This window comes from Lactuca serriola, chromosome 3, assembly GCF_051521515.1.
Source record: "Lactuca serriola cultivar US96UC23 chromosome 3, Lser_US96UC23_V15, whole genome shotgun sequence".
NCBI lineage: Eukaryota > Viridiplantae > Streptophyta > Magnoliopsida > Asterales > Asteraceae > Lactuca > Lactuca serriola.
In genome coordinates, this window is record NC_136410.1 from 32,026,108 (window position 1) to 32,098,196 (window position 72,089).

General features: G+C 35.6%; 2 protein-coding genes and 2 long non-coding RNA genes across 11 annotated transcripts; 1 reads left to right on the forward strand and 3 right to left on the reverse strand.

Annotated features, from left to right (window-relative positions):
• Window positions 1-2,583: 2,583 nt before the first annotated feature.
• LOC145094327 (uncharacterized) lies at window positions 2,584-14,049 on the reverse strand. Its single transcript, XR_013703291.1, has 3 exons — window positions 13,861-14,049; window positions 3,129-3,200; window positions 2,584-2,665 (listed from the first exon to the last, which is right to left on the reverse strand). It is a non-coding gene; the product is annotated as an uncharacterized LOC145094327 (long non-coding RNA).
• Window positions 14,050-16,429: 2,380 nt separating this feature from the next.
• Window positions 16,430-19,212, forward strand: LOC145091800 (Tetratricopeptide repeat (TPR)-like superfamily protein). The gene has a single exon (XM_079029602.1). The coding sequence runs from the start codon at window positions 16,561-16,563 to the stop codon at window positions 19,075-19,077; it is 2,517 nt and encodes an 838-aa protein (XP_078885728.1). The 5' UTR covers window positions 16,430-16,560; the 3' UTR covers window positions 19,078-19,212.
• Window positions 19,213-20,187: 975 nt separating this feature from the next.
• LOC145091801 (N-acetylglucosaminyl transferase component family protein / Gpi1 family protein) lies at window positions 20,188-24,103 on the reverse strand. Of its 3 annotated transcripts, none has more exons than XM_079029605.1 (8): window positions 23,694-24,103; window positions 22,867-23,199; window positions 22,647-22,787; window positions 22,241-22,566; window positions 21,662-22,156; window positions 21,233-21,585; window positions 21,054-21,147; window positions 20,188-20,547 (listed from the first exon to the last, which is right to left on the reverse strand). In XM_079029605.1, exons 1-8 carry the CDS (start codon window positions 23,916-23,918, stop codon window positions 20,412-20,414), a joined length of 2,103 nt encoding a protein of 700 aa, XP_078885731.1. In that variant the 5' UTR covers window positions 23,919-24,103; the 3' UTR covers window positions 20,188-20,411. The 3 variants fall into 3 exon arrangements, with proteins under 3 accessions (XP_078885731.1, XP_078885730.1, XP_078885732.1); XM_079029604.1 differs by having other exon boundaries at window positions 22,647-22,783; window positions 22,863-23,199; XM_079029606.1 differs by having other exon boundaries at window positions 22,863-23,199; window positions 23,694-24,102.
• Window positions 24,104-61,492: 37,389 nt separating this feature from the next.
• LOC145091802 (uncharacterized) lies at window positions 61,493-64,110 on the reverse strand. Of its 6 annotated transcripts, XR_013702276.1 has the most exons (6): window positions 63,513-64,110; window positions 63,053-63,357; window positions 62,754-62,873; window positions 62,282-62,424; window positions 61,825-62,185; window positions 61,493-61,733 (listed from the first exon to the last, which is right to left on the reverse strand). It is a non-coding gene; the product is annotated as an uncharacterized LOC145091802 (long non-coding RNA). The 6 variants fall into 6 exon arrangements; XR_013702277.1 differs by lacking the exon at window positions 63,513-64,110 and having other exon boundaries at window positions 62,282-62,427; window positions 63,053-63,489; XR_013702279.1 differs by lacking the exon at window positions 63,513-64,110 and having other exon boundaries at window positions 62,282-62,427; window positions 62,754-62,802; window positions 63,053-63,488.
• Between the last annotated feature and the right edge of the window lie 7,979 nt (window positions 64,111-72,089).

Genomic DNA, 72,089 nt, shown 5'->3' on the forward strand with positions numbered 1-72,089 from the left:
AATTCTCATTCTTCTTGAGGACCCATTTTTGTGAAGTGAGGTGGAGAAATGGGTACATAAATTATACATCCAAACATCCTTGGATGGTAAATAATTGGTTCCTGACCGCAAACCAGTTGAATAGGGGAGAACTCATGATAACTAGTTGTTATTATGCATATAAGTGATGTTGCATGTAAAATTTCATGCCCTTATGTTGATTAGGAAGTTTATAATGCATTAGTAATGGTCTTGCAATTAATTAAAGGTGATTGATTAACGACTCAGCTAAACCATTTTATGTATGAACATATGCAACATGATGTTCAATAGTTGTTCTAATTGACATGGAATAATCATTAAAAGCATATGATGTAAATTCTCCAACATTGTCAAGTCAAATGTTCATAATTGGGTAATCGGGAAAATGTGCCCTTAGGCAAATTATTTATGCAAGTAATCTTGCAAAAACCAAATTATGACTAGACAACAAGCACACATGTGACCATCTAGTTGACGCGTCAATTAAAACCATAAAATATCTAAATGGTCCACATGGTGTTAGATGAATTAGTCCATATATATTCTCTTGAATTCTTTGTAAGAAACTAAGACTTTCATACCCAACTTTGTTCAATGATGGACTGGAAATTAATTTTCCTTGAGAGCATGCAACACAATTCATTATCTTGAAAAATCTTCTGGTTTTTCAAGGAATGACCACTTGAAGTTTCATTTATTCTACATACCATAATTGATCCGAGATGGCCCAACCGGTCATGCCAAACTATGAAGGTAATATCATACCTTTTTTATTTTCAATAACATGAATCATTGTAATATTTTCAATAACATGAATCATTGTAATATTTGTATAGTACAATCCGGAGGACAATACAGGTAATTTTTCCAAAAAACTTTTCTTATCCGATATCATTTTTGTAATGTTGAGATAATTTTTATTACCATCATTAGTTGTTTCAATAGGATATCCGTTAGACCGAATATCCTTAAAACTTAATAAATTTCTTGGTGATTTTAATAAAAATAATGCATCACCAATTGTAATTATTGTCACTTGTGGTAATACTATATTCGCTCTTCCGGAGCCTTCAATCTTGGTGATTTAGACGAAAATAATGGATCACTAATTTGTAATTAGTGTCCCTTGTTGTAATATTATATTCGCTCTTCCGGAGCCTTCAATAATTTTGCATTACCTGTTATTATATTAACATTTGCTTCTCTAATTGATAATAAGTAAGCAAAATACTTTTCATTATTAAAAATGCTATGTGTTATTGCATTGTCTACAAGAAGTATATCTTCATTATTTCTTTTGCGAATATCCATGTTTCTTTTCAATAAATAAATAAAACATACGAAACATTCGACTTAGAGAAATAAATTCATATTTTATTAATTTGGGAAGATTGTGACGACATCATTTCTCATGAAACGAATATGACATAAAAACATAATAAATGTCATGAAACAAAACTATACATTATTCTTCCATCACCATCCATAAGATCACTTGTCCCTTCTGGGTAGACAAGAAAATCGACAACATCCAAATGTCTCATTTATGGTTGATCTTTGTAAAAATTATTTTGAAAAAAATTTGTATTGATATTTTATTTTTCTTTAGATTTTAGAGAAGCTTGATAAAGATCAACAAAATGCTTTGGAGAGCGGTGACAAAGAGATAAGTTTGATAAAGATCAACAAATTGCTTTGGTAAGCGGCATGTATAAGACCAATGAACGGTCATTCCACATCGGTGACAAATATTTTTAACTTTCTTTTTTTTTCTTGACCAATTTTATCATTAGGATGTGGATTTTTGCTATTTTCCAACTTCTGGTGGTTGCTTGTAATCTTGTTATTTTTTTTTTGATAATAACCTCCATGACCTCTATTATACCCATGACTATTATGATTATATGATGTTGCATTCACTTCAGGGAATGCACTAGAACCGGTCAGGATTGATTGATGATTTTTCATCAATAACTTTTTTTTGTTTAGCCACAAGAAGACATGGGATTAATTCATATTTATTTTAAACCTTTCTCATAATATTGCTACTGCAGGAGCATGTTAGTAGTATGAAAACTAGAGAAAGTTTTCTCTAGCATGGTTTTCCATAATGAAGATAGAAATCAAAATAAAGACTTGTATGGTAAGGAATTGTTAGTTAAGAAATTCCATAAAATAAGTTGTAAGCATTGTACATGTAAAATTATAAAAAATACATACCTGAAAATGACAAGAACAATAAGGAGTTAGAGCTCTATGGTAGAGTCGTGCTGATAACGTGTTATAAAATATGATCAAATAACAAGATACATTATAGATAAAGAAAGACATGAGAATAAAGAGAACTTTTATTCCAATATTTGTGATGAAATCATCAAACTTTACAATACATAATTGTAACGACCCAATTTTCATGACCAAAAAATTTCGTTTTAAAAACATTACTTTTAGAAAATATTAAAAACTAAAACATTGTCTGATCGAATTATCACACAAGTGAACCATGTCTAAAAGCCAATTCATACATTCAATCAAAATATCAGAGTACAAATCCCAGTGAAGCTCGTAAATGCGGAAACCGGAGAGTGTGTGTGTGTGACGTGCCGCTACCGCGCCGGCTCCTTTCCCCTAGCTGAGGAGGTACCTGAAACCAAAACTGAAAACTGTAAGCACAAAGCTTAGTGAGTTCCCCCATAATACCACATACCATGCAACATATAACAACCATTGTTCAGCTAGGAGTTACGGGCCTTGCCCACACTCGGGAAGGTACGGGCCCTGCCCACACTTCGCTAGCCGGGAGATACGGGCATCGCCCACACTTGTGAAGATACGGGCCCTGCCCACACTTCGCTATCTAGGAGATACGGGCCTAGCCCACACTCCAACCTCGGAGAGATACGGGCCCTGCCCACACTCAACCGCTAACTCATAACATACAAGTATCACGTAGACAACAAGTATAAGCAATTCTATCATATTAACACATATATCATACTTGACTAAACCCAGAGATACGGGCTCGGCCCACACTCTAGTACTAGCATCTCGTCTACACGGGTCGGCCTTGGTGCCTTGGACCCGTTCCTACTAGAAAGGAAACTCACCTCGAAATAGCTGCTGGTCTGTGTGGGAATTGATCACCTACTACTGCTGCTGCTGCTCCGGAAACCCTCCGGCTGCAATTCCCACAATATACTCAATCAAACACTGATCACTGACCTTTGGGTAAAATGACCATTTTACCCCTGACCTTGCCCTAAGTCAAAGTCAGAGTCAACTTTTCAGTTGACCTCGACTCGCTGTGACATCCCCATATTTCTCGGCCAGAAAAGACCGATTTAATTTATGCTTTTTAAAATAAAATCAGAGAAATCTTTTTATAAGATATTTCGGAATTGGTCCCCAAACAATATATGATAAAAGTTTTATCAAAATCCTTCATTAAGAAGGTATATATTTTCCATATATATATCAAAACCTCGGGATGTCATGTTCCGATACAGATCAAAAGCATAAACAAGACATTATAAGCCTTTCAATAGTTATTTACAACTACTAGCCTATAATCCAAAAATCTCTCGTCATCCTCCGACTATGCTCGGGGTCCACTACCTGTAATCATAAAACTGAGTGGGTCAGGCTTGGGAGCCTGGTGAGCATATAGGGTTTTCAACCCACAATAATAATATACTTATTAAGTTCACCAATCAACAATAACCCTGATTACCCATTCCCGTTGTCCTCACTTTACGTCCCTAAACATCTATCACAAGAGACCTAGCCTAAGGATTATCATCGGGATGGACACTACTGCTAAGGGGTTTCCTCAGCCATACATGTCCTTAAGGCAATCATGAGGGGGATGAAGTACGCCAATGAAAATTTAATTCATCAACACCTACAAGTTGCGAACCTGCTAGTGTTCCACTGGACTATCTAGAAAGTCCGTGGTCGTCATCTATACTTCGCTAGATGGCTACAACAACAACACAACATCGACATCGAGGCCTCTCACCATTTTAACACACATCAACTATTTCATCTACCCATGTTCTACCCAACATATTTTGTAGATAAAAAGCATATACAGTTTAAAACTTGTATAAAACATCAATTCAACAGTCACCTCGAATAAACAATTAGCATATTTACACATAACACGTATTTCAAGGTAAATACTTCATATCTATGTGTAAATTGAAAGTAACTACACACTCACTTATTTTGGTGAAAATCGGGCAGCAATTCGTTTCCTAAAACGATCGTTTCTAATAAAACCGGGAGTTTTATTGAGAAACCGGGCTCTGCAAAAGTCGGGCTTCGAAACCGAAAAGATAAATTTTTCGGGCTTCTCGGGCACTTCGTGGGGTATTCCGGGCTTTACAATTGATACCGGGGCTTTGCGGGATGTTAAGATGAAGAAAATATGGAGAGAGGGGCTAAAAATGGCTAAATTCCAAAAGTAACCGGAAACCCTCGCAGGTACCCTTCTATTTATAGGGTCCGAAGTTTGATCCAAAGGCTGAGAAGTTTCCTGATCCGACGGCTAAGAGGCTTCGCAGGGGGGGGTCTCGCACATGGCTCGCATGGCTCGCACATGGCTCGCACATGCGAGGGCTCGCTGTCGGCTTCTAAGTGGACCGCGGCTTGCTGGCGCACCTGCGAGGCTCGGAGCTAGGCTATGCGAGGCTCGGACACACGCGGCAGCTGGGCGAAGCTTCGGCTGGGGAGCTGGCTGCTTCGGATTGGGCCTCCTCCTCGGTCGAATCAGAAGAGGACACGTGGCTCGCATGACTCAGCAGCCTCGGTGACTCAGCAGCCTAATGACTCAGCAGCCAGGTGACTCAGCAGGACACATGTCACTTTCTAAGCGAGGGTGACGTGGCAATTGTGACTATGCGAAATTTCTCGGTTTTCGTGCCAAAACTTCTAAAATCCATAACTTTCGCATACGAGCTCCGTTTTTGACGTTCTTTATATGCACGCGTAGCTAAAATTACGATCTACAACTTTCGTTTAGACTTCGTCGGCTAATTTTGACTTTAATTTTTATATTATTATTTTTAACAGACCGGGACAGGAAATCCGTTAAAAATTCATAACTTCTTCATCCGACGTCCGTTTTCGTCAGACTTTTTACCGTTGTGCTCCTAATGACGAGACCTTCAATTCTCGTTTAGGTTGTGTCGGCTAAAAATCGCTCGATCTAAAATTCGAGTTTTTAGCTATCTACTGCTACGCTGAAACTTCGAAAAATCATAACTTCCTCATACGAAGTCAGATTTGGGCGTTCTTTTTATCGAACTTCTCGGTTTAACGAATACTACAACTTTCGTTTAGATTACTAAGGCTAAAAAGTAGTTTATCAAAAACTCACTTTTTACGACATTCAGCACCGTGCCGGTTTTGTCGCAAAACTTCGACAGGTCATAACTTCTTCGTTATAACTCGGATTTTGGTATTCTTTATATCCCCGAAATCCTTGTTTCGACCACTACAACTTTATGTAAAGATATCGGGCTTATCTCACACTTTAATTTTGACGCTTATTTTTATTCTTAATTAATTAAGCCCTAATACTTAAGCATAAAACACATAATTCACATAATATTCACATAACTCCTTTTCATTTCTTCAAAATGAGTTACAATGGTTAACCTAGACTATCAACTCAATATAAATGCCTAGGCTAGAAACACGAATGTTACAATTCTCTCCCTCTTAGGATGATTCCGTCCCCGGAATCACATATCACCAAACAACTGCGGGTAGCAACTCATCATGTCACTCTCCGTTTCCCAAGTGAGATTTGGTCCATTCGTATGTTTCCAGCGCACAAGCACTAAATCGACCATCTTGCGTCGTAACTTCATAGTCTTACGGTCAACGATTGCCTCAGGTTCTTCGATCAACCTCTTGTTTTCATCCAACCTTAACTCAGAAATCGGAATTATGTCGGGCACATCTCCTGTGAATTTTCTCAAATAACACACATGAAAGGTGTTATGAATACCCTCTAGTTCTTCCGGTAACTCTAGCTTGTAAGCTTGATTCCCGATCCTCTGAAGAACTTTAAATGGTCCAATAAACCTTGGACTCAACTTCCCTCGTTTCCCAAATCTTATAAGTCCCTTCCACGGCGAGACTTTAAGTAAAACCGAATCTCCAACATCGAAGGATATCGGTCGTCTTTTCTTGTCAGCATAACTCTTTTGTCGATCTTGAGCAGCTAACATCCTTTCCCTTATCACTTTCAACTTTTCAGCAGTCTCATGGACTATTTCAGGTCCCATAAACTGCTTTTCCCCAGCTTCCAGCCAACATGATGGCGTTCGACACTTCTCCCCATACAAAGCGTGATAAGGTGTCATCTTAATGCTTGAGTGGAAACTATTATTATAGGAGAATTCTACTAAAGGTAAGTGTTCATCCCAGTTACCTTGGAATTCTAGGGTACATGCTCTCAGCATATCCTCCAATGTTTGAATCGTTCGCTCGCTCTGACCATCGGTTTGCGGATGGTAAGCTGTACTCAAACACAACTTGGTACCCAATTCCTCTTGTAGACTCCTCCAAAACCTTGAGGTAAAACGGCTGTCACGATCGGACACAATCGTTAACGGAACACCGTGAAGCCTCACAATTTCCTTCACGTAAGAATTCGCAAGTTTATCCATAGACCATTTCTCTTTGGCCGCTATGAAATGCGCACTCTTAGTGAAGCGATCAACGACCACCCAAATCATGTCGTGACCGTTCCTTGTTCTGGGCAGTTTAGTTACAAAATCCATGGTGACATCTTCCCATTTACCCATGGGTACGGGTAAAGGTTCTAAACTCCCATACGGTTTCTGATGTTGTGCCTTAACCCTAGCACAAGTTACACACTCGGCCACATACTTAGCAACATCGAGCTTCATCGTCGGCCACCAATAATAGGGTTTTAGATCCCTATACATTTTCGTACTGCCGGGATGAATTGAGTACATGGTCTTGTGAGCTTCTTCCATCAGAAGATCTCTTATTCCGCCCGTCTTAGGTACCCAAATTCTATCTTGAAATACCTTCAACCCTTGGTTGTTTGTACCGAACACTAACGTTTTGCCTAAACGTTCTTCCTTTCGGTCATTTTTCTCTAAAGCTTCCTCTTGAGCTTTCTTTATACTTCCCACAATTGTCGAGACAACTTCAATTCTCAATGCTCTTGGCCTTTTCTTTTCAAGGTTTACCTTCCGACTGAGAGCATCGGCAACAACATTTGCTTTACCAGGGTGGTAAAGTATCTCACAGTCATAGTCCTTGAGTAACTCTAGCCAGCGTCGTTGCCTCATGTTCAATTCCTTCTGATTAAAGAGATATTGGAGACTCTTATGATCAGTGAAAAGTTTACACTTTGTGCCATAAAGATAATGCCTCCATATCTTCAAGGCAAATACTACCGCTGCCAACTCCAAATCATGAGTGGGGTAGTTCTTTTCATGCTCCTTCAATTGCCTCGATGCATACGCGATCACTTTATCCCTTTGGGTCAGAACACAACCTAACCCAACTCCGGATGCATCGCTATAAACTGCAAAGTCATCAACTCCTTCGGGCAATGAAAGAATCGGTGCTTCACACAATCTCTTCTTCAACTTCTCAAAGGCTTCCTTATGCTTCTCATTCCAAGAATAAGTGGCTCCTTTGTGGGTCAAAGCTGTTAATGGAGTAGCAATCGAAGAAAAGCCTTGGATAAACCTTCGGTAATATCCAGCTAATCCTAAAAAGCTTCGAATCTCCGTAGGACTTTTTGGTTGTTCCCACTTCATTACAGCTTCAATCTTTGCTGGGTCGACCATTATCCCTTCTTGGTTAACCACATGACCTAAAAATTGGACTTCTTGAATCCAAAATTCACACTTGGAGAACTTTGCATACAGCTTCTCCTTTTTCAGGACTTCTAGCACTTCACGCATATGCTTTTCATGCTCCTGCTTGCTTTTCGAATAAATCAAGATATCATCTATGAATACTATCACGGATTTATCTAAGAATGGTTTACAAACCCTATTCATCAAATCCATGAAAGCTGCTGGGGCATTGGTTAGTCCGAACGACATAACCAAAAATTCATAGTGTCCATATCTCGTTCTAAAAGCAGTCTTTTCGATGTCCTGCTCTCTCACCTTTAGTTGATGGTATCCCGACCTAAGATCGATCTTCGAGAAATAGCTCGAACCCTGCAACTGGTCGAACAAGTCATCGATCCTTGGCAACGGGTACTTGTTCTTTATCGTCACTTTGTTCAGCTCTCTGTAATCGATGCACATTCTCATGCTTCCGTCTTTCTTCTTTACAAATAACACAGGGGCTCCCCAGGGTGATGAACTAGGTCGAATAAAACCTTTGTCCAATAACTCCTGAAGTTGTGTCATAAGTTCTTTCATTTCGGTTGGCGCTAGTCGATAAGGTGCTTTCGCTATCGGCGTCGTTCCTGGCAACAAGTCGATACGAAATTCTACTTGTCGATCAGGGGGCAATCCGGGAAGATCTTCGGGAAAGACTTCCGGATAATCACACACCACCGGAATATTCTGCACCTCCTTCTTTTCCATCTTGGCATCGATCACGAATGCTAGATATGATGTACATCCCTTGGCCAAACACTTTCTGGCTTTCATTAGGGAAATTATTCCAGAGTTTACTCTGCGTTTGTCTCCGTACACCATAAACGACTCTTTCCCTGGCGGGTTTACTTTTACTATCTTCTTTCTACATAGTATTTCTGCGTCATTGGCGCTAAGCCAATCCATTCCTAGAACTATGTCGAATCCATTTAACTCGATAGGCAATAATTCCTCTTGGAACTTATTCCCATCCAAGTCAATGAGGATGTTTTTCATACGATGGCTAACAGGTACAAACTTGCCACTAGCAATCTCGACTATTATAACATTAACTAGCATATCTACAGGCAAAGCTAGCTTTCTACCAAATTCATGCGATATAAAGGAGTAATTGGCTCCAGAATCAAACAAAATTTGGGCAGGCAATTCGTTTACGAGAAAGGTACCTGAAGCAACATCGGCTTCTTCTTTCGCAGCTTCGAGGGTCATCTGAAAGGCTCTCGCCTTCGGCTTTGGTGGTAGATTGGGTTTTGCTGCATCCTTCTTCTTCGGGCAGTCCCTCAAAATATGCCCTTCTTCATTGCACCCAAAACATACGTTCTTATTGAGGGTGCATTCATTGGCATAATGCCCTGGCTTTCCACATTTGTAACAAGTGACTTCCATGCTGCACTTCCCAGCATGTTTCTTCTTACACTTGTTACACCACTTGGCTTCGCTTCCTCCTCCAAACTTTCTCGAACCAGTCTTCGAGAATTTGTTCTTTTTATTGGAACCTGAAGTTCCTTCAAACTTTCGCTTTTCGCCAACTTCAACCTTGCTGGCGGCTCTCCCTTTTATCATATCTTCAACAGACTTGGCAGCCCAGATAGCTGCCTCCAAAGTAAGTGCCTGACGTACTGGCACCGCATACTCCCATGGAAGTCCCTTTGCGTACCTGTCTATTTTTGCCAACTCATCTGGGACAATACGCAAAGCAAACTCCATTTTGTCTATGAAGTTATTTGTATATTCGTCAACGGTCATACTCCCCTTCTGCAACGTTAGAAATTGGTTTTCTAACTCAAGTACGTTTTGGGCCGAGCAGTACTTGCGCTTGAAGTGCACTAAGAACTCTGCCCAAGTTAATTGCAGTGGCTCGTTAGGGCTTAGGGTTTTCCCCAAAGTGCTCCACCAACGGGCAGCACTACCCCTGAACTGACGTACTGCAAACGTAGTTTGTAACTTGCCTTGGCAATCACAAGTCATGAAAGCCAAATCCATTTCCGATATCCAATCCATTACTCCGACAGGATCTTGTTTTCCATTGAAGGTCGATGGCTTGCAAGTCATAAAGTCCTTATACTTGCACCCATTTCTCTCCGCTCTACCCTCGTGGTTATTCCTCCCAACCACAAGCGGTTCACCATGACCAACCGATCTGCTACTGTTCCCTTCTTCAGATCGATCGTTATTTAGTTCACGTTGTTCAACAGGAACTGAAGGTTCATCCCTGTCGTTCAGCAACATTTGCCTCAATTCCTCCCTCTATTCAGCCAACATGGCCTGAATCATAGTTCGTACTCCAGCCATAGTGATGGGTTCGGGTGCAGCTCCTACTATAGGCACCTGTTCCACCACTGGAGGTTGAGGTTGTTGGTTTCTGTTTGCAATTCCAGCTCCACTCCGAGTTCTTGCCATTACAATCTATATACCGAATAAGGCGAAATTTAGGTCTTTATCCTTGTTAGACATGTCAATTCCCTTATCACTCCAAAACGTTTACATGTTAGTTCTAATCTCGTATTCATACACTTAGAATCCTACACACATAAGGTTTCCAGATCCGGTCGGCAACAGACCATAGATCCGAACAAATAATGGCACACATGGCAAACACATAGCATTTAGCACATAAGGGCATTTTAGGCATCTTCCCTAAAATAAACTAGTGCTCGTGCCTAAAATAAGGTAGACACTCATCTCACAATCATCACTTAGCATTCTAAGTTCAAGTCTAGAAATTCTACAATTTCTTAGTTCGCTTAAACTAATGCTCTGATACCAACTGTGACATCCCCATATTTCTCGGCCAGAAAAGACCGATTTAATTTATGCTTTTTAAAATAAAATCAGAGAAATCTTTTTATAAGATATTTCGGAATTGGTCCCCAAACAATATATGATAAAAGTTTTATCAAAATCCTTCATTAAGAAGGTATATATTTTCCATATATATATCAAAACCTCGGGATGTCATGTTCCGATACAGATCAAAAGCATAAACAAGACATTATAAGCCTTTCAATAGTTATTTACAACTACTAGCCTATAATCCAAAAATCTCTCGTCATCCTCCGACTATGCTCGGGGTCCACTACCTGTAATCATAAAACTGAGTGGGTCAGGCTTGGGAGCCTGGTGAGCATATAGGGTTTTCAACCCACAATAATAATATACTTATTAAGTTCACCAATCAACAATAACCCTGATTACCCATTCCCGTTGTCCTCACTTTACGTCCCTAAACATCTATCACAAGAGACCTAGCCTAAGGATTATCATCGGGATGGACACTACTGCTAAGGGGTTTCCTCAGCCATACATGTCCTTAAGGCAATCATGAGGGGGATGAAGTACGCCAATGAAAATTTAATTCATCAACACCTACAAGTTGCGAACCTGCTAGTGTTCCACTGGACTATCTAGAAAGTCCGTGGTCGTCATCTATACTTCGCTAGATGGCTACAACAACAACACAACATCGACATCGAGGCCTCTCACCATTTTAACACACATCAACTATTTCATCTACCCATGTTCTACCCAACATATTTTGTAGATAAAAAGCATATACAGTTTAAAACTTGTATAAAACATCAATTCAACAGTCACCTCGAATAAACAATTAGCATATTTACACATAACACGTATTTCAAGGTAAATACTTCATATCTATGTGTAAATTGAAAGTAACTACACACTCACTTATTTTGGTGAAAATCGGGCAGCAATTCGTTTCCTAAAACGATCGTTTCTAATAAAACCGGGAGTTTTATTGAGAAACCGGGCTCTGCAAAAGTCGGGCTTCGAAACCGAAAAGATAAATTTTTCGGGCTTCTCGGGCACTTCGTGGGGTATTCCGGGCTTTACAATTGATACCGGGGCTTTGCGGGATGTTAAGATGAAGAAAATATGGAGAGAGGGGCTAAAAATGGCTAAATTCCAAAAGTAACCGGAAACCCTCGCAGGTACCCTTCTATTTATAGGGTCCGAAGTTTGATCCAAAGGCTGAGAAGTTTCCTGATCCGACGGCTAAGAGGCTTCGCAGGGGGGGGTCTCGCACATGGCTCGCATGGCTCGCACATGGCTCGCACATGCGAGGGCTCGCTGTCGGCTTCTAAGTGGACCGCGGCTTGCTGGCGCACCTGCGAGGCTCGGAGCTAGGCTATGCGAGGCTCGGACACACGCGGCAGCTGGGCGAAGCTTCGGCTGGGGAGCTGGCTGCTTCGGATTGGGCCTCCTCCTCGGTCGAATCAGAAGAGGACACGTGGCTCGCATGACTCAGCAGCCTCGGTGACTCAGCAGCCTAATGACTCAGCAGCCAGGTGACTCAGCAGGACACGTGTCACTTTCTAAGCGAGGGTGACGTGGCAATTGTGACTATGCGAAATTTCTCGGTTTTCGTGCCAAAACTTCTAAAATCCATAACTTTCGCATACGAGCTCCGTTTTTGACGTTCTTTATATGCACGCGTAGCTAAAATTACGATCTACAACTTTCGTTTAGACTTCGTCGGCTAATTTTGACTTTAATTTTTATATTATTATTTTTAACAGACCGGGACAGGAAATCCGTTAAAAATTCATAACTTCTTCATCCGACGTCCGTTTTCGTCAGACTTTTTACCGTTGTGCTCCTAATGACGAGACCTTCAATTCTCGTTTAGGTTGTGTCGGCTAAAAATCGCTCGATCTAAAATTCGAGTTTTTAGCTATCTACTGCTACGCTGAAACTTCGAAAAATCATAACTTCCTCATACGAAGTCAAATTTGGGCGTTCTTTTTATCGAACTTCTCGGTTTAACGAATACTACAACTTTCGTTTAGATTACTAAGGCTAAAAAGTAGTTTATCAAAAACTCACTTTTTACGACATTCAGCACCGTGCCGGTTTTGTCGCAAAACTTCGACAGGTCATAACTTCTTCGTTATAACTCGGATTTTGGTATTCTTTATATCCCCGAAATCCTTGTTTCGACCACTACAACTTTATGTAAAGATATCGGGCTTATCTCACACTTTAATTTTGACGCTTATTTTTATTCTTAATTAATTAAGCCCTAATACTTAAGCATAAAACACATAATTCACATAATATTCACATAACTCCTTTTCATTTCTTCAAAATGAGTTACAATGGTTAACCTAGACTATCAACTCAATATAAATGCCTAGGCTAGAAACACGAATGTTACACTCGCCGAGTTGGCTTTCCAACTCGCCAAGTCCCTACGCAAACGACTGCCCTGAATCCTGATCCTACTCGTCGAGTTAGGCGACGACTCGACGGGTTCACCTTCTTCACCAATATTCAAGTCCTTCATCCTACTCGCCGAGTTGTATGAACAACTCGCCGAGTTCATCTTCATCCGATGAACACTTATGCGAAGACTCGCCGAGTTGTATGAACAACTCGTCGAGTCTGTTCTTGATCTAAGGAGATTGCCTTGAACTCGCCGAGTCAGGGCATTGACTCGCCGAGTACCTCCATAGATGAGTTAAGCTTCCGACTCACTGAGTCACACCCCGTGACTCACTGCTCACTCGATACTACGAAAAAGGAGACAAACTCGGAGACTCGCGAATAGACTCGCCGAGTCATATGAACGACTCGCCGAGTCGTTTCCATGCACCTACTGAATACACGAATTTGCTCGATTCCAGTCCATGCCATTCATAGATCTGGACTTCTAGGACACAAATCACACGTAAAGTTTCCAACTTTACGTGTGGATATTCACCAATATGGATTTTAGGGCTCAAAATGTCCCAAAAGGGTAGATCTAGGGCTAACAAGCAACATGGGGCCAAAAAGCTAACAGATCTGAGCCCCTGGAGCTCAATCTTGCCTAGATCCAAAGGCCAAACGCCTTATTACGACATACAATGCACATACAAGCTTGGGGATTTGACCAAGAAGGACCCAAATGAAGTTTTAAGCATGGAATCAAGGGGAAAACGAGTTATACCTCAAAGGAACTGCTGGAAGAACACAAATAACGCTTGGATGGCTTCCCTTCTTCTGGATCTACTTCCTTCCTCTTTCAAAGCCTTCAAAAACACACACACTAACCTCAAACTCTCAAAGAATAGCTTAGAACGAGAGATACAGGGCTTTAAGGGTCAATGGGGGTCGACTTGGGGCTGATAAGTCCTTTAAATAGGGTGCAAACCCCTGAAACTTAGGGTTTCATCCAACAGCTGTGACTCGCCGAGTCCAGGATATGGACTCGCCGAGTCACCAACTTAAACGTGTCCCGGGTCCCGCATCCACTCGGCGAGTCGGACCTATGACTCGCCGAGTCCAAGGCTAAAAGAAAGGAAATACTCAAATAACATTTACGTACCAGGAACCGGGTGCTACAATAATATTCACTGTTTATACTAAACAAAGAAGATGAAAGGTCACGTATGATGTGAATGCACATTATAGTGGTGCATAACCACACTCATAAAACTCATAATAATGTTTGCTATAATGTTCACTAATTATAGAGAGTAATGAGGGATATGGAGAATCCAATAGTCATTCACTAAATAATAATTCATAACATTTCTATGGTTATCTAGTTCTAGTGAGCTATTACAATCCATAATCGATTTATACATATCGTATCTTCTATTAATAATGTTTATGTAAAAGAATAGGATATATGTTTGCTGAAGAACAGAAAGTAAATTAATTGAGTCTTAAGATTATTTAGGTTGTGTATTCGATAAATGTGTGGTATATTGACTACCCAACCAATAAGTCAACAACATGGTTCTCATCTCACCTTCCCTCCTTGTTCCTTTATATATTACAATTAACAAAATTAATATACATACTCGAAAGTGCTAATGATGATTTATTATGATGTAAGTACATGATTATATTTTCATCACCTAATTAATTATATCGACCACTTTGATAATTTGGTTTAAGTAGTACTGTATAATAATGTTTCGGATATGAATCTTAAATTTGTAAACCATAGTACATCTTGTAACAAGAAAGGGAGATTAGAAACAAGAAAAGGAGATAAGAATCGTACCATTGCAAATTTTTTTTACACTTATATTAAAACTAGGCGAATGCCCGCGCGTTGCGCAGAAGTAACTATATAGCTGACATTTTTACAAATATATGTTTTTGTAAATAAAACAATAATGTTGTCAAATTTGATATAATAATTCGTATGTTACGTTGATATAATATACTGATTATTTTGAATTATATGATAATATATAAATCTATTAAAATTACATAATCTTAATCTTTTGAATGACATCTACCCGTGGGTTACTCATGAATAAAATTAAATATAATATATGGTTTAATGTTATTATAGTTTTTGTTATTGTTAATTAATTTTTTAAAATTTATTTGTTTAACTTTTTAATTTCTGTCATTGTAATTATTTAAAACATCAAACAATTTTTTATTTTATTTTAAAGGTAACAATATAATAATTTATATAGAGTTATTTTTAACTATTGTTATGATAAGTTATTTTATGCTGCTTATTTGAAAACTTTTAACGATTATAAAAATATCCTTAGGAAATATTTTAGTTAAACTGATATTACAATTTAATTTTTGCATTTAGCACTATAATTTATCACTTTTAACTATTCACAAAATATTCTTTGGGTTGTTTAAGTGGAACTGAAATTTATATCGAAGTTGACCCTGTAATGTTATATTTAAATTAAAACTTCAAGTATTTTGTCAAAACCTTTCAAAAGTTGTAGCTTTAAACTGATAATGGTTTACATACAACAACATATTAAATCTAATAAATTAAGTATAATATGTTAAAAGTTAAAGACATAAGTTTATAAGTAGAAGTAAAAATATTATTTTAATATTGAAATTTAGTTTATTTATGATTATACTTTAGGTTTGATACTTATTTAACCTTATTATCTAACTTATAATCATTATCAGAAAGTCACTACAATTTATCACTTTTAACTATTTACAAAACATTTTTTCGGTTGTGTAAGTTGAATTAAAATTTATATTTAATTTGATCCTGTAAGGTTATATTTAAATTAGCAATTTAAGTATTTTATACAACATTTTCAAACAACAATATATTAGACCTAATAAAATATGTATAATATGTTAAAAGTTAAAAATATAACTTTATAAGTATAAGAAAATATATTCTTTTAATATTGAGATTTAATTTATATATGATTACACTTTAGGTTTATATTTATTTAACCTTATTAACCAACTTATAATCATTATTAGAAAGAAATTGAAAAGTCATAGGAGTTTCAAATGAATGTGGTGAAAGAAAAAATGAATGAGAGTTTCAAATGAATGTGGTGAAAGGAAAAATGTTTCCTTTATAAGTATATATAATGATAATGACTACATATATGAAAAAAATGACTTTTTAACATGGTTAAAAATATATGTAAAATAGTTAAAATTGTCAATTTTAACTTTTTTTTAACTAATAATGATAATAATAAATCAGATTCGAATACATTTTTTTCGATAATTTGACTATTTAGGTCCGGTCGTGCAGGGTTGCGGGATCATCGTTTATATCTCTTTAGAAGAATTGAGCTGAGATCCTAAAACCCTGCCTGATGCTCATAAACCTCTCCACACAGGGGTTTCGAGCTCACTGTATGGAACTATCTTCGTCTTCCCAAGTTTCAAACATATAATGCTCTTTTCTGCACATTCTCACTCATCATCGTTCGCCAAGGTAACACTCGCTCACCTCCTCAAATTCATACCATCCTTCAACTCCCTTCCATTTTCATCAACGCGGTTTCGCTCTACATCAGCACCATCATCACGAACACAGTTAATTAGCCACATAATAACATCATTTCGACAAAAAGACCACGATCAGCACCTGTTAAACCATTCTTCTATCTCTAATTTGAGACCCCATGAAGTAGAGCCCATTCTTTTTGGTCTACGCGCAACACCCGATTTAGCAATCAGTTTCTTCGAGTGGTCTGAGCGTCATCTAGGGTTCACTCATCATAACCTTGAATCTTTCTGTAGTCTCATTCATTTGTTGCTACAAAAACGAATGTTTGATGACGCACGCGGGGTGTTTGATAAAATGACTGAAAGGTTTAGGGATTTTGATTGTTTTCACGCTTTCCACATGGGTCTGACGAGTTATCAATCAAACGCTAGTACTGTCTATAGCTTCTTGGTTGATAACTATTGTCGAATTGGGAACATTGATAGGGCAGTTGAGTTGTTTTTTCAGATGTCAAAAATGGGTATATCAATCTCACCATATGCTTTGATGAGAATGATGAATTCTTTAGTTGATATGAACAGGATAGACATTATCCTGAATGTATACCAGGAAATAACTAATGAAACTAGAGAAAACAATGATTTGTGTTCAAATCTATATGGTTATGTTATGGGTGGTTTCTTCAAGAAAGGTGATGCTAATTTTGGATTTGAATTCCATAAAGCTATCATTAAAAGAGGACTTGTACCTAATGTAGTCACTTGTAATAAGATCATGAAAGGTCTTTGCAACGACAAATGTATAGGCATCGCTAACGACTTCTTGTCATTGATGACAGAAATAGGTCCAATCCCAACAGTAGTGACATTTAGCACATTAATGAAAGCATATTGCAAAGAAACAAAATTAAAAGACGCATTTCAACTCTATGATATGATGCTAGTAATAGGAATCACTCCTGATCTAGTTGTATACAGTATCTTGGTTGATGGTCTTTTTAGGGCAGGAAAATTGGATGAAGGGTATCAAGTAATCTTGGTGGCATTAGATAAAGGAATCATCTTGGATGTGGTGGTTCTTAGCTCCATGATAAATGCATATGTAAAAAAGGGAAATTTACAAAAGGGTTTTGATGTTTATAAAAAGATGCTCGATGAAGGGATTAAACCGAGTGTAGTTACATATGGGATTCTTATAAACGGATTGTGTCAAATTGGGAATCTTGATGAGGGTATCACTATTTTTGGTCAAATTTTGAAACAAGGTCTTCACCCATCCGTTCTAGTTTACACTAGTCTTATTGATGGCATGTGTAAATCTGGGAATTTGAGATATGGCTTCTGGTTGTATGATGAAATGGTAACATGTGGTTATACGCCAGATGAAACGGTATATAGTGTGCTTATAAATGGTCTCACAAAACAAGGTCGGATGCATGATGCTATTCGATTCTTCTACAAAAGTGATTTAAAACATGGTATAGTTGCTTATAACACTTTAATTGATGGTTTTTGTAAATTGAATCTAATGAAGGAAGCTGTGAAGTTGTACATGAAGATGGGTACGTATAATTTAAAACCTGATATAGTCACTTACACGATTCTCATCAAAGCAACAATCGAGTCCGGAAGGCTACCCGAAGCTTTGAATTTGTTCTATCAATCCCTGAAAACGGGTCTTCTTCCAGATCGTGTTACATATAGCGTACTTATAGACGGATTTTGTAAAGAAAATAATGTTTTTATCGGGTTATGGATTCTTGAAATGATGCTGAAAAACGGAGTAAAACCGGATATCGATGTTTACAACATTCTGATAAACGGTTTTTTCAAAACCGGGCAGTTACAAAAGGCGTTGGAGATTTTCGGGCAGGTTCAGGCATGCGGACCGGAACCGGATATTGTGACCTACAACACGATAATGAGCGGGTATTGTTCATTAAAAATGTTGAATGAAGCTGTTGAAGTTTTTTACAAAGAGGTGAAAAAGAAAGCGAATGTTGTTACTTACACGATCTTGATTGATGGATATTGTAAAGAAGGTAAAGTTGAAGATGCAATGTCGATGTTTTTAGTGATGTTGGAACAAGGTTTGGAACCTAATGTGGTTACATACAGCAGTTTGATTGATGGGTATTTCAAGATGTTGGAAATGGAAACTGCTCTTGAGTTGCATGAATCGATGCTTAGGAATGAGGTTTGTCCGAATATTGTAAGTTACAGTGTGTTGATTGATGGGCTTTGCAAACGGGGGTTGATGGAGGAAGCATTAATGGTGTTTCATGGTGCTTTGGGGAGGCGGTTGTTGCCAGATGTTATAGTGTATGGTATTTTGATTCATGGGTATTGTAAGGTTGGGAGATTAGGTGATGCTGTGTTGATGTATAGGCGTATGGTTGAACAAGGGATTGTTGCTGATGGATTTTTAAAGGGGATTCTTGCAGAGTATGGTGTGACATAGGTCTTATTTATTCATCCTATCTATGGTCTAAGGTGAGTGTGTTACACTTTTAAACAGAGGATAAATTTTCATTAGTAGCCACTTGGGTCTTGTATTCTACTTGAAAATGTAAATTTAATGATCCTTATTTGTGTATATTGTAAATTCAATGATCCTTAATTAACGTTTAAAAAGTTCAGACATGAAGTTATTAAGGATAAGTTGAAAATTTCTTCAAAAAGTCGCTAATGAATTTTTAAAGACTTGAGTTTTAGTTTGCTTTCTGGGATTTGGTTTGATTTTAGAGTTTAGATGAAGAAGATTGAGGAGTTGTTTTAGGGTTTTTGATGATGAAGAAGAAGATAGCATATAATGTAGTCCAGCGTCTTAAAACCTCCATGAAAAGATGTTATTTTCCTCTTAACAAATATAATTCAACTCATGATAATATTTTTAACAATGTGCTAATAAGTTGCAGTACAAATTTGGGAAGAAATACAGCACCATGAGCAAATGGAAGGTTGTATAAAACTATAAATAACATGATAAAACCAACCAGCCAACCAACCATTAGTTTGTTTTTTTAATCAAAGACACACAAACACTGATTTGTTCCTTAATCATCTCATGTTTATCTTTAATTTTTTTGAGGTTTTCCAGGCCATGATTTCTTTCACACACTTGGCCTCTCTATATCTTACCAAATAACATGCAACCAAAACAAACTGATGTTTCTTGAAATTTTCAGATAACTGAGTCAACTCAGCTATGAAAGACGACACTAATTCAGTCCAGACTTTTACATGCAAAGTTGAAACTTGAAATGCAGAAAACAAAACCCGTGAAAGATATCCAAGCGTGTGTCTTGTAGAACATCACAAGGTTTCTTGATGTTGGAACCCATTATAAAGATTGCATACCGACATGATTTCACCAATTTTTTTTTTTTGAAGTACCAAATTTTTTTTGCCAAGATCAACTGATGATGCATGATAGCTGCTTGGAAACACAAATCCTCTTAACATCTGACCATTTATGCAAATGCAAGCATAAAATATACCATCCCACAAAAACCACCTAGAGGCTGGCTCATAATATAAAATAACAATTTACACATTTTGCAAATCTATATGAATTCATAGTACTCCATATCATATCAAAATTTCATAAGTGAACTGATACCAAGATTACACAATCTGACATGACGACAATTGAATACATACATACCAAAATTTCATGAGATCACACGCGCACACACACACACACACAAACAAATATTCCTCAACTTGTCTACTACTCCTACCTAATCCTCCTCCTCATAAAACATATACAAAATTCCCATCAACATTTAACATTTAGCCCGGATTACATGCAAAAACAGCATCATAACAAAGCATCCAATATTCCTTCAATGGGATCCACATCCATGGCATTTTCCCATCAACACCCGCACCAGGTGCAACTGGAAGCTTGTATAGCGCAGAAGACAAACTGCATAAATAACCAAAAACATTACAATACAATGGTCAATGCTCAACTCTTTTTACTTTTCCCACTTACCTTATTATCACCAATACATACACCTTTTTAAACACTTTTTTTCCTAAAAGACTCAATAATCTATTGAATGTTTTATAAATCCCCCTTGTCTAATTTGTTATTTTCAAGCACACCTCAAATTTAAGAAAGAAAAAGTACAACCTGACATTGACATCTAAATAAACAAAAACATGGTATTTGAAGGTCTAAAAAGTAATATATTAAATAAGGGGGGTTAAATGAATATAATTTTGGAAATACTTTTATAGAAGCAACCTCTCTATCCTCGGATGGAGGTAAGAACCTCGTCTTGTTATGGGATTTGGGTTTTGTTGTTTTAACTTGTATATTCATTTTTATTCTATATATTTCTAATAACTTAGTTACTTAGTCAAAAAATAATAAAAATATATAAAACTAAATCTGATTAGGCGGAAATAATGATTATAAAAACTCACCTTCTTCCACTGAAAACTCCATACACTGATGAGCTAATTGATGATCTTGAAACAGCAGAACGTAGGTAACTAAAGTGTGGCTTCACCAATTCTCCTGAGGGAGTAACAATTTTAAAAGATTTAAATGAGATACATTCAAACAATGCAAAGAAGATATATATATAGAGCTCAGATGTTACCTAGAGTATAAGAATAACTATGAAGAGATGAGACCAAAACATCTGATCCAACACTTTCCTTTAAATCAACAGAAAATATCTGAAACCAAATCCCACATGGGAATCTGCTTGGCCTCAGCAACCAAAGGAAGATTTTGGTGTAGGGAGTAGCATGGATTACAGATATAGCAACCTCAATAATCATCAATATAAACCCAATTGTCGTATACATAATAGTAAACGACATATAAAAAGCTGAAGTAGTTGGCAGCAGAAGCAGAAGTGGAGTAAACAACAGAGACCCAACAATATGTTGTTCCACTGTGTAATCATAGCTATCTAACCTCTCACGAAGCGGATTCCATTTTTGCCCCCTGTCATACAATTCAAAACTCAAAACAAATTCACAACCCATTCAAGGGTAATCATGTCAAATTGTCAATTACCTACCTGAAAAGACGCCACAATGCTGTCGTTGCCTGTATCTGCCTCGAATAAATGAGTGATATTAACCAGTGTAGGGTTGAAATATGTGTTGTTGAGATGGTAATCATGTCAAGTGTTAATGCAGCAGGGGTTGTAATGCCAAAAATAATCCCGCTTGTTGCTAACCCTTTAATGAAAAAAATAAAAAGAAAACGCATGGACCCTAATACTGTAGACCAAAATTGAATTGCATTTAAAGAAAGAGTGCCAAGAACCCCTGCAAGCTCAGTGTTCAACTTAAAACCAGCAGGGTTTCCCATTAATCGTGCACAGCTTATGAGCCACCAGTTGTTTGTAACATCACCAGTGAAGGTCAAAATCGTCAAACAAGCGCAATTTGCATGAGTCAGCAATGTAAGGCCAAAAAGGTTCCCTAAGAGGATGTCAATAACTACACTCAACCACATGGAATGTCTGCGTTGTGAAGCTTTCTCTGCATACTCCACACATGATCCGGACCTTACAAATTAATAATATACAAATAATAAGTAGAAAAAATAAAAAATAAAAAAAGTACAAAAACTATGTCCAAGTCAAGATTACCTGGAATCATTGGTGTGAAGGAAGATTGGCCAATACAAGATTTGACAACATCGGACACGTATGTTCCTTGAGGTGTGAGGGAATAAATTGTGTAATGTGACGTATATAAAAGACTCTAATCCATAGCTTATAAGAAAATGGAGTAACTGGAGAACTATATACACGGATGTGGAAACAGAAGCAACAAACACAGCCAATAGTTGCCATATCAAAGTGATGAACTTGAAAACGAGAACATAGAAATGTGAAGGTCTATGAGGTGACACTTGTTCTTCAAAAAATGAGGTGGCAGCAGCAGCACAGTTGGTGGCAAGAATGACAGTATCCTATATACAATAAAAGTTAGGAAAAATGTGAAATTATTATAGAAAAGAAAGAAATGGATCACATGTTATTTTTTTTTTACCAGGTCAAGAACGAGCTTCTTTTGGTCAAGGTCTTCCACCCACTTTGGTTTTCTTGAAATTTTTTTGGCATGATCAGAAGAATGTTGGGTGCCCAAGGAGAAATGGTGACGCCCAAATCTAGGAGTTCCATAAATTACTATCTGATTCAGAACAATAAATAGTAAATATCAAGATACAAACATGTTCATGATGAAGCTAAGGTCTTCATGACTTACATACGTGGAGCTCAAGATTGGAAACAACTTGCTCATTCCAATGTATGTGATGTAATTTAGGAACCCATCCCAATTTTCTACTGGTGCGGATATAAGAACCACATACAAGTTGGATTGAATCGCTTTTTGTGAAATCTTTATAGTGTTCTAGCAATCCATCAACTTTATGGCATCCACAGATCTGGTGTCCACCTTTATCCTCTGATATAATTTGTTCAAATTGTTGACCCAAATGACCATTGCTAGAAGAGCTTGCTGAACAATAACCAAGCATAGAGAGCCCACATCTATTTTGTAAAGATGTTGGCATTCTTTTATTTATCTTGTGAAGTATCCCCTAATCAAGAAGATAAGTATGAAACAGTTGTTTTAGCGTCAAACAAATACCAAGTTTAAGTGCATTTTAAGCTGTACAAGGTCCAATTCTTCCATCTGAAATTAGGTCCAATTTAGATTTTAGAGCAGAATCATTAATTCTAGGTCAAATTCTTGAGTTTATTATCAGTTTCCTAATGTACTTGTTCCACATTCGATCACTATTAAGAGCGCGATAAATTGCTAAGAGAGATTAGCAACATTGCTTTCCCGATTGCGATTTACAAAATGATTCAGTTTCGTGCCCAAAGAAGGGTACATATGACCTAATTTGGTATAAGAAATCTAGAACTGATAAGTAGTGTCATTCTCATTGTAGGGAAGAGGTTTAACCACTCAATGTTCCGACCACAACCGAGAAAATGAATCAATGTGCGTAGCTCTGTTCATACAAAGATAAACCTAGCATTGTATCGGAGAATTCTCAACAAAAAGGAGTTGAAAAGTATTTGATACCTCGAGATCAGATCCGATAGAAGAGAAGGCAGCTTCATCGATTAAAAATGCTACGATAACTTCTAGAGGAACAGAAGCAGAGGAAGAAGAAGACGATGTAACGAACCAACCGAACAAGAAGGTGGAAGACTGTGGTTGGGTTGTTGGGGAGAGATGAGCAGGCCACCAAACCCTACACTTCCTCTTCATCGTTTTCAAAATACCGGAGCATCGGAATTCTCCCATGTCCTCATCGTGATTAACAGGGAGGCGCAGAGAGAAGTACCGCGGCAGTAGACGATGGAAATCAGTGGCGAGAGATTCCGCACTTGGAATTTGGGATCAATAAACCGTCGTTTAGTTCACACTGTGTGTGACTGAGAACTGAGCATGCAAAAAGACCAAGTTGCGAAAGGCCCCCAAATGGGATCGGTCCGACCTATGGTGAATTTCTTTTTAGGGATGTTGTCAAAAAAAAAATTAATAAATAAATAACCCTTTGTTATTGAGAGATAGACAATGAAGAATTTTCACACTATTGACCATGTAAGATAGACAATGAAGAATTTTCATACTATTGATTATGTAAGAATATGAATTTTGACACTTTGTTTTTCAATTTGTTACAATTCTGACCACTTGACCAGTTAATCAGGTTATATGCTGACGTGACATGCTAACATTATATACTGACGTGTCAAAATTAAATTCTTTTTCTCACAAAAAACACTAAGTTTTCATTTTTTTCGATTTTAACACTAAGTTTAATTTTTTCTTTCTTTTTTTGTTCCAAATCGAATATAATTTTTTCCAATTTTGTTCAATATTGACAATTTTCTATTTGAAACCGTATAAATATTTTTTTTATACATTTAAACCGTATAAATGTTTTTTTTCAATTAAAAACCATAGTTTTGTATAAATACAAGATTTTTTTACACTCAAACCATATTTTTATGTATAAATATGTATTAGTTATATAAAAATTGTATTTTATATTAAATATGCAACTTTAAAATGTGTTTGGAGGTTTGGAGGCTTATAGTCGATCAAAACTCGGATATCAAGTTTGCAACCCATCAAATTTTTACATCTTATTAGAAGCTTATGGTTAGTTTTATTCTCATGATATAACTCATGCTTTGAATGTAGGAAAAAAAACACCTTGTATTTAAATAAAAATGTGGTTTTTAAACGAAAAAAATATATGTATACAGTTTAAAATGTAATAAAAATAAATATATTTATACGGTTTCAAATGGAAAATAGACAAAATTGAACAAAATTTGATAAATGATATTCAAAATCAAAAAATTGAAAGAAAACAAACATAGTGTCAAAATTGAAAAAAAAAAATTAAAATTAGTGTCAAAATCGAAAAAAAGTGAAAACTTAGTGTTTTTTGTGGAAAAAAAATCAATTTTGACAAGTCAGCATATAATGTCAGCATGTCACGTCATCAAAACTGACACGTCATCATGTCACGTCAGCATGTAACCTGGTTAACCGGTCAAATGGTCATAATTGTAACAAATTGGAAAACACAGTGTCAAAATTGAGACAAAAAAAAAACACATTGTCAAAATCGAATTTTTGTGTAAAAAGAGTGTTTTTTGTGCCATTTACCGTATTAAAAATTGTAAAATTTGTCTTTATGGTTTACAAAAAAGTGGAGTTTTGGGCCAATTTTCTTTTCCACGTACGATGGTCCAAAACTGAAAATACCATGCAGATTTGGTACATTGAAAAATTTGAATGCACTTGAAAAAACTATTTTGCCCTTTTGATTTTCTTTTATTTACTTAAATATTTTTATAATTAAAAATTAATAAATAAATAAAACCGTACTAACCTACCCAACCCCCATCTTCTCTATATCTCTCCCCCTTCTTTCCTATAGGACCATCGCCGTCGTCGGCCATCGACGACCACTGCCGTCCATCTCTCACCATATCTGCTTATGTTCAAATCCACCATCATTTACCTACGTCTAGATTCATTATTGTTGACCTCGTTCACCTCCCTCTAGATCTACCGTCACTGTCCACCTCATCCGTTAAATAAATCTACAAAAACCGGCGAACACACTCTTTCTCCATCGACAGATGATGACGGTGGGTCAGCTCTTCAATCTAGGATCTCGAACAGAGGTGGAGAGAGAGATAGAGAGAGGTTCAAATCGAACTGTGTTTTTTCTCTGATCTATTAACAATATTGGTTACTAATATAAAATTATTGATAAGTTGTTGTGTAATGTCCCAATTTCACAATCAAAAATTTTCTTTTTATTAAGGTAAAACTTCCAAAATATAAAACCATTTGAAGAAAGCCATCTATTCTCAATTACAATTTCTGAAAATCAGAGTATTATAATGAAAGTGGAATCCTCAATGGTGTTGATGAGTGTGTACAATCACGCATTCGCATTCCCACAATCATCGATGATACCTGAAAAACAACAGCAACTGAGTAAGCATAAAGCTTAGTGAGTTACCCCAAAAATACCTCATACGATAAACATATAAGCATACATAACGGACCACAATCATCGGATTGGAATGCCCATGCCCCATCTGTCATCAGACTGGAATACCCATGGGTTTTTTGGCCTACAAAAACCAACGAACACACTCTTTCTCCATCGGCAGATGATGACGGTAGGTCAACTCTTCGATCTATGATCTCGAATAGAGGTGGAGAGAGAGATAGAGAGGTTCAAATCGAAGTGTGTGTTTTTTCTCTGATCTATTAACAATATTGGTTACTAATATAAAATTATTGATAAGTTGTTGTGTAATGTCCCAATTTCACAATCAAAAATTTTCTTTTTATTAAGGTAAAACTTCCCAAATATAAAACCATTTGAAGAAAGCCATTTATTCTCAATTATAATTTCTGAAAATCAGAGTATTATAATGAAAGCGAAATCCTCAATGGTGTTGATGAGTGTGTATAGTCACGCATTCGCCTTCCTACAATCATCGATGATACCTGAAAAACAACAGCAACTGAGTAAGCATAAAGCTTAGTGAGTTACCTCAAAATACCTCATACGATAAACATACAAGCATACATAACGGCCCACAATCATCGGATTGGAATGCCCATGCCCCATCTGTCATCAGACTGGAATACCCAGGGTTTTTTTTGGCCTACAAAAACCAACGAACACACTCTTTCTCCATCGGCAGATGATGACGGTAGGTCAACTCTTCGATCTATGATCTCGAATAGAGGTGGAGAGAGAGATAGAGAGGTTCAAATCGAAGTGTGTGTTTTTTCTCTGATCTATTAACAATATTGGTTACTAATATAAAATTATTGATAAGTTGTTGTGTAATGTCCCAATTTCACAATCAAAAATTTTCTTTTTATTAAGGTAAAACTTCCCAAATATAAAACCATTTGAAGAAAGCCATCTATTCTTAATTACAATTTCTGAAAATCAGAGTATTATAATGAAAGCGGAATGCTCAATGTTGTTGATGAGTGTGTACAGTCACGCATTCGCCTTACCACAATCACCGATGATACCTGAAAAACAACAGCAACTGAGTAAGCATAAAGCTTAGTGAGTTTCCCCCAAAATACCTCATACGATAAACATACAAGCATGCATAATGGCCCACAATCATCGGATTGGAATGCCCAGACCCCATCTGTCATCTGACTGGAATACCCAGGGTTTGTTGGCCTACCGCCTCAACCCAACCACTCGTCCCGAGCCTCTGTGCCTACGACTTACAACGGGCCCGCACCGGGTATCTTGGAATACATCACAAAGTAGGGGTGTTCAAAATATTCAAAAACCAAAAAACTGAACCTAAAAACCTAAAAATTGTACCGATTTTCAAGTTAACTGATAGGTGCATTTTATGTACCTATTTTGTATGTTTATTTCCGTCCTTTAATAGCATTCTACTTCATAATTTTTGCATTTAATTAATTATTTGGGCAATTGCATAGTTCATTAAGAATGCATGGTACTTCATTATTTTTGATTTATTTTGCGCGCATTATAGAGCATGGAGCATGGAACTTGGAGCTTGGAGCATGGAGCGTGGAGCTTTGGAGCATGGAAAAAACATGTACCGATCATGCCATGGAAGAAAACATGAAGACATAACCTGGGTCATTGTTGCATTATCATCATAGCAAATGACTACATTTGAAACACGGTTCATGTCACGCCGATACAGGTCGTGTTTATCCTTTCTCATCTTATATTTGAGCAACATGACTCGTGGTGAAGATAGACCGAAGATGGAGCGAACAGTGAAGACTTATTAGACTTTTAGCAAAAAGCATGGTCCATGCCAAAAACACATGGTCATGACAAATGGCCATGCCAAAACCACATGGGCAAAAGGCATGACCATGCTAAAAACGCATGGTCTTATGGTAAGCACGTGAGCACTTAATAAAACAAGGAAAGGCTACATTTTTATAGAGGAGACAATTTTTTGGAGCAGTTTTGGGCGATCTTGGGCAATTTTGGGAGATTTCTTGGAGCTTTTGAGAAGACCAAATTATTGCAAACACTTTTGATTTCATTTTGTAAGCATTAAACATTTCCAATTCCATCTTTCTTTTTGATTGATTTGTTCTTAACCATGTGTGGCTAAGAAACCCTAATTTTTAGTTCCTGTTCAAAACATGTTGATTGCTTGACTTGAAACATGTGATTTGATGTTTGATTTGTGATTATATTCTAGTGATTATGTTTTTATTTAAACTAGAACCCTTGAATTTGATTTGTGTTTGATTGGTCACTTTCAAGAATTGAATTTTTGTGTAGTTAATTAACTTTTAGGGCACCTAATCGTTCTATTAAGTTAATAATTGGTAACAAGCAATAAGTTTTCTTATTGTAAAACATATATCACATGTTTTTACACTTCCGAGCGTATGTGTAACATCCGTAAAATTCGAGCTAATTTAAAATTTTTTAAATCATATAAAGCCATTCAGTTATTACAATTTGTTTTCAAAATAATTTAAACATCAGAGTTCCCAGAAATCATAATCATCAATCAATGGAGTGTACGGTCACGCCTTCGCCTTCCTGCGGTTATCCATTGAACCTGAAACAATAAACTAAAACTGTAAGCCCAAAAGCTCAGTGAGTTACCCAAAATACTCATACCCACAACAATACACATATAATTATAAACAACATACTATGGGTCCAATCATCCTCGGGATGGAATACCCCGGGCCCACAACCAACATGTTGGAATGCCCACATACTATGAGTCCAATCATCCTTGGGATGGAATACTCACGGCCCACAACCAATAGGTTGGAATGCCCAGGTCTATTGGCTTTCGCACAAAGCAAATAAGCCTTATCCGCCAAACAAACATGTGCACATATATCAGATAACAGTCTATAGACAGACAAACCGATCTAGCAGATCATAACAGCATAACAACATCCTATCCACCAGGATACTGATCTAGCGGATCATAGAAACATATAACATCCTGTCTACCAGGATACTGATCTAACGGATCATAACAACATATATCATCCTATCTATCAGGATACCGATCTAACAGATCATAACATCATGTTGATGGGTTTTGACCATTCTAACACTTCCTAAGTGTACATGCAACCCTAATAAACCTTGGATCTATGTTTGTCTAAATACATGCAAAATTTGGTTTCCAAGGTTCATAATCCTATCTAGCATACGTGGATAACTTTTATCCTAAAAGGATGGTTAGAATTACATACCTTGTAGTTGATTTTGATTCCTTGAAACCTTGTGAGCCTAACACCCCAAGTGTGATGCCTCAAATGCTTCCCACAACACCAAATGCTTTTGGAATGACTTTAGAGAGAATGCACACACTCTAAAATCGGCCTAGCCCTCACTTCTCTTTGTGTAGCCGGTTTTGGTGGAGGAGATGGTCTTTATATAGCGTGACACATATAGGGTTACACCATGTAAACCCTAATGTGCCATGGATCTTCATTTCCATGACCCATGGGTTTGTAACTCCCATGGAGCATCCATGGATCATCCTATGGGTTTAACCCAACTTGATAATCCATGGAGCCTCTTAGCCCACTATACAAGTTATGGATGATTTACATAATCAACCCATATATTTAATTAGTTATCTTTTGATCACTTAATTAATTCCAAACTAATTCTTGATCAATACTAATTAAATAATACTATTAATATATTAGAACTTATAATATATTAACAAACCACAAGTGTTATTTCTCTCATTTAGTCTATCCAATTTCATGGTGTCATGCAACCCAAATGGACCATGCCGGGTTGGGTCAAGTACATACCAGAAATAGTTATGGACTTAGACACCTTATCCAACACATGTAACATCCTGTCTACCAGGATACCGATCTAACAGATCATACTATCATATCACATAATACCATCCTATAATCAGGACACTGACCTAACGAGGTCACTAAGCATAAACATAACCTCATCCTAACTACAAGGATGCAAACCAATAAACATATCATGCCATAATCGGATACAATCCAATAAGGGTCGGCCTTGGTGCCTTAGACCCTGTTGATATAGTGAGGATAACTTACCTTGCACTACCGATCTGAACCGAAGAATCGAACTCCTGAATCGCTGCCTCACCAAAATCCCGAACAACTGATCTCTCGACTCCCAAAGCTATCAATACCAAAATATCACTTAGTTCAACAAAATAATCCTCCTTAGGGTAAAATGACCATTTTACCCCTAGTTCAACTTGGTCCATATCAAAGGCTCAAAATCATAATATAAAAAGCCCAACACTGGATAGTCTTCCCAAACCCCATAGTGGCCCACTAATGGCCCAATTTACTACATTGGGCCCAATCTCCTTAATGGGCCTTACCCTGAGCTAAAACATATCCTTGGCCCATAACAACTGACTCTTGATGGCCCATCTAAGTCCAAATACCCAAGCATGGCCCAATAACATAAAGTCGATACCGACAGATTACGCGGGGCGTACATCTACGTACGCTAAGCGTACAGGCTAGAAGGTGCGTACGCTGGGCGTAACTGCACGTACTCTCAGCGTAAATCCCTTGTTAAGTCCTTTTCCCATTAAGGGCTTAGTACTTCACTTTAGAAGCTATAATCACAGATCCTGATCCTTTTCCACGTCTTAATCCATAAAGTCACTGACTTTGTGACTTTACTTGGCCCAAACAAGCCTAAACTCCAAAAAAATGATGCATTACTTCCATGAAAAGGGCTAGATCTCATTCATGAACCCATTAAAACATTCAAGATGGAGACTTTACTGCTTATGGGACCCTTTTAGCTATGAGGGTGGCAACCCTAAGCTCAAAAACGAGATTTCATCATAAAGGTCCATTCTTTGGACCAAACTCACTCCAAAACCAAACTACACTAGATCTAAGTATTCTTAGGTAAAGCTATGAACTTTATACCTCCAAAGAGTTCCAAATGATGATGCTATTCCAGATCTATGAGCTCCAACTTCCCAAGTCCTTCCTTGCCAACTTCTTCTTTTTCTCTTTCAAGCTTACACCACCCAAAATGAGCTTCTTGAAGTCAAAATCACCCAAAGATGAAAAAAGTGAGGCATTTTAGGGTTTCTATGAGGTTGGGGTGGCTGATAAGGAGGTTATGGTTTGAGCCATAATGTTCTTTATATAGTGGTTAGCCCCAAAATTAGGGTTTAGGGTCTCTGGGAGTACGCTGGGCATACTCCTCCTACACCCGCAATCATTTAAACTTCTACGTTGGGCGTACCACAGCCTACGCTGGGCGTACTCGCCCAGTTGCCAACTTTTCATGCTTGGTCCTTTCTTGCCACTTCCTTCCAACCAAAGGCCAAAAAGTGACATAATTCAAATCCGAGGGATGAATATGAAGTTACTTGAAAAATAGGATGTTACAGTATGAGAAGAAATGAACATTGTTGAGAAGATTGTACAAAACTTAATGCAGTTTTTCAATACAATCTAAGAGTGTGTTTAGGTTGAATTAGTAAAGCTAGGTCTAGTCAAAGATCATGTTTTGGTTAGATAATTTGTCAAGCGACAGGTATTAGAGCGTATTAATATCTTTCAGTACCAACTTAGAATAAACATCATGAATTACATTAAGTCATAGTCAAGTTGAACAACAACATTGAGAACTAGAACTAGAACCGTACAATCAAATTGTTTACAAGTTTATTTCATTTGGTGCATGCTTTTAAATTAGATTGTTATTTAATTATTTTACATTTGCAAACAAAACCCCCTTTAGTGATCAAAGTACCTTGCACAAAGAGGTATACACTTTTATCCCGTGTCTCTGTGGTTCGACCCTGCTTATATTGTACTACTTTTAGTGCATTAAAGCGGTGTATTTGGAGTCTGTTGTACCCCTATTATTTGTTGTGTTTGACATACCTAACATTAATCAAACCGGTAGTTTTGAATTTTTCGGTTTGGTTACGGTTCATGCTTTCTGCTACGGACGGTTAACCGAAAAATCGGAATTTTATTTTCTATTTTTTAAAATATTGTTCATGTTTACTTGTTTAAGTTAATATCAAATTTTTTTCTTTGAAACTTTTAGTTACTATTACTAAATGTCATATTATTTACATTTTCCATTTTAAACCAATAATTGTCATCGTTAACATTTGTTATAAATATACATATCTTGATATAGATTAAAATAGTCATTTTCATTTCATTACCTTTACACATAAATAACTAAATATTTGACTATCTTTTATCTATTAATTAAAAAAATACATTTTGTACTAGTGGATATTATTTTCTATATTCCATAGATATTTGATAATTCATCCTAATTTGGTTATTAATAGAAGCAACAATGTAATTCAACAAATTATATGGATTATTCATTGTCATTCATTCTTTTTAGGAAATTTGTTATAGGGTTTAGTAATATTAACATATATTTATTAATTAGTAATGGTTAATTGGTTAACCGGATAACCAAACCGAAAAAATCTAAAACCATTCAACCCGCATCCAAGATCTAATTGCTTTGCCCAAAATCTAAAAGCCATATGTTATGCCCAACTTCCAGACTCACAAAACCTATTCAACCTGCATCCAAGATAACCCCAATCCATAACCTAAGTTGGCCAAGACCTCTTCGGCCCTGCATCTTATTGATAGCTGAGAAACATAATCCATGACATTTCACTGATGTCAGCAACCTTGTACCCGAATACGAATGCGACTCCCAACACGAGTCCCAACTATTGGTGCTACACCAACATATACATCACATACTGCTGTCTATGTTGGTGCTACCCGAATGCGGAGCCGCATGATTCATTGCATTATAATCAAAATACCATGATGGGTTGGCGACAACATGATGAGCTATGAAATTGAGCCATATTAGTTTGACGAGCTAGTGATTTTCTTGGTTTGGGTCGACGAGATGGGAAGTTAACTTGGTTGGACCATTGCCAACAATCTACCGCTTCATGCCCTAATTTGTTGCACAATTAGCATTGAGGTTGACGATGGCGTGAATCGAATAAGTAATTTGAAGAGGTCTGCGTAAAGGATGATCCAAAGTTGTTGGAGTTGTACATGGATGGATTACAATTCAAATTGAGGGCCAAGGGAGAAATAGGAGAAAAAGGTGGGATGGCAATAGTTTGTCTGAGGGACTTCTGTTCGAGTCTAGCCTCCTCTTGAAGAAATAAGCCAATTAGGTCATCAATGGAAGCATTATCATCTTTGATCATAAAAGCCGCAATGAACGGTCTGTAGGAGGAATCAAGCCCGTTAAAAATGTGGAAAATAAGGTCTTCTGTTGAAAATGGAGTGAGATTCTCAACCAATGAGTCGGCAATTACACGTTTCTTTTCAACATTGTCGATCATGGTTAACGATCGTTTGGACAAATTTTACAGTTGGGTTTTCATAGTCATTCGTGTGGCTCTGATTTGGGATCAGAAAGTCTTATCAATAGTAGTCCAAGCAAGGTGGGAAGCACTAGAGCGAGCAATAATAGCGAGCACTAGTACATAAAGCTTTTGTTGATTAAAATGATTAATAAATACGGTTATTGAACCGCCCCAATAAATATAACATAAAAAAATACGCTTATTTAATGACACGGTTATACAACCGCCCCAACAAAATGACAATCGCACCAAACTAAAAATGCTTTTATCCATAAAAAATAAGGACAACCGCCCTATTAAATGCAAAAACCGCACCATTAGAAAAAAGGAATCGCACCTAACATATAGCCACTTTTCAGTATCCAAGAACACCACCACACTTACTACATAAACCACCTTAAATCTCTAAATATTATTAAAAGGGAACATTTAATTCTAAACTGAAGAAATCAGAGTCATTGATTGCATTTCAATCCTATATTTTCCACCATTGGATTATTTGCTGACATCATCTTTGTCAGACATTTTATTTTTGTCCACCAAATTTATAAAATGTATATTACTTTTAAATTAGGAAGTTTATTAATGACTATTAAATCTCATCAAAAGTAAAATTAATTAAATTAGGAATTCTATTAATGACAATTAAGTCTCACCAAAAATAAAATGAATTAAGTTAGGAATTCTACTAATGACAATTAAATCTCACCAAAAATAAAATGAAAAAATACCCCACCGCACCCCTTATGACCGGTATCCCTACACTTTCTCCTCATTTCTTTACATAATCTATCTAACTTAAGTTTTTTTACCAGAGAAGAAAATATGGGAAAGAAGAAATAGAGTACTTGTGGGCTTCGATCTGTATGGATTAATCTTGTGTTCGATCATCATGGAAAAATTAGGAATGAAATAAAGATAAATTTTATTTGGATTCTACTGTAATTTGATTGTAGTTTATATCGATTTTAGTTAACTTTTAGATTATGTTTATTTTATTATGTTTCAATTATGAAGTTCCAGTCTATAAAACCTTTCGATTTAAGTTTAGATCGATAATGGTTATGTTTTCTAAATCTACTTCGATTTTTTTTCTTATGATCTGTATTGTTGATTTTGATTTTTTAAGTTATAGGTATTTGAGAACAAAAAGATGGACACAATAGCACCACCTCTCATCCATTGTTTCGATTTGGAAGATATGTCCACTAGGTAATAAATTTGTATATGTTGATTTTATTTTTTATTTTTACGTTTTTTGTATATGTGTTTAGTCAATGATTTTTTTTGTGGCTTACGAAATCGTGAATGGAAGATATACCCGAGTCAATGTCTATGATGCTTTACCCATTTGATCCCTTCCTGGATTTACAGATGTAATTCAAACCCTTATACTAATAAGTGATCCATATATCCTACAACTCAGCAAAACCCAATAGTGATATTTGTTTTGATTTATTGAAAAAAACATCTTTTTATAAAACCACAAATTGAGCTCTCAGAAAGGAGTTATTCACCGATCCCTTTTTAATATTATAAAACATCTTTTAGACTCAATAGCAAAGAAAATACAAAGTTTTAGTATATCATGTAAATAGATTACCTCGATAAACCTTATTGGAAAATGTTTATGATTGATTACTTTTGGTTACTTAGTAGGTTTTTTTTGTGAATAACTGTATTTTAATTTATCTATTACATATTATTCTGTTTTTTTCAAAGGAGAGATACATAGAACTCAGATTGCTAATTTTCGTTTTATGTTTTTGGAATACGTTTTAGTTGTGAACTTGATGCTATGCAAGTACTTGCGTTGTCTAGACATGCTGAGAAGTATAATAAGAACCTTGCACAACCTTATTATTTCGTTTAACTGGTTTGAATCTTCTTATTGAGTTTACTTTCTCAAGGATAAATGGGTATATCATACACTCTTGAAAATAGGGTTGGGAACATTATGAGTATCTAGGTTTTCTCAACAATAAGATAAGACATTAGTATAAAAGTTGTAATATAAACCTTTTTAAATTACATAATAATAACTAAACAAAGATATGTGAAAGATTACCTTTATAATTTAAATCTCTAAATATTATTAAAAGGGAACATTTAATTCTAAACTGAAGAAATCAGAGCCATTGATTGCATTTCAATCCTTTATTTACCACCATTGAATTATTTCATAACATCATCTTTGTCAATCATTTTATTTTTGTCCACCAAATTTATAAAACGTATATTACGTTTTAAATTAAGAAGTTTATTAATGACAATTAAATCTCATCAAAAGTAAAATTAATTAAATTAGGAATTCTATTAATGACAATTAAGTCTCACCAAAAATAAAATGAAATAAATTATAAATTATATTAATGACAATGAAATTCACCAAAAATAAAATAAAAAAAATACCCCACCGTACCCCTTATTACCAGTATCCACACACTTTCTCCTCATTTCTCTACATAATCTATCTAACCTAAGTTTTGTACTGGAGAAGAAAACAGGGGAAAGAAGAAATATAGTACTTTTGGGCTTCAATCTGTATGAATTAATCTTGTGTTCGATCATCATGGAAGAATTAGGAATGAAATAGGGATAAATTTTATTTGTATTCTACTGTAATTTGATTGTAGTTTAGATCGATTTTGGTTAAGTTTTATATTATGTTTATTTTATTCTGTTTCAACTATGAAGTTCCAGTCTATAAAACCTTTCGATTTAAGTTTAGATCGATAATGGTTACATTTTTTAAATCTGCTTCGATTTTTCTTCTTATGATATGTATTATTGATTTTGATTTTTTAAGTTATAGGTATCTGAGAGCAAAAAGATGGACACAATAGCACCACTACCTCTCATCCATTGTTTTGATTTGGAAGATATGTCCACTAGGTAATATATTTGTATATGTCGATTTTATTTTTTACTTTTACATTTTTTGCATGTGTTTAGTCAATGATTTTTTTCTGTGGCTTACGAATCGTGAATGGAAGATATAATCGAGTCAATGTCTATAATGCTTTACCCATTTGATCCCTTCTTGGATTTACAGATGTAATTCAAACCCTTATACCAATGAGTGATCCACATATCGTACAACTCAGCAAAACCTAGTAGTGATATTTGTTTTGATTTATTGTAAAAAAACATATTTTTATAAAAACACAAATTGGGCTCTCAGAAAGTAGTTTTTCACCGATCCCTTTTTAATATTATAAAACATCTTTTAGACTCAATAGCAAAGAAAATACAAAGTTTTAGTATACCATGTAAATAGATTACCTCGATAAACCTTATTGAAAAATGTTTATGGTTTATTACTTTTGGTTATTTAGTAGGTTGTTTTTTTTTTTTTTTTTTTTTTTTTTTTTTTTTTTTTGGTGAAAAATTGTATTCTAATTTATCTATTACATATTATTCTGATTTTTTAAAGGAGAGATACATATAACTCAGATTGCTAATTTTCGTTTTGTGTTTTTGGAATACGTTTTAGTTGTGAACTTGATGCTATGCAAGTACTTGCGTTGTCTGGACATGCTGAGAAGTATAATAAGAACCTTGCACAACCTTATTATTTCATTTAGCTGGTTTGAATCTTCTTATTGAGTTTACTTTCTCAAGAATAAATGGGTATACCATACACTCTTGAAAATAGGGTTGGGAACATTGTGAGTATCTAAGTTTTCTCAGCATTAAGATAAGACATTAGTATAAAAGTTGCAATATAAACCTTTTTAAATTACATAATAATAACTAAACAAAGATATGCGAAAGATTATCTTTATAATTTAAATTGCAATATATAACATAAAAATCGTATTAAATTTTCATTATGTTCCGTTCCATGCCTCACAAACATGTCTCTGGAACGGGATTACTCATTCTATTATCTGACTTTTACGATTACCTATCAATATGGAAACCATCATTCATGAACCCATTACCATATCAGCTTTTCCCCCTCCTCTATCTTCTATCTTTTCGAACCCATAACACATGGAAACCTTATATTTTTCAACCCACTCAACCCACTCAATTTTTAAAAAATACAAAAAAAAAAAAAACTAAGGTATAAGTTTTAAGACACATGGTACAAGAGGAGCTAGAGATATATATATATATATATATATATATATATATATATATATATATATATATATATATAGAGAGAGAGAGAGAGAGAGAGAGAAAGAGAGAGAGAGAGGATGAAGCGGGTTAGTGAAACTACATAAACAACCCACTCCTCCTAGCCCACTCAAGCTGGAGTGGTGTCTTGGAGGTACCAATGGTACCTCCCAATTTTACCATGACTCTATCCTCCCTAACTATACTATATTAATGTGATTTCATTCAAATGTTTATTAAACGTGGAAAATAACAATATCTGAAAACCGGGATGCTTCTTTCATTCTTTTATATACGAATCAAATTTGTAGATTTAATCAGCATGATGGAAGAAACATATATTTTGCATCTATATTTCATGACAGTGAGATTATATGAACAATAAACGATCATTCGGTTATCGTCTATGAACAAAAAAAGCTCAAAGAAGAGTGTGTATGTGTAGAGAAATGAAGATCGGTGAACTTATTGCAAACGCTATGGAGAAAGTTGGCAAAGAAGGTACTCACTCTATACTATTGTTATCCATTATATAATATCCTATCTTCTAAAGAATGCTAAAAATGTTAATTTTTAGTTTTTTTTTCAACATCTGACTATTTTTTTATAGTTTCTACCCGACAATCTAGCTGATGATGCTGAAGCCTTTTCAAGTATTGAAATTAGTTATCGTTTGAATGTCTCTTGATGTAAATTTTAAGTAATTATTGTTTATAGTCATTATTTTACTTAGAATTTTCTTTCAGGTTTTGGAGGCAAAGTAGCACATATAATAAGTACTATTAAATGAAAAAAAAAAAAAACTTAGCAAAATTAGAAAAAAAATTGGTGTTGATGTTGTCTATATCGTGTAAATCACAATTACAAGAATCAATATTAGCATATATATACGGTTAAGATTACAATTTTTAAACAACGTTCATATCTTCGAAACATTTTGCATGATTAGTTTAAATTAACTATTGTACACTTATGTTATATCAAATATCCACATGTACAAAACGTCAATCAGATATTCCAATGTATATATTAATTTTAATTAATCATTATAATTTTACAAATAAAACATCTATCCTTGTAAATTAATAATTTTTTTGAAAACATTGATTAGTTATTAGGATTAATTTTGCATTTATATGTACCCGCGTTATACGCGGGTCATAATGTAGTTATAATACAGAAACAAAACAACAAAAATAACACATGAATCATAAAAGTTATAAAGGCATAATCCATACAGTGAGCGAGATTCAAATTATTTAACCAAAAATACCATTGTTTTCTTACAATTTCATCCTTGTATATGTTTTTCAATTTGATATAATAACTACATAAGCATATTAAATTTGTGGTATACACACAACCTTTGGAAGATATTCAACTTTTCTGATATAGAGATGCTCACATTCGTCATCACCTTCTTCATATAACCACTTTTCGGTATCTTGCAGAACTTTAGAGAAGGTGTCCACCTTAAAATATGTTGCCACACTTTAATAGGAACTCAAAGCTAAATTACAAAATAATCTTATCAAAATGTATACAATCCATATAATCAAAAGGAAAATTACACAAGTTATATTAAAGATTACCAACACAAAAGCAAAAACATTTTGTGATACAATTGTTGTAGATAAAAGACACGAGGGTATTCCTTTTTTCTTTAGTTTTATCCACATTTATATATTTCTCCGCGAACATATGTGCTCTCTTTTGAACTTCACCAGCTTCTTAGCCCAACCCCTTCCTTCTTCCACACCCTAACCTAAGAAATCAAGGTATCCGAACACATACATTAAGAAATTTTATGAATCAATATTAAAATCAGAATATCAGAAACATACCTGAGAGTCTTGAAGATGGTTTGATGACGATGGACAAAGATGGTTATAAGGGAGGTCGATGCTTCCAAGAGAAATCAGAGTCATCACGTTTTGACCTGAAGTCGTGAATCGGAAATGATAGGAGTGGGGTGGAACGAAATCGGAGATAATGGAGGTGGTGGCAGCCAAAATCAGCGATGAAAGGGATGGGGGTGAGAGGTCTCAACGATTATGGAGAGGGTGGCAGAGTCGATGATGTTAGGGTTGGTGTGGCCAAATGAAATTAGGTTAAGAAAATATATAGTGGAAGAGGAAGGCATCACACGGGAATAAAAATTTGGAAGGAGAATCGCCCGGGAACCAAAATATGACAAGGGAGCTCGATCTTTAATGATGTGTTTATAAAATAGAGCATCAAAAAATCGCGATTTAATGATGCGCTTTAAAAAATAGGGCATCAAAAAATCGTATTTTAATGATGCGTTCACAACAATTCGGACCAAAAAATCGTTTTTAATGCTATTTTTTTTGAATCGCACTAACAAATGTACCATGTGATCTTTTTGGTGCTTTTTTAATGCAGTTCTTTTATTTTTTAATGCTATAGACATTTAATAAGGTGGTTTTTATAAGCAACTGCCTCAAAAAAGAAAAATGATTCACACTATTAAATAACTTATGTACTAGTGGAGAGCTCTTTCTAAAAGGGTGGATTTCAACCACAGAAGCACATAGTGATCACGCTTCTTCCATAATTGGTAATCATGATTGGGTTCAACTGTAGGCTTTGCCTCTTCGTGTTCAACTGTTCAGAAGGAGGTTTGGGATCGAGAACATAGGATTCAAAATCAAAAGTTTATAGGCTGATACGATCCACAAATAATAGTTTGTGGTCTCAAGCTTGATGCTTATGGAAGGGATCTGAAAAAAGGAGTTGGTAGCAAGCCCTAAGATGTGTTGATTTGTCGCCACAGAGATGAAATATAGAGAAAAAAATCAATGGAGCTCTGAAACCATAAAGACTTTAAGAACATTTGAAGTAAAATGTGTATTCGATTGATAAAATTTACAACGAGTACATCAAAGATATAAATAGAGGAAAAGTACAACTGAGCTCTTAAGTATTTTCTATACATCTTTGACTATGAACATTCCTTGCACACGTTGTACAGAAACTTTGAGAACAAGTCTTAGACACATGTTTGAAGATTGAGACTTAGTTACTGTTATTAATACCACTGTAGCACCAATATTTTTCCACATTTAGTCTTTTGAAAGCATTCTCCTCAAATGGAACTTTAATGACCAGATGAAAATCCCACCTCCATTATCATCACTTATGCATAATGGAGCTTCTCTATTTACAAAAACTATAGCCATAACCTTGTTCATGAGCCATGACCCTTGAATGTAGGTACATGATTAAGACACTGTGTATTTCAACATAACAACTCTATTAAATACCGAAGCACGTTTTCATGGTAAATAAGAATGCCATATATATATATATATATATATATATATATATATATATATATATATATATATATATATATATATATATATATATATATATATATATATATATAAGACCTTTCATGTCAATGCATTTTATAGAATTATCATGGGTATAATTCATATATGCAATCAAGATGGCATTTCAAATCGTTACATTTTATAGAATTCTCACGAATACCCTCGATGAAACCACTCTATATCACCAAGTCTTCATCTTTAAAATCAACTTTTTCAAATTTATTTTGTGGCCAGAACAAGTCTCCTAGAAGTAAGTAGTGACATGTACTTTTATTTATCAATTTCTTTTCCAAACTTCCCATTACCTCATACTTTGGTTTGGTAATCAATTCCTTCATGGATTTTCAAAGCTTAGTCGACAGTCTTCGAGTCCAAACCCAAACATTTGCTCAACAACTCCTTCGTTAAGACATAGTCTGAACCCAATTTAGTATCTAATAAATCTGAAACTTTATCCAACCATCACATGTATACCTATTAACAATCATCTCCATTTTCATTGACTAATGTGAATATATAACCACATAAGATGCTTTGCGTCTCCTCACCATAAAACTTGTCAATTAGAAACAAAAGTAATATGTAAGATATCGGGCATATAGTATAGCTAACAACTCTGGCTAGGAAATATTATTTTGAGTAAATTACACGATTGGTCCCTATGGTTTGGGGTAATTTACGCGTTTGGTCCCTAACTTATTTTTTTAACTCGGAAGGTCCATACTATTTGTTTTTGTTAGGCGCTTGGTCCCTACTGTTTTGTTTTTGTTACAAATTTGGTCTCCGTCTTACCTAAAAAAACTATTATTTAAATAGGAAAAAATTGTGAGGTATGTAAGGTAAGGTGAAGGGGTGAAGTTGGGGTGTGTTTATTTTAATAAATTAAAAAATCAAGGGTAAAATAGTCTTTTTAGGTAAGACAGAGACTAAGCGTGTAAAAAAAACAAACAGTAGGGACCTTCTGAGTTAAGAAAAATAAGTTACAGACCAAACATGCAAATTACCTTAAACCATAGGGACCATTCGTGTAATTTACTCTATTATTTTTTGTAAACAATAAGGTCCCTAGGATCATGTTTTGAATTATATGTCCAACCATGAACAGGTGGCCAAAATCATCGATACCAAATCATGATAGTGAAGTACATCCATTTACTAACTCGACTTCATGCAATCGACGTGTGGTTTCATATAGCTCCATACCAATCATATCGAAATTAGATATATCATCTTGGATGTCTGGTTCAATAACATTCAATAAAGTCATATGTTTCCTTTCATAGACAAGATATAAGACTACTAGGTGTGGACAACATGTTATTACATGTTATCACACCCCAATTGTCCACCTCATCATCCTAGTCACAATTTAGTGTTATAACACAAAAAGTGGAAATGGGCAACACCAAATATCATGGGATAACACATACTATTTTCTATTTCTTTTTTATTTTTATTTTTTTGGATGTTTTTAATTTCTATTATTCTAATTTGTTTTATTTTTTTTTATTTACTTCATATATTTCTAATTTGTTTATTTATTTATGTCATATATCTATAAAAAACATATAAATTAATAAAACATAATTTCATTAACTAGTAAATTAAAAATACCATACAAACTTAAACAAAAAAACATTAAAAAAACAAAACAAAAGAAAAAACATTGAACAAAAAACACACGATAGTCCTAAACTCCTAATAATTAAAAAAAAAACACCGACAAACTATTATTCGCCCAAGTATTTGCTCTCGATCTTTGCCTTCATCCTCCGTATCACTTTAGCTCGTCTCGGTGGCAAATTTTCTTCGTTTGTCGTAAGAATTCCCAAATCCTTCGATATGCGATCTTCTTCGGCTTCTTGACGAAGAAAATCCAAATGCTCCCGTTGCAATTCATATCTTTTATTTGCGATTTCCGTGTGGGCGTCAATTTTTTTTTCATCTCGTCGTGCTCTCAAAGCCGACTTTCATTCTCCTGCGCATGTCATTGTGCGCGCTTTGCTTTGTTGCGCCCCATCGGTCATCGTGGCAGAGATATTTCCTCGATGTCGTCAAACTCGTTCGGGATCTCATCAGTGTCCGCGTTGAGGTCGATGTTCGTGTCTCCGTCAGAAACGTCAACCGAACCCGAACCACAAGACCTCTTTGATTGTTGTTCCGATGATGTTGGCGTTTTTATCCATTTTGGATCTTTCCTCACTATCTCCCATACTTTTTCGTACTCAAATACGTGACCCATTTGCACATGATATTCCTCCATCGCGGCTCTAAATAGATCGAAATCATTGACACCACTTTGACGTTGTGAAAAAAGTTTGTTGTATATGGAATTAAATTTGGTGCACTTCCGGCCAATTTGAGTCCATTTGCCACTAAGCATATCATTATTGCGATATGTGTCATCCTTGTTCAAAATTATGCGGAATTTGACAATTACGGCATCCTAAAAGCAACTCTCTTCATATCGTTCCCCAAAGTTGGTTGTTTTGAAGTACCGCACCAAGCCACCGCCAACGCATGCTCTTCCTCCGGTGTCCACCATGTTGGAGGTGCTTCCGTTTCTTCCGCCCCGACCACGACCACTTTCCCTTTCTTTTTTGATCTCCCTTTTTTTCCCGATGCTTTCCGACTACCCCCAGCTTGCGTCTCAATAACCGTTTCTTGCGTGGGTGGGGGTTGTGTGGTTGTTTGTCGTATAAAAGGCGAGGTAGAGAATTATAGTGGGGGTGAGGCGGGATTGAAAAAAATTAGCGGTATATGGAATGTGTGGTGAGTTTTGCGAGTTGAGGAGGTTTATGTAGCCATCATATGCCGCAAAACCAATTAGAGTGGATGTGTTTGTGTTTGGAGGAGGAGTATTCGGGTTTTGATCCATAGTTGGTTGATTTTTGTGTTTGTGTTTTGAGTGATTTAGTAAATAGATATAGAGAAATATATGTGTAGTAAAAAGAATGAGGTATATATATATATATATATATATATATATATATATATATATATATATATATATATATATATATATATATAATAAAAATGTAATTAGTAATTTTTTTTTTTATTAAAGTTACCGTTTTTAAACGGTTTAATTTTGCAACGTTCGAATTAATCCGCGTTACGATACGTTACCACAATAGCGAGAGATAACATAACATGTAATAACGGGAGAGTGGGGGCAGTGTTCGCTCGTTATGGAGCTGCCACATCGGATAACGGCATACGCGCGTTGCCCACACCCGTCCCTCTAAATGTCCACTGTCCTCGTTACAGCATAACCTGTAAGTAGTACACATTCAGTATTCCTTCAAACTTGGTCAAAAGCAACATCAATTTAGCTAACACACCATCCCTCATTTTAAATAAAATCCATATAACTTTCACAAGGTAACTGCTCGTTGAGTATGTTCTCGTTGCTATGGGTAAAAGAAGCAAATTTAAACAGAAGAAGGCCTAAAAGAAGCCTTCAAATTTATAACCCTTCCAAGCAAAAAAGACTCATCAAGAGCTACACTCGCGTTGACCAAAATCGTGTCTCGCGGAACGACCCATTAGTACTTCCAATTATAGTAAAAATCATGAGACCGAAAGATTGGTATGAAGTCTAGCAATGATGATATGCAGATGGTGGGTAAAATGACCTTGGGTAGCTGACAAGTTGGGCAACATATGATACAGGGATGGGTGGCTTTGGAAGGTCGATCAAGCATGTATCGCATGTAGGCCACAAGCGATGACGGGTGGGATTGTAGATTCGCTGTCAAAGGGCTGGAGGCAAACAAGGCACTCGGGTAACTCCGACGGGTCCATGGCTTCTTTTAGAGTTGAGTTATTATGCTGGTGGGAGGTAGTGGGAGGTAGGAGATGGTAGTGGTGACAGTGGCGGAGGCAGATGCAAAAAGAAATATTAAAGGTTGCATAATTTTTTAAAGACTTTGTGACGGATTTTAACGAATTCTACACTAAATTTTGCACTGAATGATAAAATTGAGGGTTGCCCGTGGGTTAGTCTATGTCCACGTGATTGATTTCATTTAATTTACCAAGAGTAAAAAATTAGTCAATGTCCACGCCATCCCAAATAACCGGTTAGTAGGGTCTAAAAAAATATAATTAAGATGTAAATTTTGACTTTAACGGTCTCAAAAAACCAATTAAATCCATCACACTTTATTCTTTAATATCTCCATAACCCTATAAAATAAGCGACGGAACTGTATTTTGGGCTTAACTTACACCGATCCATAATTATGATTCAATGCACAGTCAAGCACGCACCTATAAATCAATCGTCTCAATCAATCGTCTCAACAACACATGGCAATCTAATCTGTGTAAAATCCGATCCTGTAGAGGTTTTCTGCGGGGAAAAAGGTATCTTTTTACGGACGTCATTCATATACGAATATACCATATATTTTCTGAATATCTTATTCTGTTTTCTACTTGCGATTGGGTGATTGGGTGATTGGGTGATTACCGCTTTACAATCATGTAGATCGGTGATAGTTTGAACCGATTTTCGTTTTATAGGGTTGATAACAGAAATCGAAAACGAAATATATCCTAGTTTATCCAAAGAACCTATACTTTTCCGAATAGTAAAATATCAGTGCTCATTAACAATAATCGGTTCTGAAAGCACGGTGAGATAAATAGAGAGATTTGATGATTAACGCTTTACATTCATGTAGATTGGTGATAGTTTGAACTGATTTTCGTTTTATAGGGTTGATAACTGAAATCGAAAACGAAATACATCCTAGTTTATCCTAAGAACCTTTTCTTTTCCGAATAGTAAAAAATCAATCATCGGTACTGAAAGCACGGTGTGATAAATAGAAATCCATTGTTGATAAACTTTACAATGTTATAATTTTTTTATTTCCAAGGAAACAAAACTTGAGTCGTAGTTTTTCTCGATTAAAAAAATCTGAAACGTTAAACTTATTTGTCAAACCGATTAGAATTTTTTTGGTCGTAGAGAGTTTGAAGCAATGGCGAATTGTAGAATTTGATCTGTTAATCTTTAATTAGTTTTTTCAGGTTGGCTTTATTTGCATTCGATCTGCAGTTTCATTGCAGCTTTTGGACGGAAAAGAATGAATCTAGAAGAGGATAGACTAAGCAGCTTGCCAGATGATCTTATCCATAAAATACTCTCTTTTCTTGAGCTCGAACAAGCTATTGGAGCGAGTGTTTTGTCATCTAGATGGAAGTCAATGCCCTATCTCAATTTAATAAATTACATCCGGATTAATTATCCGCCTGACTTCTCCAAGGACAAGGTTTCCCTTCTTTGGAGAAGGTGGATCTCTATATTTGCCCCCTGTATTCTGCAGATGCTCCTAAAATAGTTTCTCTGCTTCAGCAGCTACAAAGTGTCAAACTTATGACACTTGACTTGGAAATTCTCCAGGTATTTATTTGTCCTTGATGTTGTTTATCATGTGCATCTTACAAAGATTTTTGCATGGTTTCAACAATGAAAAATACTAGCTAACCTATATGTATATGATCTTTTTTTCATTATGTTTTCTGTAGATTATTTCATCATCCATGGGACTAATGTCAGATAAACCTTTTCCGTTTGCTAACTTTAAGATTTTAAAGTTTTTAATGAGGGACTTTGGAAGGGTATACTTGGAGGAGTTAAGAAAATGTATTTGCCGTAATTAACCCTTTGGGTATTAGCCTGTATTTATAATAACAGTTACAAGGGATAAACTAGATCAAACTAGATCCTATCATTTACAACAAACTTAATTCTATCTCTATTCTATCTTTTATTATTTTGAGCACGTTTACATTCCCCCTCAATCTCAACCTTCACTAGGTTTAGATTGTGTCTTAGGTGCTCCAACATGTTCTTAGTCATAGGCTTGGTTAATCCATCAGCTAGTTGATCTCCTGAAGATATGAATCGAACATCAAGTGCTCCCATTGCTACTTTTTCCCTTACAAAGTGAAAGTCCACTTCAATGTGCTTAGTATGAGCATGGAAAACTGGATTAGCGGTTAGATACGTTGCACCTAGATTATCACACCACAAAACTGGTGGTTTGGGTTGTCTAATGCCCAGTTCCTTAAGTAAAATTTGCAACCATATCGCCTCTGCTGTCCCGTTAGCTAACGCCTTATACTCAGCTTCGAACTCAGCTGGCCACCTGCAAGAAAGGGGATCTCACAGCATCTGAGTACTACCAGAAGATGACTGGTTTTGCAGACACCATGGCAAATATACGACATCCAATGAACGATGTGGAAATTATCGGCTATATCCTGGCAGGTATGGGTCCAGGACACAGTGATTTGTTTACAACAATCACAGTTTTAAGCAATAAACAAGAGGTTACTCTCCCAGAATTCTACTCCTATCTGATCGCTCATGAAGCACAGACAAGTGCCAACAATAATAATCTCACTGAGTTTGCATCCTCAGCAAACCAAGTCAGTCGCCAAAACACAAACACTCCACCTTCTCCTCGTCGAAATAACAATAATAACAACTTCTCCAATCAGCGATCTTACTACAGAGGAAACAACAACTATCGTGGACGTGGCAGGGGGTGTGGGAGAAGCAATGGTGGTCGCAGATGTCAAGTGTGTGGCATCCCAGGCCATACTGCTCTCAGTTGCAGAAACATATTCAATCACTCATATCAATCTGAAGATTTTCGTGGAGGAAACATGGCCACAACTAGCAGCTACAACAGTGAATTGTCATGGTTCATGGATTGCGGTGCTACAGACCATCTGACCAGCAATCTTGAAAGAATGCCCATCAATCAGGAGAGATATCAAGGCAAGGACCAAGTCCAGGTTGCCAATGGAGCAGGTTTGCCTATTTTTCATATTGGTCATGGAAAACTACCTGGTTTAAACACATATCTTGATCTTAAAAATGTCCTTCATGTCCCTCATATTAACAAACACTTACTTTCTGCATATAGACTTGTATCTGATAATAACGTTTTCATTGAAATTCACAAGCATGCTTTCTTTGTTAAGGACAAGGTCACGAAGAGAATCCTGCTGTCCGGTAAAAGTAGAGGACTGTACCCAGTACCGATCGTCCGTACACCTCATCATGCATCATCCAGTGTTAGAGTCTCGTCTTCTCAATGGCATCAACGACTTGGGCATCCCACCCCCACAGTTGTCAAGTCCATTCTACAGTTAAATAAGTTAGGTTATGTGTCTGAAAATAAAGTGTCTGTTTGTGATGCATGCGTGCTAAGAGTCATCAATTACCTTATAAAAATTCAGTTCATGTTACTTCTTTTCCTCTTGAACTCGTCCACACAGATGTTTGGGGACCAGCTCAAATTTCGAGTGGTGGGTTAAAATATTATGTCAGTTTTTTAGATGATTATAGTCGTTATACTTGGATTTATCTTATTAAACGAAAATCTGATGTTGAACAAATCTTTTACAATTTTCAAAATCATGTTGAACGCCTCCTCAATACTAAAATTCGAACGATTCAATCTGATTGGGGAGGGGAATACCATAAACTTCACCAATATTTTCAGCGTGTTGGTATCTCACACCGTGTCTCTTGCCCTCATACTTCACAGCAAAACGGGATTGCAGAAAGAAAACATCGCCACATCGTTGAAACGGGTCTGGCATTACTAGCTCACTCCTCTCTTCTTCTTCGCTTCTAGGATGAAGCATTTCTCACCGCTTGTTACCTGTTACCTAATAAATCGCATGCCCATTCGCACCACCCACAACTTGACACCCATCACACGTCTTTTAAAACTCCAACCTGATTATACTTTTCTGCGCACCTTTGGCTGTGCCTGCTGGCCCAGCTTGCGTAAATATAATTCCCACAAACTTGAGTTTAGATCCAAAATGTGTGTTTTCCTTGGCTATAGTTCAATGCACAAAGGTTACAAATGTCTAGATCATACCACAGGGCGTATTTACATCTCTCGTGATGTTGTGTTTGGTGAGTCACGGTTCCCTTTTGCAGGTCACGATACCACCACTCCTATGTTGTCCCCATCTGTTGTGTCTTTTCCTCAAAATGAACCAGGAGTTCTGAATGACCATATGAATTATTATGATTTATCTATGTTGTTATCTAACAATTGTGATATAGCTCCAACATCCACAATGGCCATACCAGTCTCATATACAACCACAGGACCCACTTCACCTTCAGTAGCCAAGACTCAGTCTCCAGTACCTGTTCCAGACCCACTTGAGGTAACTGATGTTCCACTGATGGCCTTTGATGCTCCAACTAGTCCTCTCGCTAATGTTGACCTGTCTCCAGCACACAGTCCAGCAGCTGCTGTCACCTCACCTGGTATTTACACACGCACTCGTGCTGGAAAGTTCTTCCCACACAAATTTACAGATGGCACGGTTCCTTATGATCTACACAAACGTGCTTTCTTTGCCACACCAACCTCTCATGTCAAAGCACTTTCAGTCCCCGCTTGGAAGACAGCCATGGATGCTGAGTTCTTTGCTTTACAGCAAAATGGAACATGGTCACTGGTCCCTCGCCCACCTGGTGTCAATATTGTTGGCTCCAAGTGGATTTTTAAACTGAAACAAAACCCGGATGGTACTATAGATAAGCATAAAGCGCGCTTGGTGGCACGAGGATTCACTTAGCAACATGGTGTTGACTACCATGATACCTTTAGCCCTGTGGTTAAACCTGCAACAGTTCGACTGATTCTTTCTTTAGCTGTGTCCTGTCGTTGGCCCCTCCGACAAATTGATGTAAGCAACGCTTTTCTTCATGGATTTCTGAATGAAGAGGTGTATATGTAGCAGCCTCCTGGCTTTGAAGACCCTCAGCGACCTCATTTTGTGTGTAAATTACACAAAGCCCTTTATGGTCTAAAGCAGTCACCCCGTGCCTGGTTCTATCGACTCAGTGACAAGTTGTTCCAACTTGGCTTTGTCTCCTCTAAGGCTGACACTTCGTTATTTGTTTTTCAACACAATGCCATTACCATTTACATGCTTGTTTACGTTGATGATATTGTCATCACTGGGTCCTCTCCTTTAGTTATTGACAAATTGGTGAGTGACTTGTCAGCCACCTTTCCAGTTAAAGATCTTGGCCAACTTACCTATTTTCTTGGGATTGAGGTACTCCACAATTCAGGGGACATCACATTAATGCAGCGCAAGTACGCAAATGATCTGTTACATCGGGCTCATATGGAGAATTGCAGGAGTGTTTCAACCCCCATGTCCGTCACAGAAAAGCTATACCAAGATCATGGGAGACCACTAAACGATGAAGACATTTTTAAATATAGAAGCATGGTTGGCAGTCTTCAGTATCTGACACTAACCCGACCAGATTTATCTTTTGCAGTCAATAAAGTGTGTCAATTTCTTTCAAGGCCAACATATGTTCATTGGGAGGCTGTCAAAAGAATCTTAAGATACGTAAAAGGCACATTAGACACTGGTCTCAGATTTAGACAATCAAAGTCAACACTTTTGGGTATCTTTACTGATGCAGATTGGGCAGGTTGTTTAGACTATTGCAGGTCCACGAATGGTTATGCTATATTTCTTGGACCAAATCTGATTTCTTGGAGTTCTCGCAAGCAACCTACAATGTCTAGATCAAGTACTGAAGCTGAGTATAAGGCGTTAACTAACGGGACAGCAGAGGCGATATGGTATTTCCTTTGTGCTGAGCGGAGAACATCGTGTGTAGGGCGGTCCACAATTCTTGAGAAGTAGTGGTGAACCGTGTGAGTTGAGCGATAACATCCTCTGTCATCGATGACAGGAGCGCTCCAATAATAGCTTGGTCTTGATTTACCCATGTATTGAACAGAGGGTTGGCAATTTTTCTTGCTGCGTCACCTTCACCTGTGGTTACGGTGGTAGCAGGGGCAGCTGTAGTTCCATCTAGGTATCCAAAGAGCTGGACACCTCTCAGAATCGGGACGACTTGAGCCTTCCATAGCAGGAAGTTAGTCCTTGTGAGTTTGCAAGATATGGCGGTAGCAATCTTGGCAGAATTGATGTGAGCGGCCATGATGAGAGGAGTAATTTGAGAAGAAGAGAGGGAACGATTTTGGGCGGAGAGATGAGGAGTTTATCAGAAGCCCTAGGATTGACTCTGATACCAAGTTAAGAAAATGTATTTGCCGTAATTAACCCTTTGGGTATTAGTCTGTATTTATAATAACAATTACAAGGGATAAACCAGATCAAACTAGATCCTATCATTTACAACAAACTCAATTCTATCTCTATTCTATCTTTTATTATTTTGAGCACGTATACAGGAGGTGCAAGCAGACGATAAGTATGTGGATCAAAGTTCCATCTTCACAACGGTCTCTCGTGAGGTATGAATTACATTTCATTTTTTTTCCGTTTAAATACAATTTGGACTTTCATCCTTTTCGATCCATTTGCCAGTTTCCTCTTTTGCTTTGACTTTTATTTAGTAAAACAAGTTAGTAGCTAGGTTATATGCATTTGTATTATATGTTGGAAATTTATGATGATGATGATGTCAAACAAACATCACAGGATATTAGAATTATGAATGATATTGTATTTAGGGTTGGCAATTCTCGACACGACATGCGACACGACACGAAATAAATGGGTTTGGGTTGAGTTTTTCAACCCGCCAACCCATTTATTAAACGGGTCATATATGGGTTTCTCAAAAAATAAATGGGTTGACCCGCCAACCCGTTTATATTCTTAACAAAAAAATTATTTTATTTTTAAATGTATTTATGTATCAAGTATTAATATTTAATAAGTATTATATAATATATATCATTTATTCATAGACCATTTGACTGTTTTGACATTTTGACTCGTGGTAGATGGTCTAAGGTCGTAAGTCGTAACCTATAAGGCTAAGTCTGTAACATGTTTCTATGAATGTTTTTACTTTTCATTTGGATGTTTAAGACTTAAATGTCTAAAATTCGGACCCATGAACCCTGACCCATGAACCCGCCAACCTGTAAACCCGTATAAATAAATGGGTTGGCGGGTCATATATGAGTTTATGTTCCAAACCCACCAACCCGTGACCTGTATATTTAAATGGGTCGTGTTTGGGTTGGCATATTTTGACCCGCCAACCCGCCAACCCGAACACGACACGATTGCCAGACCTAATTGTATTTACACGACTACTTATTGCAAAAATTCGGTCTCGGCTAAAGAAGCGTAAAGCACTTGTTGACACCAAACAAGGATGTCATATGGAACAAGTCGATGCACCAAGGAAGAGCTGCAATGCATGAACATGGCAAAGTACAAGTTAAGAAGCAGAAGGTACAATCAGCATTTGAAAAAGCAGTGGTACTTTGGGAAAATGATGACAATGATCAAGAAAGGTAAAAGTGAAGGATTACTGAAAAAGCTTCCTACATCAGATACTCGTGACTTGATTTCATTGTTGCAGCAGATTGATGGATTGGTGACTGAGCTTTCTGCATCAAAGAGGCATGCGCTACAAGAAACATTATCTGTCGTGTGTGAAGAAGCTGCAGTTGTTATGAATATGTTGGATTGTATGAAGATCTGATATAATAAGAAGCCACATACTCCAGCATTGATGCAGTCCTCTTAGCCAATTGTGAATTTTTTTTATTTCCCATATATATACTCATAATTTATAGCTATAATCAAAATGAAAACGCTAGTAATTTCTCTTATTTCTTGTATTTTAAACATTCTCATCATCAGTAGTGGATCTGTCAGTGCTCTCTGTTTCTTGGGTTTCTTGATTTTGGACTTCCATGTAAATCTTGTCATTTTTATCTCTAATCTTTATTGCTTATTGGTGACTTTCTCTAATTAGAAAGTGTTATTTCACATTATCGAATCATTTGAAGATTTGGATCGATTGAGACGTTTCCTTGATCTATAAACCTCAATGAGGTTGCAACTGAATCACCGTTCAATTTTTCTCTAAAATCGTTCCAACTTGATTGAAATCCCCACCCCAAATCCGATACCAATTTGTTGTGTAGTAATTAAGAATAATCGTGTTTGAGGAAGAAATTAACCAGGAAGATAACAAAATAGATTTTCTATTATTTCTTCTCATGAGAGTGTACAAAGCAAAAAAGACAACAAAATGTTGGGGTTGGAAAACTCTTCTATTAAACACTAAAATAGAATTACAATAGGAGGAGCAATTCTCACACTCAACTATTACAAAAAACCAACCCTCTCACTAACACTCTCACTCTAAGTGTTATATTATCTGTTTCTCTGTGTTTTGGGATGCTTACAACTGAAGATGAAGCCTCTATTTATACCCATGACAGCCACCATTTGTGTAACCTTCATTAATTGTGTTCATCATAAGGTAGGAAGAAAAACTTGTCACCGTAGGTTTCATTTTGTCAACAAAGATGGCTACTGTTGCTTTGGAGACTTTGGAGGCTGGAACACAACAAATCTCCCCCTCCAGTCTCCGTCCAACAATCCTCATCCCAACTATGTCACCACATAGTTTGTGTTTCTCTTGTGTCACCACCTTTGTCAACATGTCTGCAGGATTGTTGTTGGTGTTGATCTTTAACAACTTCAATTCTCGTCCCTCAATTGCTTCTCTAAGCCAGTGATAACGGATATCAATATGTTTTGTGCGGGAATGGTACATCAAGTTCTTACTTAGGTCCATAGCACTCTGACTATCACAATGAATGATGTACTCTTCTTGTGGAAAGCCTAATTTTTGAAGAAACCGTTTCATCCATATAAGCTCATTCCCAGCTTCAACGGCTGCAATATACTCGGCTTCTGTTGTTGACAGAGCGACACACTTCTGTAACTTGGATTGCCATGAGATAGCCCCCCCTGCCAAAGTGAAAATGTAACTTGATGTAGATTTTCTATTATCAAGATCTCCTGCCATATCGGCATCTGTATAACCTTCCACGATTGGCTTTGCTCCCCCGTAGCATAAACATAGTTTTGAACTACCTTTTAGGTATCGAAGTATCCATTTGACTGCTTCCCAATGTTGCTTTCCCGGATTAGCTAGATATCTACTCACAGCACCAACAACATGAGCAATATCTGGTCTTGTACATACCATCGCATACATAAGACTTCCTACGACTGAGGAATAAGGGATTGCTTTCATCTCTTGTTTTTCTTTCTGAGAAGAGGGACAATTTTTCTTACTCAACTTGAAGTGATTAGCCAAGGGTGTACCAACGGGCTTGGCATTTTCCATGTTGAACCTTTTGATCACACGTTCAACATACTCTTCCTGTGATAAGAACAATTTTCTTGATTTTCTATCACGAATAATTTTCATGCCCAATATCTGTTGTGCTTGGCTTAAGTCTTTCATATCAAAGAACTTAGACAAATCTTTCTTCAAGTTGTTGATCATCGTTGCATCTTGGCCCACTATCAACATATCATCCACGTAGAGCAAAAGGATGACAAATTTCCCATCTGGAAACTTCTTCAGATAGACACAATGGTCTGCAACAGTTCTCTTGTACTCATGATTCATCATAAATGAATCAAACTTCTTGTACCACTGCCTTGGAGCTTGCTTAACACCATAAAGGCTCTTCTTTAATTTACAAACGAGATGCTCTTTCTTTTGGACTTTAAAGCCATCAGGCTGCTCCATGTATATTTCTTCATCCAAATCACCATGGAGAAAGGCTGTTTTCACATCCATCTGCTCAAGTTCAAGATCTAGACTGGCAACTAATCCAAGTACAACTCGAATAGACATCATCTTCACAACCGGCGAAAAAATTTCATCAAAGTCGATTCCTTCTTTTTGTTGGAAACCTTTGACAACGAGTCTCGCCTTATACTTCATAGTATTTCCCTTGCCGTCTTTCTTCAACTTGAAAACCCACTTGTTTTTCAAGGCTTTCTTTCCTTTGGGGAGTTTCACCAACTCATATGTTTGATTCTTCTGCAAAGAATTCATTTCTTCTTCCATGGCCTTCTGCCAATTTGCTTTATCAATATGAGATTGCGCTTCTTGAAAGCTCTCTGGCTCCCCCTCACTAGTAAGAAGGATGTAGTTTGAAGTTGGATATCTTCTTGATGGAGCACGAACTCGTTCGGATCGTCTAACTTGAGTTCCTTCGTTTGTAACTTCTGGAAATGTATCTAAAGTATCATGGGGTGGAAGCTCCCCCTGCTCAACACCTTCTTGATTTGCATCATCAACTTCTTCATCCTCTTCTTTAGTGGAAACATCATCTTTATTTTCAGATATTATATCTGAAACTTTGGAGCTTTGTTGCTTGTTAACCGGTGCCTTGAAATCATAATACTGGTTTTCATAGAAAACCACATCTCTACTTCGAATAACCTTCTTTAGTTCTGGGTCCCATAGCCTGTACCCGAACTCTTCATCTCCATATCCAATAAAGATGCATGGAGTGGATTTGAGGTCCAACTTCTTCCGTAATTCACTTGATACATGTGCAAACGCCTTGCACCCAAATACTCTCAAGTGAGAATATGATATGTCTTTACCCGTCCATATCTTCTCCGGAACTTCAAAATTCAATGGAGCGGAAGGTGACCTATTTATTAGATAGCAAGATGTCAATACAGCTTCACCCCAAAATGGCTTTGGGAGTTTAGTCATGCTGAGCATGCATCGAACTTTCTCAACAATAGTGCGATTCATCCGTTCTGCTACACCGTTGTGTTGTGGGGTTCGTGGGACAGTCTTTTCATGTCTGATACCATGTTCCGTGCAGTATTTAGAGAACTCACGGGAATAGTACTCGCCTCCATTACCTGATCTGAGACATTTCAACTGCTTGCCTGTTTGTCTTTCCACCATTGCATGAAAAGCTTTGAAGCAGTCTAATACTTGGTCCTTCGTCCTCAAACAGTATGCCCATACCTTTCGTGATGCATCGTCAATGAATGTCACAAAATAGCGGCTTCCACCAAGAGATTCTACTTCAATGGGTCCACATACGTTGGAGTGGACAAGGCTCAGCAACTCAGAGCGGTTCTTTCTTGTGGAGCTAAAGGAAACTCTATGTTGTTTCCCAAATAGGCAGTATTCACAAGGATCCAAGGCAACATCTTTTGCCATTGAAATGGACTCCTTCTTTGCAAGAGTCGTCAATCCCTTCTCGCTCATGTGGCCTATTCTTCTATGCCACAAGTTTGGTGATATCTCTTCTTCAACAACATTGAGACTTGGTTGAAGTAGCTTTGCATGGCTTTTATAAAGAGTACCATTAAGTTGTCCCCTTGCAACAACCATAACACCTTTTAACAACTTCTAGGTGCCATTTTTGAATTGATTATCATATCCTTGGACATCAAGAGCTCCAACTGAGATAAGATTCATTCTTAGCTCTGGGACATGTCGAACATCTTTCAGCACCAATGTACATCCAACATTGGTCTTTAAATGCACATCACCAATACCAGCAATGCTTGAAAAACTGGTGTTTCCCATCTTCACGGTACCATGGTCTCGGGGTTTATAAGTAGTGAATAAATCCCGGTTTGGAGTCGAATGATATGATGCGGCGCTATCAATCACCCACTCATCATCATGAGTTCCAACATGTAGGCATGCTTCTTCCTCGTATGTAACAAGGGCAACGTCTTGTGTTATGGTGACCATGGTTTCATCATTCTCCCTGCTTGGATTCCGACTTGACTCGGGCTGCTCTCGTAAGAACCTTCGACAATCACTTCTTTTGTGGCCATAATAATTACAATGATTGCAATAGCCTTCGAACCATGTATTTGAAGATTTACCTCGCTCTCGCGATTTCCCTCGATCTCGTGATTTCCCACGATCTTGAGATCTTCCTCTACTTTGACTATGTCTGCCTCTACCTCTACCTCTACCTCGACCTCGGCCTCCAGTTCTGCCCCCGCCTCTTTCTTTGTTTTCTGACACAAGGGCAAAAGACTGGTCTGTACCAGCTTCTTTCCTTCTTGCTTCCTCATTCATTAGGGCGTCTGTGACCATCTCCATTGTCACTTTACCACCGGGGGCAGAATTGCTGAGAGTCACAACAAGCATCTCCCAATTATCTGGTAGAGAACTCAAGAGCAATATGGCTTGTTCCTCGTCTTTGAGAACCCAATCAGCAGCACCGAGCTGATTTACGAGATCCTGGAACTGACTCGTATGCTCGGTTATGGACATACCACTTTGTAACTTGTGGTTTACAAGGCGCCTCATCAGCAAGGTCTTGTTGCGTGCCGTCTTTGCCTGATACATATTTTCGAGCTTCTCCCAAAGTTTGTACGCGTCTGTCTCTTGAGAGACATGGTGAACAACACTGTGGTCGATCCACTGTCGAATTTGTGCCACCATTTTCCTGTTTATTCTCGTCCAAACTTCGTCTGTCTTCGTGTCGGGTTTGACGCCTTGCTTTTCTATAGGCTCTGCTAAATCTTTCAGATTAAGCAAATCTTCCATCCTTGGCTTCCACATGTTGTAATTTGTGGGCGTAAGTCGAACCATCGTAATCGTACTTGTAGATTCCATCGAAAACAATTGCAAATTTATTTTACAAATATTTCGAGGAAAAATTAGATAAAACCGAGCTCTCGGTTGGATTTAGAAGCGTCAAAAATGGTGAGGTAGAGTTTTTCGGGGTCAAAATATACTTTCTTGAAAAGTTATGTGCTAATTTGTAACTTTTTGGAACTATAGGGGCTAAACTGTAATTTTCAGAACTTACAGGGGCCAATCTGAAATATTTCTGCCAACCAGGGACTTTTCTGAAACTTTTCAGAACTCCAGGGACCAAAAAAGTTATTTTCAGAACAACAGGGATCGAGCTGCAGTTTTTCAGAAACAATGGGACCTTTCTGCAGTTTTCTGAAACTTCAGGGGCTAAAATGCAACTTTTCTAAAAGGCTGGTCAATGCTGACGTCACTGATGACGTCACTCTTTCTTCTCCGGCAGTCTTCTCTGGCCACCTGGTTTTTCCGGCGAATTTTCCGGCAGGTTTGACCAATCTTTGACCGGTGTTTTGGAGGTCTTCCCGTGGTAAAAAAATTACGAAAAATATATTTTCGGAATCCTTGAAACGAGACCTTTCTAATGGTGTACTCAGAAATCGATTTTGAGACAAAAAATTTTTGACGAAAAAACAGAGAAATTCGTGAAAAATTCCCTGGACACCAAACGGGTCTCTGATACCAGTTGTTGGGGTTGGAAAACTCTTCTATTAAACACTAAAATAGAATTACAATAGGAGGAGCAACTCTCACACTCAACTATTACAAAAAACCAACCCTCTCACTAACACTCTCACTCTAAGTGTTATACTATCTGTTTCTCTGTGTTTTGGGATGCTTACAACTGAAGATGAAGCCTCTATTTATACCCATGACAGCCACCATTTGTGTAACCTTCATTAATTGTGTTCATCATAGGGTAAGAAGAAAAACTTGTCACCGTAGGTTTCATTTTGTCAACAAAGATGGCTATTGTAGCTTTGGAGACTTTGGAGGCTGGAACACAACACAAAAAACTCGAATGGAAACCTTTTATAGTGAAAATGAGCTTAAAGCTAAATGAAGTCAAAGTCAAAACACTTTCCAATTATTTACACCAGTCATCGATCATGTCTCATCTTCAATATGCAGACAATGTGATTTCCCTAGGTGACTGGTCAACCCCAAATGCCAAGAATTTAATCAGAATCCTTTGTTGTTATGAGCTCGGTTCGGGTCTAAAGGTAAATATATCAAAAAGAAAGCTCTACGCGCGGTTTAGGTATAAATCATCTCGAAATTGAGTTGTTGGCCAAACGCATCTAATGCTCTATCGGTAACTTACCATTCATCTACTTGGGCCTGTGGTGCTACAATCTCAAGAATATCCCAAGTGGAGGCACCTGGTTGCCAAATTTCAAGCTAAGTTATCGAAATGGAAGGCCTCTACGATCTCCTTTAATGGTAGATTATCACCGGGGATAATGACATAAAAGCCATTAAGTTTGGAAGAAATGTACGAACTTACCCTTTTGTGGATGTTAGGCTCATTAATACCGGATACTTGCACCTTTTTTTTTTTTTTTTTTCCGATTTTACCATTTTCTTCAATTTACCCCGTAATACTAAATATTTCTGCCAAATTTAAGGGCATTAATGAACCAAAAAACCCAAACTTAAGGGCTTTATGAACCTGAAAATGTGTAAATTCATACATTTATGCCAAATGTAAGGGTTTTAACGAACCAAAAAGACACAAAATGGTAAAAAAAAAAAAAAAAAAAAAAAAAAAAAAAAAAAAAAAAAAAAAAAAAAAACTGCAAGTATCCGGTATTAGTGAACCTAAAATCCACAAAAGGGTAAATCCATTTATTTCTTCCAAACTTAAGACTTTTTATGTCATTATCCCTTAACATTATTCAAATCGGCGTTGGGCAGCCTTGGTACATTCCTTTTTTTACTATATGAGGTGCCAATTAAAGTTATCAACATTCTTGAAAAATTGAGAAGGCGATTCTTTTGGGGCGGCTCGACAGAAAAATAAAAATCATGGATTGGCTGGGGAAAGATACTCTTGAAACAAGAAAATGGCGGTCTAAGTATCGGTAGTCTCAAAGCTCACAACTTTGCGTTGTTACGGAAGTGGTGGTGTTGATTCAAAGAACACAAACAAGAACTATGGAAGAATATCACCGTTGCAATCTATGGTCAGGATGGGGGTTTTAACGCACTTTCTAAGGAAAAAAGAGTTGTTGGGGTTATATAGCAAACCTGCCAGCAACTCTAGCAAAAGAAAATATCGACTTCAAAGACCTTTTCACAGTAGCACAATCTAATCAGCAATCAAACTGGACCTGGAAGTTGGAACAATCAGGATATACTCCGTCTCTTACTTAAGGAATTTGATTGACGAATTAATTGTCCTTGCCCAAATCAACAGTAGACTGGGACCGGAACAATCTAGTCCATAAAAAGGTCGATATAGTGGCTTGGAGAGGGCACATGGCTGGATCCGAACAAAAGTGATCCTCATGAATAAAGGAATTGGAACTAATCCTAAGTGCATATTATGCAGGCAAGAACCAGAAACTAGAAGAACATATTTTTCTCAAATGCACAATCTCTTGTGAATTATGGAATAGCCTCAAAACGTGGTGGCCCTCATTCCCAGACTCCCTGATATCGATGCCAGACTTGTTGTTTTGGATAAACAGGTGGCAAAAATCATCAATACCAAATCATGATAATGAAGTACATCCATTTACTAACTTGGCTTCATGCAATAGGCTTATGGTTTCACATAGCTCCATACCAATCATATTGAAACTAGATATATCATCTTGGATATCAAACTCAATAACATTCAACAAAGTCTTATGTTTCCATTCATAAACAGGATATAAATGCCCATTCTCCTCGTTATACCACAAGTCACAACCCATAAGGAGTAAAAATTTGATATTCCTTCAAACTCGAGGTTAGAATCGACATCAATTCAACTAATGCACCATCCCCATTTTAAACAAAATCCAGATCACTTTGGCAAGGTAATTGTTCGGTTCTCATTTCTATGAGTAAAAGAAGCACGTTTAAAAAAAAAACTAACCTTTTTATGTATTTTCATTGAACACCTGAAAGACGAACCAAAAGAAGCATCCGAATCAAGCAAAAAAGACTCATCAAGAGCTATCTCACCTCGACCAAAACTGTGTCTCGCGGAATGACCCATTACTTCCAGTTATTTAAAAATTCATGAGACCAAAAATTAGATATAAAGTCTGGCGATGATGATATGGTGGCGATGGCTGAAGGACCTTTTGGTAGTTGACAAGTTGGGTATAAGCCGGATAATGTATGATACAAGGGAAGGGTGGATTTGGAAGGTTGATCAGACATGTCTTGCATGTAGAGTGGCCATATGTGAGGACACGTGGGATTGTGTATTTGTTGCCGAAGGGCGGGAAGCAGAGTGGGCACTTGGATAACTTCGATGGGTCCATGACTTCTTTTAGAGTTGAGTTATTCTGCTGTTGGTGGACGGTAGTAGGAGGTAGGAGATGGTGATGGGTCAGTCTATGCCCACGCGATTGATTACATGTAATTAACAAGAGTCAAACATTAGTCAATAATGTCCACGCAACCCCAAATTTCTTAAAGCCGTCTTTTGTTCCTTTTGTTGAATTAGGTTTTTTTGTGAAGAATATCCTCCTGTTGACCAATATACCAAAAAGATTAAACATGACAACTTGTTAAAAATATGAAAAACCTTTTCAAAATTATGATCATCATTATTGACACATGAAATTTGGATCTTTTTAAAAATCACATTTTTTGGTTTCTATCTGCAAATATTCCAATCCATATGAATTACAACATAGCCCTTACCATGATACGAACGGACAAAATGATGGTAGTAACCATAAAATAGCTGAAAACGAACCAATTATGAATAAATAAATAAATAAAGATTCATTTACCAAAAACACATCATGGTAGAAGGGATTTTTTCCAATCATTCATTTTATAATACTCCATTGAAAACTAAAATATCCGTTTTAAATTATGTTTTGATGGAACTAAACAACGTCTCATATTTTGATTGCCACTTTAAGAACCTATCTTGATAATTTGTCATGTCACTGTAAGGGCTCCAAGACAAAAATAGTCAGCTTAATTAGCAGAGAAGACTCTGTCGTTGTTACTTATTGTAAGCCTGCATAAAATTTGTCAAAACAAATGGTTAGGGGCATATGGTCACAAGCTAAAAAATAATAATAGTAAAAAAAATAAATAAAAACATTTACCCTTAGGCTCAAATCTAAGCTTCACATTTTTGGATTGACTTTCAATTTTGAATGTAGCCAGTAGCGAAGTCACCATAGCCCATAAACAAAGACCAAGTCAAATATATTTATATGTATATATATATCCCAGTTCAATGTTAACCCCATTTAGTTTAAAAACAAAGAAATAATAATAATAACAATAGTAATGTCAATTTTTTCACTGCTGTTGACTTTAATTTGCAGTTGACTTTTGGGTGATACGCCACCTACAAGTTCACATTAAGTTTAAATTAAGGTTACCTCTCATGGTTCTTCTCCCAATTCCACCATTACCCTTCCTCATCGTCGCAGCAAATTCCCCAAAATCAATTTGTCAATCCTACAACAATCAATAATAATTTATGATTTAATATAACTATAATAACTAATATTAGAAATAATAATATGATAGTTTAGTAAATAGTTAAGTTATTACATTATCTTGATCCATTTCTTGGATCATTGTATCCACTTCCATCGTTATCAAAGAATGCAAAAGCAGAAAACAAATTCTCCCCTCTCTCCAGGTTGTTAGGGTGAAGAGTTGCAGCAAGAAACTCACCATAATCTATGGCTCCACTGCTATCAATATCAGAAAAAAAAACTACTTTTTTTTAGTTAGAGTTGAATATAATACATTCAAATGAGAAACTTTCATCCATGAAAATCACAATCAGTTGACCATACTCTCTCTTAACTTATTTCAACATGCAAAATGGCCTAGGTACCCTTCCCCACAAGTCTATAGCAGCTAACCTTTTAAGCATGTTTGTAATTTTGTTTCTTTAAGTCTCGCATATTCGGGTATTGTTTTAATTTTTTTATTCTTATTTCAAATTGGAATCTCGAATGGGGCATTTGAAACAGACTTACAATATGGATTCATAGAAACAGAGGAAGAAATTTACCTGGGTAGAGTAGTCGATAGGTACCTTGACAGCTACATATCAATTACTCCTGACAATGATTGTAACTCTATTATACAGGATAGAATTGTTCGTGCCTCGATCAAATCACAGCAGAAACATCTCAATTCGGGAAAAAAGAAAAACAAAAAGAACATCAATAGCATTTACTAATAGTTTCATATACTCGATTAGTTGTAGCAGCTTTTGATCCTTGAAATCAAACCCAAATATGAATTTAAAATTAAAACACAAAAGAAAATAACGAAGATTAACGTACATATTCTAAATGAAGGACTTACCTGAAGAATAATGGCACCAAAAGGAGAAACTGGTGGACATGTTGAAGCAATATGTAGGATGAGATGCTTGTAGGGTAGCGTTGGCAAGTAAAACAACCAAATGTAATAAAAAAAAGGAATTGTTACAATGAATCAAGATAAGCAGTTGTATGAGTTAAAGTTCAAATAGAACTTTCATCGAACACATGGAAGGCATACTAAAGCCCAAAAAAAACCAACCTGAAGGATTAAGAAGAAAGAAATCGACAAACACATCCAATAAATGAAATGAGAGGCAGAGGTCAACGTTTGTGTTTCTTTCATTCCTTATCAAAAAGCAACCCAAAAACCCCATCAATTTCTATCAAAAATAACAAAGAGAGAGAGAGAGAGAGAGAGAGAGAGAGAGAGAGAGAGAGAGAAGAAGAAGAATGGGGAAGGTTGCTGAAGCAGAACCCCCCCCCCCCCCCCCTCTACTGACCTATCGGAGCAACAGCTCCGCCTCCCGATGCTTCCACTCCTTTTCTTCTTCCATCGACCCAAAGTCGTTGAAACCCCATCCTGGTCGGTCCAATCGAGCCCAATGGTACGTTTTTTGGTCGACAACCACTTATGCTTGCTGCGATAGTTACAATCAAATGGAAATGCAACCTAACAGAGAGGCGAAAAGAAGAAGGCAAGCGTAAGACCTCAAGATCCTGGCGGAAGATGAATTTCAGATTGGGTCAGTAAGTGGTAGAAGCGGTGGAGAGATCGAAGGTGTGGAGATGATTTACAACATTGGTGTTGTTCAGTGGAAGAAAAGGATTAGTGTAAGATAACGATTGGTAGAGGGTATCCCGTTGGTCTCCAACAGGGAGACGAAGAAGATGTCGATGGCGATAGTGGCGAAAACGTTGCCTGGTGCGGCAACGGTGGTTTGTTGAAATCTTCAATTAGGGCTTATAGAAGAATGATGTCAAAGGGGGAGTCGACAGAGTGGAAATCTTATTTCGGTGGCGGTGGGGCGGTGGGGATTGTAGAAAAAATATGAATGAACACTATGGAAAAGTAGAGATAAAGCATCAGACACGTATGGCTTTGGAAAACAGAAGGTGGACACGTATGTAAGCAGTGGAAAACAGGAGCACATGATAAACCCAATCTCCTAAATCCTCAGTCAGCAGGTTTTAATTTCCAAAAAAACAGAAAAAAAGTTTGGTCCAATGAGATAAAAGAACTGTTCAATTGGAAACAGATTTTTAATATAATTATATAACTAGATTATGGCCCGCGTTAAACGCGGGAGAACGTATAAAAAGTCATATAAAATTATAAAAAGTCGACACAATAAAAAAAAATGATAAAGTAACCTAAAAAAATTAGTATCATTAAAAAAAATAAAACATGAGTTGACGATTAAAATATATTTCTACTTGACACAGTCACTATCTCAAAATCTGAATGAAATGAAAATACTTCTTGAGAAACGATGTGCCAGAACAACATACTTAATCGTATTTCCTTTAAAAAAATTAAGGAGATTGTTTCGATAATCTCAGCATTCATGTGAATCGGCATTGTAATTACTAACATCGATTTTAACTCATTGATTATGTATGAAAACTCAAATACCCCACAAACGATCTCTACCTATAGAAAAATATCCCAATTTTCTATCAAACTTGGTAAGTCTCGATGCATTCGAGTTGAGATCATTAATAATAGAAGGTGCATATATCACTAATTAATCTTCTAAATGTACATCGAATTGCAATATGTCATTGTTAGACAATAAGATGTAAACCACCATATGATGGATGAGTGATCTTGTGCATCATTACTTTTATTGCTTGAAGTGTACTCCATTATTGATTTGATAAATTGAAGTGATTTGATAAGTCGAATTGACAATTAGTAAGCAAAACATCATGTAATAGTTGTCTTTCAATGTGTGTCAAGTAAAAAAAATTGATATTGTATACATAAAAAGAATAAAATCACTAACCTTGTGTATTTCTCGGTATCTTGATTCCGATATTAGAGAGCTTTGATGTTCACAGTGAATAACAGTAATCGTTAAGGAAGTCATATACAATATATACAACAGAAGTTTAAAGACAATTTTGAAAATTATTACCCATATATTATAGATGTCAACAAAATGATTTCTATACTTAATTTCAAAAGATGCATAAATAGATTATATATTATTTACTATTAAATCAACCTAAAAGTATAATAAGATCATATCAAAATTAATCCGATTCTTATAACATAATATTTACAAAAATCATAATCATCTCTAATATATAAAAATGACATTTTCGTAATTAGTATCAAATCCAAAGATAATTAACTTCGATTTTGTTCAAATTAATTAAAATTATAATTTAATATACATCTAAAAAATTATACCAAAAATATTCAACATCATACCAAAATTAATAAAGATTTTATAATATTTTCATTAAAATAAAAAAAATGATATCATACCATATTTAAATAGAATCTTAACATATCTTTCAAATTATAATTAAATAATATCGATAAAATAAAAGTTATATCATTTAAAAATTTGTTTTTTTAAATGTTAATAAAATTTTAAAATAACCAATAGATTAAAGGAAATTTCGTCTTTAGTTATAACTAATTGTAATAACTAAGTTTACACCAAAATTCTAATTTGACACTATGTTTATTTTTATCTCAAATTTGACACTGCGTTTTTCAACTTTTTACAATTCTGACCACTTGACCGTTCAACCCGATTGGTTGCTGACGTGGCATGATGACGTGACAAGCTGACATGCCATGTCAAAATTGAATTTATTTCCCACAAAAGACACTAAGTTATTGTTTTTTTTTTGGATTTTGACACAAAATGTAATTTTTTTTTCCAGTTTTGACACTCTCTGTATTTTTGTTCCAAATCGAACATTATTTTATCCAATTTTATTCATTGTTGACCATTTTCCATTTGAAATCATATAAATATATTTTTATTACATTTTAAACCAAATATATATATATATATATATATATATATATATAGATATATATATATATATATATATATATATATATATATATATATATATATTGTTTGTTTAAAACCCACATTTTTATTTAAATAAAAGTTTTTTATTATTATTATTTTTACATTCAAAGCATAATGTTATGCATAAATATGCATTACTTATACCATGAGAATCAAACTAACCATAAGCTTCGAATAAGATGCAAAAATTTCACAGGTTGCAAACCTGACATCTGGACTTTGATCGAATAGCCAAATAGCTAAAAATGTCTCTAATCATATTTTTATAATTTTAGATTAAAACATTTTGCTATTTCAGATTAACAAAAATAATTCCTTGAAGATCGAATCTCGCACAAACCAAAAAATAAAACTTTTTTGTTTTATAAAGACGTATACACAAATAGCAAAGTACTTTGCTATAAATAAAAAAAATGAAAAAAAAAAACTATAAACCATACACTTGCACCAAAAGCCAAGAAAAACACCAAATTTTCACAAAGGAATCTGAAACTAACCAAACCAGTCGGCAAAAATGACCCAAAACAAAGGATTAATGTGTGTTATTGTATAAAAATTACCAAAAATGTCCCTATATTGTTTCCTAATAGATCGATATACTCCATCACAATCAGTTTATGCCATAATTCTATTGCAAATTGAATGACAAGAAACAAATAAATGTTCCTAGTTCTCAATTTATGTTTAATTTTAAAAAATTGCTTCCTCATATTGACAATGATTGTTGCTTGCATAAATCTTGTTTTTAATAAAGGAAAATGTTTATCTCTCCCCTCCTGCCCACCAAAAAAAAACAGTTTGCAAATTCATACAACCTGAAACCAAATAGCATTGGCCAAACAAAGTTGGATGCCAGAAGAGGAGATATAATTCAGAAAAAAATTAACCCCCCCCCCCCTAAAAAAAAGTAAAAAAGCAAACACTTTGCAAATTCAATAATCAATTGATTTACAATCGAAAGAAACTTTATAAAACAACATCACATAAAACACACATACGTACATACATGTAATTGAACACATTAACAGCCAACAAAAGAAAATCAATAGGCAAAATCAGTTTGCTAACCTTATGTAGATGTTGGTGTCGTCAATGATGATTATGTAGAAGAAAGGATTTAAAAAACAACCAAAGTAATTCAGTAACTGATATGAATAATAAAATAAATAGGAAATCATATATATATATATATATATATATATATATATATATATATATGTATATGTATATATATATATATATATATATATATATATATATATATATATATAATACTGAAATTTGAATATGGAAACGATTACAATGATTTAAGATTTAATAATAGGAGACTAAATCATATGCAAATCATCTAAATGCAGAGATACGAATTATTAGATGGTAGGTTATGAATTTAAGTTAATTACGGATTACTAACTGAAAAATGTTATTTATTTTTTTAAATTTGAATACCTTGTTTAACAAAAAATGTGTTTAAAATTTCACAAACACTAAGGCTTTACAGAGGCATGATTTTAAATTTATCGGGTGGAAACATATAAAGGAAACACAATCAATGACACTAATTGTTTAAGATGATGTCATAAGGTTTTTGTTTTTAGAAAAATAAATGAAAACTTTGATGATAATTACCTTAAATGTAAGAATTGAAAGTTGGATGGAATCATATAGTCTTAAGTCCTCAATTTCATTTTCAGTGACACATTATAATTTAACTAATCAAATCCATTCTTAAAATAAATTAGAATAAATTACATGCATTGAGTAGCTGTTTACATGTAATTTCCTTCTTTTCTAGCTATGCCAAATTTAGTGATTTCCCTAACAACTCCTTTATCGAACAGAGCTTGAAATGCATTGATGAGATTTTTTTATTGTTGTCTATATTTTAGTGTCCTGTAGGTGATAACCAATGTTGTTTTATTGAAAAATAAAATAAAATATAGCATTATTTTAATTTAGTAAAATCACACCTGCTGGTCCATTAAAATCATGTCCAAGCTTCTCACCATGTTTGTGTTCTTTTTGTAAGTCTGCTTCCAACCCATGGCTACTTGAACATGGATATTCTATGATTCCTTCGAGGCATTTATGTAGCAAGAGTATTTAAGACGACTTCATTGACACTGTTATGTGCCATTTCACCTTCTATAAAGAGAAACACAAAACTATTAGAGATAATTATGAGACTAAGCAAAAACAAATACTATTTAAATAAAATCTGAGGTAAGTTGTTTTCTTAATAACTATTTGATAAGCAGATAAAATACAACTTTTATGGTCGTGAGATTCTATTGCTGTCATGACACAGTGTAAAACAATAAATTCAAATATTCCATTATTAAAATTAGAAAAGAAACAAAAAAGAATAATTATTCAAAGTAAAATAAAAAACCTCAGACTTTGGTTGCTAAGTTTGCATGCAAAAGTATCAAAGTGAATAACCCATGTTGTTAACAATATATATTTTTTAATTTATTTGAATTTATGCAGTGGGCAATGAACGGATTCACCGAGAACATTTACAAATAGTTAGTTAACATATATAAGAGGTACAAACAAAGAGAAACACAACACATACACATGTTAATTTGAATTTCCATGATGTAGATTAGCTATTTTTGCTTGATCTATATTAGGTTTGAGAGATTATAAAATTCATAGATGGATCTCATAACATAACAAATGATTATACGAATTCCAAATGTTTATAGAAATCTGAATATATTCATGTACTTATGATTTTCTATATTTCACTTATATTAGATCTGACCCTATCTATAAGGGTCAATATAAATGTGTGTAGATGTAGAAATTCGACACTTTGATTTATATAAAGAAGATGAAGTTGTTAATATTTTTATGAAGTTGTAAATCTTTTTATGCAGGTTTCTCTGAGAACATTTACAAATAGTTAGTTAACACATATAAGAGGTATCAACAAAGGGAAACACAACACATACACATCTTAAAAAGCACACGCGGATAAGGACATACCTTGAAGATTCGTAATAAAATTGATGTGAAGGTGGATGTATTGTTTTGTTCAATTTATGTAGTGCATTGATATAAGAACGAACATGTGAAAGAGAGAATGAGAAATGTGAGAACTATTTATAATTTTCAAAATGCGGACAATGAGAAACTAAATCTTTTAAAATCTACTTTAAATTGGAGACAACATGTTTGTCTATTATTTAGTATCTCTAAAAATTAGAATTAAAGGAAATTGATGAAGATAATAAGGAATGAGAGCTGATTAACGATTTTCAATAAATAATTTGAAACCAGGAGGTTTGATTTTATATTAAATTCAAATAATTGTCAAAAATAGATGAATTAGATGCATATTTAATGAGATTTGATTAAATGATGATTTTGAACATTATAAGGGTCAACGATTTTGAATGATTTAAAGATATTATTTCCTTAATTAACATTTTAATCATAAATGTCGGAATCCAAAAAAATAATTATTTCCTTAATCAACATTTGAAAGGATTTAAAAAAAATCCTATTAACATTGATGACATCATCAAATTGATCTAAGGGTGGAAAACTATAAGGAAAAGCCAATCAACAGACATGATTTTTGAAAATGATGTAATCAGGTTTCTCTTTTAATATATATCTAGAGATTAAAGATAACATAATTATTGATATGCTTATTTAATGAGTTTTTTTAAAAAAGAAAAAACTAATCATGTTTAAATTTTGAAACCAAAAACTATAAATAATAGAATTAAATTATCAACAATATTCATGTTTTTGGCCAGATTTATGGAGAAACCGATGTCTCATATATAAATAAAATGATAAGCTTTAATTGATAACATAATTGTTGATTTTAAAGATTCTATAACTAAATGTAATTATGCCCGAATTGTGAAATATATTTTCGAAAGTATGAATAGATTTTATAATTAAATATGAATAGATTCTATAATTAAAGATTCTATAATTTAATGTAATTGGTTTGAAATGTAATTGGTAAATTTAAAGATTCTATAATTAAATGTTTGAATTCTATTTTGAGAAGATGATGCCATCAATTTGATCTAATGGTGAAAATCATATGATTGAAATACAATCAAGGGTCTTGATTGCTTCATTGGTGAATTAAGGGTTCTCTTTTAATAATATTTAGAGATGTAAATTTTGACTTTAACGCTATAATAAAAGGTCATAAAAAGAAAGAATTTCATTAATATCCTTAGAAAATTCAAGTACTACTACTATGTCCTTATAAATTTTGAATATATATATATATATATATATATATATATATATATATATATATATCCTCAAAAAATAAAACTCACATTTATATCTAAATTCTTAATTTAATTAGGTTTAATATAATCTCATATAAAAAAAATCTTATCTAGAATTCAATTTGTGTGATTATACTAAAATACCCTACCAAATATTAAAGGTTAACATTAAACCCTTTTAATTAGGAGTAACCTAATTGTAATTTCATGTACGTAGTTTACTTCATGCCTAAACATAACTTGTCAAAACCAAAACACTTATAAGAAAACGATAGAATAATAAGGAAGAAGATGAAATATATTGAACGATATATGTACAACTAGATTATAACCCGTGGACACCATGGATAAGAAATTTAAAAAATAATTCGAGAAAGTTAAAAATAATTTTAATTAAATTATAAGGTAAATATTAGGCAATGATAATAAAAACTTTAACAATTATAAATATGTGTAGGTATTATAGCAGTAACACGGATGGTGTTAAGTCGTATTTTTAATTTTTTTGTCAATTGAAAAAGATAGCTTTGTCCTTGGAACAAAAATGGTTTTATCATTTTTTTGTGAAACATAGACCATATATACAAATGTATTTTTTTAAAGGTACCGTAGATGTAATGTTTTTAGAAAGAAGGATAAGTAATTGATAAGAGACCATATATAACAAATCCTGCACAAAAGGGTTCATCTAAAATCAAAACAACTAAAAATTGGCTTTTATATTCCGACAAAATGCAAAAAATCTATAACCAGTATACAAGTATTACCATAGTAGCATATCAAGAATCCAGTAGTAACCTACATGTTTTATTTTAACCAAGAAAAAACCCAGTAAGTGCATGAAACTAATAGACATGGCAAAGAAGAAGACTTCAACTTCATTTTCATAAACTTGTATACCAACTGAAGTGTACAGAAACCAGAGTAAAGCTCATATGTGAATCATCTGGTTATGGTATGGCTTCATAAGACTTTTCCTATTGAACTTACCTGAGAAAAGATTCACATTACAATGAGCTTCATCGCCAACATGCTTTAAGGACTCCTTGACAGCAACTCAAAACCCATTTTTTTTTATTGTTTACATAATCAACTATAGGAAAAGAAAGTTTAGAACTCAAGACTGCTTCATTTACCTCTAGTGAAGCCATAGTTCTGTAACAAATTGAATTTGATCAGTCATCAGAACATATTGCCAAATTAAGGACGAATCGATATGGCTTCTGGTAACCTGGCAAACATATTATGAACAGAGATTCATTATATATCTTGCACAACAAACTCAAAATTACCTTTATGTTACAAAAAAACACAAATTTTCCCACATCTAATTTGTGTGTGAAAGAATGAGAGAGAAGTGGTGGTGTTGTGTTGAAACCCATAATCCGAAAAAGGAAAACCCACATCAGAAGACAATGTTTTCGTCATTTCATTTACACTAAGTTGAAGTGTGGTATGGTCGACATTTGCACCAAGTTGTTTGACGAAATCATTTGGAAGTCCAACCACTAAATACAACACACTTCCACTAAATGCATCAAGAACACTATGATCAACATTATATACCCTGGGAGAAACATAAATGGGGTGATTACATTCCTGAAACATAAAGGGGTGATTACGTTCATGTGAAAACTGATATATTAACCTAAAATTAGCCCTGGTATAACGAAGTCAATAGAATCGCAACTTTATCATGGTATTTGTATTAGCAATAAAAAACAAATACAAAAATGATCATTATATT

Excerpts from the sequence above, each read along its gene's own strand:
- LOC145091800 (XM_079029602.1), top strand. The coding sequence starts at position 16,561 with ATGCTCTTTTCTGCACATTCTCACTCATCATCGTTCGCCAAGGTAACA.
- LOC145091801 (XM_079029605.1), bottom strand. The coding sequence starts at position 23,918 with ATGGGAGAATTCCGATGCTCCGGTATTTTGAAAACGATGAAGAGGAAG. Across the intron at positions 21,586-21,661 it reads GCATTGTGGCGTCTTTTCAG|GGGGCAAAAATGGAATCCGC; the intron begins GTAGGTAATTGA and ends ATTGTATGACAG. Across the intron at positions 21,148-21,232 it reads TAGTTATTCTTATACTCTAG|GAGAATTGGTGAAGCCACAC; the intron begins GTAACATCTGAG and ends TTACTCCCTCAG.